This window comes from Dermacentor albipictus, chromosome 5, assembly GCF_038994185.2.
Source record: "Dermacentor albipictus isolate Rhodes 1998 colony chromosome 5, USDA_Dalb.pri_finalv2, whole genome shotgun sequence".
NCBI classification, from domain to species: domain Eukaryota; kingdom Metazoa; phylum Arthropoda; class Arachnida; order Ixodida; family Ixodidae; genus Dermacentor; species Dermacentor albipictus.
Genome location: NC_091825.1, coordinates 150,095,882 through 150,167,970, shown reverse-complemented (window position 1 = coordinate 150,167,970; position 72,089 = coordinate 150,095,882).

Sequence of the window (72,089 nt, the reverse complement as noted above, 5' to 3'; positions counted from 1 at the left end):
CTATTGGCAAGAAGGCGCTACGCTGCTTTCTAAAGGCACTAAAGGATCAATCTAACAACTTTCCGGAACGCATCCTGAGCCAAATGGCACAAAATCGATAAAATGGCTTCAGTCCCTACGACGTCACACTGATGTAGGAGCGCTGAGGTTCCAGCGAGAAGCTTGAGAAAACGGAAAATTTTCCTTGATTTTTCTTATCAATAATCATACGTTTTAGGCTAAGTGAATGAAAGTAATGCTTTCAAACAACATTTGACTTGTTCGAACTGACCCATTTATAGTCTTTAGAAGTGGCCTAAGGGCGAGGGAGATATGTTAGTGAGCTATAATGAGCTGTAAATGAGTTGTAAAGACAAAAAGGCAAGCCTATAGAGCTGAACTGCTTCCTGGTTCCATGCGCGAAGTAAAATGTACAACTTGCATGCACTGCATCGGTATGTGCACGTGCTTTGTTGGCAGCTAGTGCAGCTTGCTATATAATGGAGATAAAATAGCGATGTAATGGACGCATAATGACTCTTTAGATGGGATATGGATATTCTGCACGCGTGCCTGGGACGTCTGCATGCAGATACTGTGTGTCTGAGGGATATATATATATATATATATATATATATATATATATATATATATATATATCCCATGGCCGGTATAATGTAACGATTCCACCTGATTGATTTTATATCTTCCTAACCTTACATCGCTCATGACCGGCCACTCGGGCCTCTGACAAAACACGCAAAGGAAATGAACTATAATTAAATTGTTGCAATTTCCGGACACATGTATATGTCTGTAATACAACCGAGTTTAAAGCTTGATGAAGATGAAAGTGCCACGGGTTTGCTATACCACGACTGAAAAGCTCGGCTTAGATTGCAGCAGCTCTTCAGTAATGAGTATGTAGGGGATTTGCCAACTCGAAGAAAGCATTAATGCGTGGTCCTAGATTATTGAAGGATGCCACAACAGCCGAATACACCAAGAGAGAAAGAGAGAGAGAAAAGAATACACAGAAAGGCAGGGAGGTTAACCAGAGGTAGTTCCGGTTGGCTACCCAATGATACGGAGAGTCTGGAAAGAAAAAAAAAAACACCAGTGAAAAGTGCAATAAGCCAGTTTGTTCGACCCAATATTCGATTTACCAAAACTTGTTGCAGAGGTAGTTGGTTCATGACTTATAAACAAAGGTTACGGCGCTAAGCAGACGAGGAACAAGTGAAACCCAAACGCCCGTCTGTGCCGTTTGTGCCTCACTTCGGTGTTGTCTACTTAGTGCCGTAACTTTAACTTTTAATTTATTATTCGAAGCAGCTGTGATTAAGAACTGTCTGATAGTCATTGACGACCTAGTCAACTAAGAAAAGTGCGACAATTAATTGATCATTCTTCAATTAGTAATTATAAGGCCGGTTTTTGCCTTTCGAAATGAAGCCTGTCAGGATTTAAATACGACAATTGGTCCTCACTTCTTTACGCGTGCCATCGTAAATTGTTATGTAAAAGGGCGGACCACCACTGCTCAAATACTTTCAAACAAATATACGCTCGCGTGGCGTACGGACGCTGAAGTTAATATTAATTTCTCCACTCCTGAAGCTATCCACCCTAGAAGTTACGCAATTTAGGGATAAGGGGCCGTAAGAAGTTCAGGTGAAAAAAGAAACCCTGACGAAACTCTAGGTGTGCTAAAACTGTTCTTTCCGGTGCGTTAATATGAAACAACGGCAGGTAAATAAAAACAAAATCTGCGATACAACCACGCACGTTATCTTTCGATATAGGTGCCTTTCTCGGAAGTCCTTTATTTATCGCCACTCCTAGGAGGGCAGGTAAAGTTCTTCTTACCACACCGACATTTATGCCGCCCATACCAAGCTTGGAGCTTTCCGGTGCTCACCCAAAAAAACTACATTTCCGCTCCGCCGGCTGAGGCAGGACCATTAGTTCGCTTTTGTTTTGATGCTATCGACGCGAAAAAAGAAAGCATTGAGTGCGCTGGCGTATGCTCTCCTCTGGGTGAGGACCACCAAAAGGAAGCTGCCGGCATTGTTCTGAGATCGAGTTCGGATGGAGCACTGCTAGTTTAGCTTAGATGCGATTTATTAGAAACCGGACGAGACAAAACTGGTCTTTAGCCCTTTTCTTCACTGTTTTGTTTTAAGTGATGGCAATCTCGACAAGCTTCGCGGATAAAAATCGGCGAGGTTGTTGCGCAGTTATTCATCGCTACCATGGTAACCTTCGTGAAGATGCACATTTTCACGTTTTAGTTTAACCGATGGATTATTAATTCTAAATATTGGTAGTAGCGTATGTTCTGTTTTTTTTTTGATGTCTTGAGTACATATGAGGGGGCATAAATGAATTAGAACACTAAATGAATACCGGGAAAAGAAAGAGAAAAATGTCGAATAAGAATATAAATGAGCATATGACCTGTGAACCTAGGAGGTAAATTAATTAATTATGATTTTTAACCAAGCCTATGGCCATGCGCTAAACATAACATGGATTAGAACCAAACTTACAGGAGCTTTTTAGTATAAAATTCAGTTCCATGCAGGCATTACGCCGTAACATATACAACACAAACCCAGCTGCCGCATTTGTAAAGCTAACATAATTCTGAAACAGGTATGCAACAGAACTGTACAGTTACACTTGAGAGGCACAGATGGGGCTCACGTGCGCCGTTTCACATCTCGGAGATTCACGGCGATTACTACTACTACTACTACTACTACTACTACTACCACCACCACCACCACCACCACCACCACTACTACTACTACTAATAATAATAATAATAATAATAAAGAGAGATGTCCGTCACTTAGGTGAACGCAGGAACCGTGGTAGTGATCGCTGCTGTCAAATCACATGTGTGCAACTGGAATGGAAACATGCGCGAAGAGGAGTTTAAGAAACGTGGCCGTTTGTTACAAGGAATCGTTGAAGACCTGAGCATAACGCGCACGTCTTGATATGTGCAGTCACGAAAATAGCAAGTGGCCGTTAGCGGCATAATTACGACAAATTATCTTTGAAATGATATGGTTCCGAAAACATCAAAGTATTTTCCATCCTCTTTTCGCTTTTATTTTCCTCGACTGGAAGGGCATGCGAGAAATATTGGAATGGGCTTCATTGCGAACTAGGAATAAGACGCCATCCTTTTTTTTAATTTGCCCGGGGTTTTTCGCTAACGAAATGCGATGCAATATTCAAAGCTATCAAGCCACGGTGACAATCGTGTACTACAGTCAGGTGTTTATTCACAAGTGGCTAGAATGATGCGCTAACGGGCTATTTATGTTGTTCAGCCGCTCACCCGACATAACTCCTGCCCGGGAACGAAGTGCAACTGACGGTGATCTACTGCAGACCTCCGTCAGTCTCTTAAAGGGTGATCACTTTTAAGTTTTATGCAATGCTTCAATATCGTCTGTTGCATATAGTATAATTCTAGTCCTTGAGTTGGATTATTCAGAGAGGCGAACATCACTTGCACAAGAAACCTAAACACATTATCGACTAATCAACAAAACCTCACTAATTAACTTCTTAGTTACTTTACGGCAGATATTACAAGTTATGAATTGTGGCCCGTGAGTTCGTGAGGTGGATGCACTTGATATGAAATTTCAGAACGTCACCAGTGGAGGTAAATGCGCCATCAAAGTCGCCGTAAGAACGCATTCTTGTTCCACTTACGTTTTTCAAAAAAACCCTCTTTTATGCATTGAAGCACAAATGTAACTGGAACGCCCAAGTATTCCGTCCGACACTTTGGGAAATAATTTCTCGAAACTAGCGTTACCTTGGAAATTAATTTCAAGTGGATATGCCTTGCAAGCTTACCCGCTACAATTCGCAAATTACAATACGTGCCGTAAGGTGGTTAATCAAGAAGTTCATTAGTAAATTACTAACAGTAATCGCTTAATAAGTTGAATTTGTTACCATTTAGCGTGCTATTGAAGTCTGCCTCTTTGAATTGTCCAGCTCAAGGACCAGAGTTATGCAATCTGCCAGAGGCGATTTATAAAAATTCCGTAAAATTAAAGTGATCAACCCGCATATTGTGTTTTCTTTAAAAAAAGAAGGACTGAGTGCTACTCTTGTCTATCAACGGGCGCCGATTTGAGAAGTGTAGACACTCATAATATGGCGGATGTGGATACAGCGGAACGCTGGAACATCCTACACTCTTAAAAAACTAAAGGGGGTCACAGGAAACGTGGCCAGAATGATACAGAGTGTTGCAAGCAGAGGCGGGCTAACTGAGGGAGAGACCATAAGCCTGGTTTACGCATTCGTAATTAGCCGCATCACATACTCACTTCCGTATCAGGCTTTGACGAACCAAGAGATAATACAGGCAAACACAATAATCTGAAAATCATTTATAGCCACCCCTGGCGCTAGCACAGAGAGATTCGAGGGACTAGGTCTGCACAATATTTTTGACGAGCACGCATTCGCGACGTTAGCTATAATGCCGAACGCAATTTTTCAGCACTTGGAACGATCATTACATGAATGTACTAACTTCGTCAAGAGTTTATGGAGCGCAGGATCTGAAAAAAAGCTGAGTGTTTTCATTACCCTGGGCATGTAGCCTTTCGGGTTTCGGACTCTACTAGTATGTGCGATGAATGCGCCGTTCTTTTACTCTAGTCGCTACAGTCACAAGCCGTTCGGAAACTTTCGTCGACCCAAGGCTCTCTAACATTTTGCCGCTGACTGTTGGTGCAGTAAGACGGTGATGTTTACAAAAACTACCTCTTGATCGAGTGTTACATCCCATGTACTTCCGAGTTGAACAGACGCGAGATTATGTAAATTTGATCTTCTGCGTTTCCCAAACGTGGTTGTGTGTGTCACCAAGCTAAATGGCCCGCAATTCTCGTGGCGGCAAGTTTTCATTTATTTGTCTTCCCAAAATTCTTTACCGTGATTACTAGGGGAGGAAGCAAGTAATTTGGATTTCCTGCCTAACTCTGATAAAATAAGAAACGAAGTGCTATTTTCCGGAATAACGACTAATTACTGCGCAAAGGTAGCGAACAAAGAAAAGAACTTATCTTTTCTTGCTACATCTCCAAAAATATAACTCTTAAAAATACCCGGACATTAACATACCATTGTCTTGACCAGCAGGACATCCCGCCTGTTCTCACGCCTTAGATGAGTGCTTGGTTGGAAGCTTAACAAGGTTCGTAGTAGAAATCCAACGACTTGGCCTGGCACCCATCTATATGAAATTTTCAAGCCTTCCTTAGCTTTTGTTCCGAAGTGGGGTAGATCAAAGGAAAGCACATCAATGTGACGTCTGCTAATTATATCGTAAAAGTAGTTCGTTCCTTTACTTTATTCTTCACAGAAGCACGGCCGAAAATTTTAGTTCACCTTATGGGTGTCACTTTATATTCGCTATTTTTTCAAATGTTTTGTTATAGCGTTGCCTGCAACTTCGTTTGCTTTTAATTTCATTACTGTTTATTACTGGAATAATAAAAAAGCACTTTCTGCTGATGCACCGAGCCATCGAAGTTTTTAATGACGGCAAGGCACAGATGGGTGCGCCGTACGAAGTGTGTGAGCTAATGCTGTCAAAGACAATTTCGTTAATCTTCTGAATTGGCGCAGCGAAGAAAGTGCTTTCACTGCTGGACTGAAGTGCGGGTCGATGATATTATCTCAGTAATGGCTTTCTTTTTGCAGGGCAAAATTAAGAATAGGAACAGGCATTGAATTATTTTTTTTCTTTACCGATTGCAGAGAACTGTACTTACGTCGTTTGCGAAGGCCAAAGCTCGTATATTCGCGATATAGTGCGCAATACTTATTTGATAAAAAACACTTTGACAAATACGCTTACTACGTGGGTAAGGAGCATGCTGCCAGCTACTTGATGTACGAGTTATACGACACCTTAAATTTTGTTGTTCTATTGCATGCATTGTATACTATTATTTTATTTTCTATTACATCGCTACGCATACACTAGAAGCGCTGGCATAACGGGCAAGAACCAATTAAACAACAACAACAAGTTACTCAGCCAGCCCCAGTGACGAAGCAACAACGGCCGTTGCGAAACGCCAACAGCATAGTAACTGCGGCTGTAATTACCATGTGAAAAGAACAAAAAAACAAAATAATGATGTCTTCAAAGACAGACATACGAGCAAAAGAAAGAGGAAGCAACAAGGAGTTGCGCTAACCGCAATTAGAGCGATCGGTAATTGTGAAAGACCGTCCAGCACGCATAGATTACCCCACTGCTAATCCCTGACTGCTGTTCTCGGATAGCTATAGAGCAGTAGAACCTAAACAGTGTTCGGCATTCTGAGGGACCAGCAGCTGGAATAAAAGCAAGACTACTTTCTCGTTAATCGTCGGCATGTTGTTCACAGTCTTTTTCATTCTCTTTCAAAGCTCGCAAAGCGACAAAATGGAACAAAGCGCTCTTCCGTAGAAGTGGCTGCCGGGGACTACATCTTGCTCCACCATAAAAGAAAAGCTGTAAATCGAGTTGCACTTCTCACCGCTGATTCAAGTTGGTGCCGCGATCGCAGCTGTGCCGTGTATAGTTCGCTTCGCTCTATAGTACGACACCACTGCCTTTCTTTATTTCTTTCGCATTCCTACGTCGAGGAGGCTATAGATGGCAGGCCTATCGCTCTAAGAAGAATCCCTGCAACAACAGTTCGCATCTAAAATATATGTGCCTGTCAAACGGAATACCAAAACGGCCGAGCTGCCAAGCGAAATACTAACGTAAATAGCCAGGATGGTTTCAAAAGGCGATATACAGAGCTGACCGTAAATGCAAGGTAGTGCAAAACATGAACTAAACTATCAAAAAACAGCCTGATATTCAGTCTCAAGCAAATCCTCCGAGATCAGGCGATGATCGAAGGCTATGGCTTAGCTTTTGTAACTTGAGTTGTAACGCCAGGAGGCGCAACTGAGGAAGATTGAGATGTAAAAATCCTGCGATGCCGTTTAATAAATGGTAAAGACAATAAAAAAACACGCCGCTAAGCGAAAGAGATTCACCTTCTCGTGAAACGAGCTTTAAATTGCTGCTTAGCGATGTATATTTTCTCGAACTAAGTTATCACAGAAATGGGACTTTTCTTATGATTAACATGTTTTTACCGGCCAATATCTTTGTCCAAAATCTAGGGGAAAAGAAGGATTTCGTCCATTATCGAGCGCTTGCTGAAATGGAGCTCCAATTGGCTACATGGCTAGTTTGCTTTCGGCACTTAATAAAGCAGATTTTTGTTAGTCGTAGTTATCTGTAGGGTTATGGAAAAATTGTGGCACAGAGCTCTTTCTAAGCTTTCGTTCCTTTTCTTTCAAAGGTATTTTTATTTCACGGCAGCGTGGTAGAAAGGAAAGACAGAGTCACTTTTCCTTGCCATTGTGAGCACTTTCTCTAGTCGTCGTTCCCCTGCCATGTGCTAAAAAGAAAGTGGACCAGAAAAGTGCTACTTCTACTACGGCTACTACTACCAGGCACGTACCCAGAGGGGGGGTGGTCACAAAATAATTTATCGGCATACCCCCCTCCTCCCTCTCTAATCACCGACGCCACTCCTCACACACATTCCAAAAAGCGCCGCCAAATCAATCTTCAGACTTGACAGCCATTCGGCGGTCAACATTTTGTTGCTTTTTTCACTTCTTTTGAATGGCGCTATATAGTCATCGGCTTCTCCTGTGGTGTGAAGACCAGTTTCCTGATCGATTCGGTGCCCACGCGATTAACTCGAGATGCGTCTATTTGTCACCATCTGTTCAACGGTCACGCTTATCGCTGTTGATTCGTTAGTTCAGCCTTGTTTGTTTATACTGATCCAGGCACCAGGAAAGGGATTCGGTTCGTACTCAACTGCTCAACTGGTTTGTATGCTCGTGGGACGAGCTGCGGCTGGAAACAATGCCGGTTGCGTTTAACTTTTCCTTTTGTTTCATTACTTCCTCGAGTGACGGCTCACCGCGACGCTGGCAGATCTTCAAAACCATACACCCATGATATGGCTTAGATAAGGTGGAAAATAAAATGAGGCGAAACAGTGTCCATCATCAGACTCTGCAATAACCCTTAAACTCATAAGCAATGTGACTGTCGCCCGTTACCTCATCTGGTTTTTCCCAAATTTTACAGCACTTTTCGTGCGACATTGGCAACTAGAAACAAGAGTCGCAAGGAGTTGAGAAATAAGCGATCTACTAAGGCAACAGCGAAAAAGGAATGAAAAGCGAAAATTAACAAACTTAACCATTGTTTGGGAAAATATTTATGGACCAACTTCTTTTTATTTAAAAAGGAAGTATATAGAGACAACGCCGCCACAAGTGGACAATAATTCCGTGTGCTTTGAATGACGCTTCTGCCGTTATCAGTCTAACCACCTGATTTAGCCACTTCTCTGATGTGCTTAGGTGGATGTTTTTCTAACTCTCTGCGGTGAGATTAGTACATCTAGAATCGCAGCGTCCTGCGCTCTACGCGGGTGTATGAGACTGGCGGCCTCGCACCGTTACATCTACTTCCCAAATAACAATACGAGTTGGTTTGGCACTTAACTTGGTAGAACAGTAAACAAGGGATCCGAAAGGGCTTTGATTGTTCCACAAATATATATTTCTCTATAATTCTTTCAGAGCTAATTAAAAAAACGGTACCATAAATCTTTATTTTACACTTTCGCTTGTTTACTTGTTCTTGGCAATGTTCTTTCTAGGCTTCTTTCCTGCGCGAGTCCATTTTATGCGGTTCCTTGTTTGCCAAGTAAAGGAGAGGTGTATTTCACAGGCGTACCTGTGAGATACACCTTATTTCATTTCTGTTTTCCGGGTTTACGTGTCTTTATGGCAAATGGTGGGCATTATTCACATTTGTACTAGTAAAGGTAACCTTCCCTCTCGTTTGCATAGAAAAGTTACCTTGGGTTGGCCTGACTACTACTACTACTACTGACAATAATAATAATAATAATAATAATAATAATAATAATAATAATAATAATAATAATAATAATAATAAAGCACGATATAATATCTGCCTCGGTATGATTCCTGAGTGAAGAAGTAAAAGAACACATGACATCATACTTTGTTGGAGGATTACCTCTTTGAAGCACAGCTAGATTCGTTTGACCAAAGAGTGAGCGTCAGCAGTGTAATCAGGACCAACCAGGAGCTGGCATTCCAAAAACAAGCTCAGATGCACTGCATAGATTGACGAAACTAGCATGAAATAAGCGGAATCTTTCATCAAAAGCATCTGCTCAGAGAGGTGGACCTCGATTGCGTTTAAACACTACCCTAAATATTTTGAGGCGATGGCTCACTCTGACACGATAAAGAAAGACCCTCCCAGAACGGTTGAGAGAGACGCTAATGTTTAGGCGTTAGCTGTGGTGCGGGTTAGGTGTTCTGGCTCCCAATCTCGAGCTCTCCGAATCGCTCGAGGGTCTGAAGGTTCTGTTTCCTCCATAGAATTTGAACGTAAATGATGTTTTATGAAGTTCTCGTTTAAACTCCCACGCTTTCCTGGGATGCTCGACTGCTCGCCGGCTGTCAAAACATACACTGGCGCAGCGGGGTGCGTGCGGTAGTGTGACAAGCGTGGCACTGCCCCCGGCGGTCTCCACGCCGTGCTGGCGAATACCATCTGGTTAACGATTAAGGCAAAGCCTGACCGCGGCGTGGCCATACTTTCATGATACTGCGGATGTAGACGGTAGGTTTCACCAACCGTCACGCGTGATCACTCTGAATAAACTAGAGGTAGCGACATTCATTCTTTCCTGGCTTCTCGTCGCCACAAGCACTTTTTCTCACCGCTTGGTCTCTCAGTTTGCTTTTGTTTTTTATCGCGACGATCGCACTGCGCAGCCCTGCGACTAAGAGCGACTCTGGTGATGCCGGCGCAAGCCCGAACAAAAGCCAAGAAAACTGAAAGCGCGGCAGGCGGCGTAAGGACGCTCACGCATTTGTTCACGGCCTCCGAGATTGCAGGTGCCGGCACGCGCAATCTCTGATGCCATGTCATGTTTGCCATAAAATGGCGCGAGTGCAACTATGCGTTCTATTCAGGTCATTTCGCCATTTTCTACGAGTCGCAGCGTACCCGCGACGTGTAGAAAATAGAGTTCGATTTTCTTTCCTAACATTACGCAAAGTTGATGTTTTGCCTAAGACACTCATATAGAGGCAATGAAACAAACGCTCTTGATGAATCAAACAGTTTTCCTCCTCAGTAAAAGTAAACGATACAGCTCAAAGCGTACCAGCATTCGGTCAAAAACGGATGTCGCTTCCGTCGGCTGTTGCGTATACAAGCTGACGTCTGATTCAACGGCCAGGATGCTTGTCTACGAGAAACGGAATGAATCATCGTACACTGGAGCCAACGTGCGTGATTTCTACCTTGAGTGCAGCATAAGCGACCGGCCAGTGATGAAGAGCGCACGTTCTATAGGCCGCGGTATTCGTGAAACGCAATTGCCTCAGCCCGGCTCAGATGGCTGAGGAACGGCAAGATGTCAATGGCAGTGATGCGCGTGCCATAGGAGGGTGCTTGCACACCGACACAACGACGCAAGCGCTGGTGATGCCATCTCTGGTTTCTGTCGCTGCTTACTCGCACCGCGTGATGAAACTTCAAGGCGCCGACTTGCTAGTTTTTTTTATAAATTAGAAATCTGTTGTTGACACAACCTCTGATGACGTGAAATGTCATTAATATTAAATAAAATAGGGTTCAGCAATGAAAAGTGTCTTGCGTGACGTCCTCGAGAACTTCTCTCTCATCGGTGAAAGCACCTTCTGGTGCCTCATACATCTCTCTAGTTCAACGCCTTCGCTGCGAAAGATGCCGACGGGACGAAGCTGAAGTACTTACTATGAAAAGCTAGCGTTCTAAATTGTGTTACCGTTCATGGAAAGCGAGAACTGGGGATGTCGACTGCTTTTAGATTGTTAACATTCTCAGAAAGTGCTGCCGTTTCGGCCACCTTGAACTTAGACCCCACGTTTTGATAGATAGCTGATTTGTTTTTGTATTAAATAATGTTACAAAAACGCCAAGAATAGTGGCGTTGTTGATTAAGAAGCTACTAGTTCCCCAAGGCAAGCATACCCACAGCTCTTAAGTTGATCTTGCTTCCAACGATAGTTGCAGTTCCACTATGTTGAAAATTAGACCCCGCAGTAAGGATTCTTCAAGGCGAGAACTTACGGTACATCAAATTAGCACATTTTTGTAATAAAACGTGACCGCTGGCGATAAATATCGTGGCCGGAAGCATCGCTTTGAAACATTTGACAAAAACTGCACATTCTAAATGATCTCCGAAAATCAGTGGCACATTGGTACCTGGAAAATACGTGTAATTTCCCCCTATGTTTTATATCTGTTGCTCCTGCGTGCTTTGTTATATACGAGGCCAAAGGAATGATGATGTTGTTCTCAATTGCCTAACGGGACATTGGTTACATAAGTAGTATTCGACGTTAAGGTTAGCACCACGTGCGCAATCCTCATCAAAGTCACTGACTAATTTGAGCAGACATGCAGCCATGCATGATAAGTAAGTAGCTGGCATCCGGTTAGTCATCAGCGTTTCCATTTCACAAAATGAGCCGGGAAATCGCCGAGGCGCACAACGATGATTGGGTAAGGAAATTAACTCGTTAGCGCTGGCTCTCTCTCTCTCTCTGAGTGACCAGGCAGCAATGTGCGAAACGATACACCAGCGGTGAAATTAACCCGTCTGCGTCAAACTAATTTTGCGCAGGACTCGTAACGCTGGGAATAAGACACGCACAAAAGCGTAAAGCAAAAAATCTAGATGCGATGTTCAATTTGCGTATGAGAAAAAGAATAGCAGAAATTTAGATTGCTGAAACTGTTCCAAACTTAGCAGTTTGTCTATCTTTCAATCGTGTATTTTTTTTTCTTGTTGCCATCTAATCTTTTTGTCTGCACAGTCTTCTCTTCAGCTGTCTCTGTAGTTGCATGCTTCGGAGGGACCTCAAGAAAGCACATTTGGCAGCAACGATATAAAAAAATAAAGTGTCTGAGGTGAAGTACTGCATACTGATGTCATTGTAAAGTTATATTGTTTGAAAATGTATGCGCAATTAGACAGAGAAAAAAAGAAAGCAAGGATCAAGTTGGCAACTAGCCACAGGCAAGGACACAGCGGCAAAAACATGTTTCTGTTCTTTGTAATAAAATGGATTGTATGCAGAAGGGAAGAGAAAAAAAAGAACGAGATGACCGATCACAAAGGCTGTAAGGTAAAACAGCGACACTAATAGAGTACGGTAGTAGGAAGATACAACAGCTTCCCCGTAGGGCATCCTAATAATATATATATATTATATATATATATATATATACTTGAAACTGATAAAAAATAAAGTCAACGGTCTTCTCAATAAAAAAAATAACAAGGAGCAGAAAAGCACACACGCTATAAACGGGAAACCGAGGGAATTTTTACTAGAACGTAAAAGTATTGTCGTGTGCAGATACAGACTTACTGAGATACCGGTGCTCCTCAGGGTCATACACCACAGGCCAAGATGAACAAGATGGTGAAGTTGCGAAATACAATATACAACGAATCTCAGCTTGCTCTTTCTTTTTCTGTTTTAATCCCAACCGCATATTATATTAGCATGTACCGTTGCAATACATTAATTTTACTTTTTCTCAAGCGTTCTTGAATAATGCGATTTTCGTTAGGTTTGGTTTAACAGTTAGCGTCGTAAATGTTGCGTTCAGCTCCGGCTTGTAGAAAAAAAACGTCATTAGCGTCGCCTCGCTGCTTTTGGTACCGAGATAGCGACGACAGAAAGGTTGGGCTCTGATGACAATGTGTCTACGACGCTGTAATGGTCTCCAGCCACATTTTCGCGCAGTCTGAAATGTTGAAAAAGAAGAGCTCTATCGTAACCGCTAAATGGCGTAGCGCGCTGGAAACATCTATCATCCCACGGCCCGTGCAAACTGTTTTAATGACTTGAGCAAGCTGGCTAGACTACACAAAGTGAGCCTTGCGACAACGCGGACACCGACAGCGTGTGTTATGGCTCCGGTCAATTCCTGCAGGCGCAGGCGTAGTCATCTCGATAAACAGTGAAAAGGCACACTTGCCGCTTTCCCGGGCAGTTGCCCTTAGAACTATGCTATGTAAATTTTATTTGTACGGTTACTTCATTCAAGCCTTTTTTTTTTCATTCCCTAACTGCAGGGCAGCAGCAAGGCCTACCATCTGCTGTGTGGACCGTCGGCGAACAATGATGAATATGAATGTAGTTCAAGAAGTTGCTGTCTCTGACCAAGTCAAGATGACGAAACAGGCCTTTCGGAGGTCGTGCCAGTTTCTTGGTCACACTACTGCAGACAAGAGCCATTTGACTTTCTTTATGCCAGTATACGGCGCATTCATGATGTATTTCTTTGTTTATTTACGCTCATACACTGCGCATTGTGCTGCACTGAGCAAAGCCAGGAATAACTTCATGCAGTTTCAGTTTCAACGCATATATTTTTGAGGGGCGAGCAATTCAGAGCTAGTACAGGGTATCGTAATATACATTTCACGCTCTCTTCCAGTTATTCCTCATTTGCGAAATCAATTAATTCTTTTCCTTTCCTGATTCAGTCATCATAATAATGTTGACTACGTTGGCAAACGCAAATTGGCAAACTGAATTTGTCTAACAAAGTTTAATTACGGAAGAAGTGGTTTAAAGTAATGAAAAATGCCGTACCTACAGAAGAAATGCGTTTTAGGCTAAAGCTTGTGTACTGTGCGCTGTACTTTGAACATTTTCAGTCTATTTCAGTCTCCTTTTTTTTTTACTACACCTTATTTTCGTGATCTCTAGCAGCTGCGCAGCTTGAAAATCCGGTAGCTTCAAGTGTGGCCAGGCCACGCTTTCGGACTTCGCAGCCCAACACCGAAGCCACTGCACCAGCACTACGACAGGTCTGCCTCGACATAGACCAATCAATGTATTAGTTCTTCAACCTTATCTTGCTTGGATTATTTCACACCAATGCGCATTTCCTTTAGCCCCGTCACCGAACAGAACTCTTTACTAGGGGTATGTGGTGACCTTTTATCTCACTACTGTCGATGTCACATAACACCAGATACGATCGCATTTCAAGTGGTTTAAACTTCTATAAGCTTCTCAATTGACCTGAAATCCAGTTAATGGCATTACACGTATCAGTTAAGTAGCATAAATAAGCCTTTCTTTTGCCAAAGAGACTCTACGCATGACATGACATGACAAGAACTTTTTTTGAGTCCTGAGGGACTGAGATCTTGGGGAGCCAAAACCGAAGACTCCCGAACTCTACGCATTCTGAATATTTCCCATTATTCAGACATTAGAAACATTCGGTACTGAATTCGATATTCCAATAAGGTTTTGCTCGCATATTCATTCTCAATGCAATTTTTGGAAATTTAGCTATTGGAACAACTCTACGTATAGCATTTTAATAAACAAGCAAAAACCACGGCTGAACTCGATAAGGCGCTTACATTTAAGGATAATTAGGTCCGCTTCCCGACCATTTATTGCCTGGTAAATCCGAGCGGCTCCTATGCGCCCTTTCAAATACGTGCCGGTAGAGACATGGCAAGAATCTCACTCTCGAACCAGCTCGATAACTCTGCGTCTCAACTTGGTTTCTTTCCCTCTAAAAAAATTCCTGCGCATAAATAAAGTTTCTCCAATCCAATCCAACTGCGTAACACCAACCACTGCCACTAAATGAGTTCGCGAAAATAACTCCCTGATAGCTCGGGCGCGCAGAATATAATTTTTTTTATTCTTTTGCTGGGTTAGTTGAAAAATTTTTAGAGCGTAGTTTCGGCCGACGCATATTTGTGTACGCATATAAAGCATAAAGAAGAAAGCCGTGGGCTCAGTTCCGGGCGTCATTAATTCAATGAACCACCATGTGTAATGAGGTAAAAGTTTGGTAAAAAAACATTTTTGTAAGACGAAAATCCTAAGTTGGTATTTTATGTACTGAAACGTTTGTGTCCGTTTTCCAATATGTCTCTTCCATTCCTTTTATTTGTATATATTCCTGCATGGGCCGGAGAGGAGCCTGCAGTACGTATAAATGAAAACATTCCAACGTAATTTACATCTTCGGGTTTTTCAGAGCTCTCACATTCGAATAACAGGTTAACTTCGCTCTTATGCCGTGGCATTCACTTTACCGAGGGTAAATTCGAAGTGCTCCAGATATTATCTACACAGAAGAGACAAGGAAAACAAAGGAAGATAGTTGCACTTATCGACAGTGCCATTTGCGTTGACGTCGAAAGTTTAAAGCTCTTGGTATTCTCTGATGATCTGAATAATTTGTGCACTGGTCATTACAGACACTGTATTTAGCACTTCTATGCTGGCAGACCGTTTGCTACGGCAAAACACTGAGGTATAGTTGGTATTTAGAGCCTGCTTTTGCTATTATTGTCGGCCCCTGAAATCTTGCATGGAAGAGGTGCACAGAAGAATAAGCGATCGCCAAATTATTTCGTGCATTTTGTAGACGTGCAATACTGTCTCTACTTCGGCAATTACCATGCTTGCAGCACTTGTATATACTAAGGACTACACCAAAGAAGCAGCATTTTTTTTCTTCAATCTTCCATGGCCCAGAAATATTAACTGCATATCAACTTTCTTTCATTAAGAATGTACGCTTCATTAACAATTAAAATAGGTTTATTGCTTGGACGTGTGAAGCATACCATGCCGTGCGTTGGGGATGGCCATGATTACACGTGCCCGTCCGCTGACTCCCTAGGAATATAAATCCGCATTTTCTTTCGCTTTGAATTCATTTGCACGGCCTTCGCTTAGTCCTTTCTCTAAGTGGCTTGTGTTTTAGACGCTGCCTGTTTTTCCCCGATGCCAAGGTGTATGTGTTGTTTTCATTGTTCGAGTTGTGGCTTTTCCAGACCTGAAGGTGATTGGCACACAGCCAGATAGGGGGAGTGGTCAAAAAACGGGTGGATGCGAGAAACGGACAAAAACGAGATAAATCGCCAATTTTGTAGTTTTTACGTACCGTAAATATTTTAAGGTACGGGAAGAAAAAAAAATGGGATTCGTTTCATAATGCCTCATGCTTTCTCTTCTTTCGCATTACTTCCACTCCTGCCGAAGTTTAAAGTGAAACTAGCATTTTAAACATACGCGTTGAATGCAACTCTCCTTCTCTCTGCGCAAGCTTAACGGACGAATTGCCTTTTTGTGCAGGGGCCCAAGGCATGCACCGACACAGAGGAAAGACAAAGCCCTTTTCTCGCACCATATTTTCATCGGAAAAGTTAGGAGATTGCCGTTGCGTTTCTCAAGGCTATTTACTTTTTCGTCCGTCGGAAACCAGCTGTCGGCACGGCAACCGTCTGGTGGCTTCACAGTCGTCCATTAGCAGACGCCGCCGCATTAAGGGCTGCCAGAGCCCGTCAGGCGATGAGGAAATGATTACGGCCCAAACAATGAAACGTTCCTTTCCTTCGAGCGCTTCCTAACCTTACGTGAGGCCTCCTTACAGCGAAGGACCGATGGAGGAAGCAAGCATACTCTGAAAGCTCCCTTCACCCGTCCTCACGTAAGGAGCGGTTGCCGCCATGCCTGGGTTCGAGATTATCTCTTAAAAGCTTTAGGCGAACACCAGAACACCCCTATTCAATAAAAAAGGTTGTATCGTCGCACAATCTCTAAGTTGATGAGCTAATATAGAGAAGCGTGGACGCTATTTTTTAGTTTTGTTTACTAAATCTAAAGAAGCAGTGCATTACAGTGCGAAACTTGATGTGCTCCAGCAACGCTGGCACGCCGGCGTCGTGCAACGCCTAGCAACGCTTCCATGCCGCACGCGTGACTGAAACGAACGTGCCTGGCAAAACGTACCGTGCTCGCGCTTCTCCGAAGGTGGGCGACAGCACGCACGCGCAAGCAAACGTCACGTGGTTAAGCAGTGAGGCGAAGTGCTCGTTCAGGGCCAGGAGCGGCGTAAGGACGCATGAAGGTAGCTTGGCCCAAACAATAAAACGTTCCTTTTAGGGGTGTGCGAATATTGAAATTTTCGATTACGAATCGAATACGAATAAGACGAAGAACTCTCTTCGAATATCGAATCGAATATCGAATACATGTGTAGTATTAAAAAATTGCAAGAGAGGTAACAATAGCTTTATTACCCATTTAAAAATAACATTGCATTTTACAAGGTTGCTTTAAATTAAAGAGGTACTCAATTATAGATAACGGACTCAGGTAATGCCCTCAGTCAGGTAAAACGCTTGTTACAGATTGTCATGAAGGAAAATTAACTGCTCAATATGGCCAGAAAGTAAACGCTCTCTATGCACTGTCACATTTCTACCGGTAGAAAAGACTCTTTCACTAGGAACTGAAGTGGCAGGGATCGCCAAGTACTTCCGGGCGAGTGCACTTAAAAGCGGGTACCTGAAGCGGCCAATGGACTGCCACCACTCAAAAGGATTCATGCCCCTTTCCAGAAGAGGCTTTTGCGCGTAGTCTGTAACTTCCCTCTCAGGGGCAGATGCCAAATGTGTCTTCTCTTTGTTCATCACTAGATCGTGAAAAGCATTCCATACACTCGATGCCACCAGTGGACACGAAGTCGACGCTGGCACGGCGGTGGCCCCATGGTGTTCCACGACGGCTTCCTGGAGCTCCCTTGTCACAAGGTTTTTCAGCCAGATCATCTGACCAGATGCCTGATGAACTGTGGCCATAAAGCGCGGATCAAGAAACATGCCTAGGCTGGCCACTTCATCAAATTTCCACTCCGCACAAAGAGCCTTGATACATCTTGAATCAATGTTAGCAAACCCTGAGTTGCCTTTGCAACCTTCAAGGCAATGGGGCATTCCAAAAATAATTGGAATTATAAAGCTTGGTGAAAAAGAAACCGAAACTGATCATGTCTCAAATGCCTGAAGCAGATAGACTGAAACAGAGCATACAGATAATGGCAACTCAGGGTTGCAAAGGCAACCCTGAGTTGCCTTTGCAACCTTCAATGCAATGGGGCATTCCAAAATAATTGGAATTATAAAGCTTGGTGAAAAAGAAACCGAAACTGATCATGTCTCAAATGCCTGAAGCAGATAGACTGAAACAGAGCATACAGATAATGAGCGGATCATGCGAAGTTCTCAGTTAATAAACATGTTCTTAGGAGAATGCGGAGCAAGCATACAATTGGTTAATTGCTCAATTATTCGCAGTCTATCCGAATGTTCGCCGTTTCCACCGTTATTCGGCCGTCCTCGGATATTCGTGAATTTCCGAACATGCATTTCTCGAATCGAATACGCTTCGAATATGGAAAATATTCGATTCGTATTCGAAATTCCGAATATTCGCACACCCCTAGTTCCTTTCCTTCGAGCGCTTCCTAACCTTACGTGAGGCCTCCTTACAGCGAAGGACCGATGGAGGAAGCAAGCGTACTCTGAAAGCTCCCTTCACCCGTCCTCACCTAAGGAGCGGTTGCCGCGTGCCTGGGTTCGAGATTATCTCTTCAAATCTTTCCGCGAACACCATTATTCTACTAAAAAATGTTGTATCGTCGCACAATCTTTAAATTAAATAGCTAATATAGAGAAGCGTGGACGCTTTCTTCTAGTTTCGTTCACTAAAGTTAAAAAAAAGTTGCGCATTACAGTGCAAAACTTGATGTGCTCCAGCAACGCTGGCACGCCGGCGTCTTGCAACGCCTAGCAACGCCTAGCAATGCTTGCATGCCGCACGCGTGACTGAAACGAACATGCCTGGCAAGACGTACCGTGCTCGCTCTTCTCCGCAGGTGGGCGACAGTGCGCATGCGCAAGCGAATGCCACGTTGTTAAGCAGTGAGGTGAAGCGCTCGTTCAGGGCCAGGAGCGGCGTAAGGACGCATGAAGGTAGCTTTGGAGCTACCTTATGCTGAGGAAGCACCAAGGAAGCCTTCACCGAGGGCCCCTCAGTAAGGAAGCTTTCAGAGTGACATAAGGTATCCTCACCCCAATGAAGGCTTCCTTAGTGAGGTAAGGAAGATTTCATTGTTTGGCTTCTTATGCTGAGGAAGTACCAAGGAAGCACCAAGGAAGCCTTCACCGAGGGCGCCTCAGTAAGGAACCTTTCAGAGTGACATAAGGTAGCCTCACTGCAATGAAGGCTTCCTTACTGAGGTAAGGAAGATTTCATTGTCTGGCCCTACGTCTTGGGGTCTTAGGTGCTGGCTGACAGCGCAGGTCCCGAATAAGTGCTGCTGCGAGGTCATGTCACCTCGTCTGGTCATGTTCATGAGGGAAAATGCTCATGGTGAGTGGTTTTTCTGAGGCGAGCTAACAGCATTCTACGGAGTTAAAGGTGACTCCTATAAGAACGTCATTAGTCAACATTAACATGCTCTTATATATACAGAGATAACAGAATACAAGTAAAAGCAGCAACTTCTATCGTACTGTTACCATGCTTTTCTAGGTAATGAATTAAAACAAGCTCCTCGGAACTTTATCTACGCAGATGACTATTAACTGCTGTCATGGAAAATCTGGCTTGTGCGCTCAATTATAGTAAAGCATTCAACAATGCAATATCATTGCTATGTGAATGGAAAAAAAAATGAGAAAAAAAATCCAGTGAAGCTAAATAGCTTGAAACCATAAAACAACCAAGAACGGATAATGGCGACACATTTTTTAAAGAAAAATAACATTTGAAATATTTCAATGGAACTGCAGATCAGTTCTCCTACTTGTGAATTTTGATTTGTGAGCTGATATTTTTATAAGGCCTCTAGCCACCTCTCAAGTAGTGATACATGAAATAGAGATTTCCCAGCTAATCAACAATGACACTGATTGGGTACCTTTACTAGCGAACAAGCGGGCCGTCGATTTTAGAGAAACAGAAAAGTTCACGTATGAGTTACATATACAGAGCAGTTGTTAATACCGTATAGTGCAGCCTGAATGTTTTCAGACTGGACAGGAAGGAGACAAGACGATACATGGTTGTATAGTTTTGTGCCTTTTCTGCGCTGTCCGTAATCATAAGCTGTACGCTAAAGTCCTCATGTACCGACCAACTGTAAGGATATCGATTTCACGCAGTTTGGAAAGCTTATCACAACAAAACTTGGCTTTCTATACAGGGTGTCCCAACTGTCATGCACCAAGATTTAAGACTACGCAAATGCCACGTAGCTGGACAGAACCGAAGCACTGTTGTTCGCCGTCGCTTGAAAATACTCAGATCCTTCTTTAATTTCACCTAAGTAGACAATTAGTTTAAGTTAATTGATAAACTTCTCAAATATTATATTTAGTTGCAAAATGTCAATGAGAAAGTTGTAGAGTGACATGAAAAGCTCCCGATACGGTTTTCTGCAACTGATACAATTGGTTCTTGCAAATGATGGACTCTAACTTCCCACAAAACCATCTAGGGTAATTTATCCCCGTATTTACTAATTCTCAGTGCATACAATGATTCTGATATATCGGGCTGTTTAACGTGGACCAAAATTTTAATGTTCTTTTTTCTATCAATTCACAGGAACGACTACTTAAACGCGGCAGTTGCCCCTTCTGTGAGCTTGTGATCTACTACTGAATGCTCCTGTAACCGTTAGGTCGTCGCTGCAGTTTGTGCCCTATAAATGTCACGACGTCAAAGATCACATGTACACACCCAGCCTTCAGCGCTGTCGCTTCTCTGTTTGTCTACACAACGGCGACGACGATAGCTTTGGGGCAGAAACAGCAGCAGCAACATGGGGACGCAGCTTTCCGGATTTTCGCGTTGTTTCGAGCTCGCCGCAATCACGGCCTGGCACTTGCGGCGCCGGCCATTTCGCTTAACGCCTTTCTGGCTTTAGCACGTACGGCGTTTCCTCAGACAGCGTTGGTTGTAGCGCGGCTTTGGCGATGCCGGCTGACAGATTGGTGCGGGAAATCACGGATTCTGTGGACGTGGCAAACCCACTCACACTTCACTGCTCATTTGATAGACGCGACCTTGATAGGCGTGCCCCCCACCACCCCCCACCCCGCCCTTTCCATGCCTTTTGCTATGCCCCACTTCTCTCGTTCTTTTGGCTCGCGGCCAGTAAGCCGTATCATCTCTTCAATGCGTGGCGGCAGCATGGACCCTCAAAAAACTCTGCACTCAGAAACTGCTCGAATTTTGGATTGGCTTGACCCTCCCCCCTATTCTGTGTTTACAACTTTGCTGCTTTGGGACAGGACTGCAGGAGGTTGAAATGTGTTTTGTACAGAAATTTCATTCAGACAAATTTGGTGAGACTGAAGATGAGGAGATGGCCTGGTCGATGACACAACTGACACCACAAACTCCTTTCCGAGCTTCTAACTGATCTCGCAGTAAAGTGTTTTGGAGAATGACGACAACAGCGATAGAACGACTTAGGTGACAGCAGTACGACAACTCTGATGATTCGGCTCACATGTTGCAGACGCGGGATTCTCGGGACAAAAACGTTTTTTTTTCTTACTGGTGACTTCTGAGACATGATTATAAACCGATGTATTATGAGTGCCATTAGGTGCCGGCGCAGCTCTGTACTGCAACCTCTGCCACGGCAGCGAACTGATAGGACACTCAGCAGTTCGTGTTGCTGGGCTAGTCGGTTCATACTGAACAATCTCAGATCCAATAGATTTATGCCCACTTAGCGCAAAATGGAAACAGAAAAGGGGAGGGGACAAGGTGAGGGCTATGAGGCCACGTTTAAGAAAACAAAATGTAGGGGAGTCGCAGTGGCCATCGGTACAACGGTTGACAAAATAACTGATTATATTTAGAGTTTATCACTTTAAATACTAAAACTAATTGTTTGAACGTGTTGTATTTGTACTTGATGTTGTTGTCTTATTGTACCCACTCCCTCTTCACCGCCCTTATGATAAATAAATAAATAAATAAATAAATAAATAAATAAATAAATAGCGAGCGCCGATGAGCACACAAAACTTGAGCACTGAGCTTGTCTCTGTTTCGTGAACTACAAAAATGAAATTGAAGGATTTCACGTGCCAAAATCCCAAAATGATTATCAGGCACGCCGTAGTGAGGGGCTGCGGATTAACTTTGACCACCTGTATGGAGTTCTTTCACGTGCACCTAAATCTAAGCACACGAGCATTTTTGCGCTTAGCCCCCATCAAAATGGCAAATTTATTCCGAGTTGCTCCCATAACACCCGGTGTGGGAACAACAATAGCAATAACAACAACAACAACATAAGAGAAATAAATAGATGGCCTCTCTTCAAACGAAGCTTTAATGGACTGAATATTTTTGAATAATATCGTTTTTGACTAAGTTGGGAGGTAATAAAGATATAATAATTTCGTTTCCTTATCTCAAACATTCATGCAACGATATGGAGTTGCGTTTGCTTTGTCATTACTTGCTTACATGCATGCATGCTTGTTTACCTGATTTTGTAAAACAGGCTCGTACTATGCTTTTTAGAGGCGGCATAGTTTGAACGAACATTCTTAATTAGAATGTCTCCTTTTTTTTTTTACTCGAAGTCCTTTGAAGTTTTCCACACTAAGAAAGCCGTGTCGTTGATATTGATGCTTGTGATAATGCGAGAAAAAAAAAAAACTTGAATAGAGCTGCAGTCACATTGGAGATAAAAGGATGTGGGGGCGTTGGCCACCACTTAGTCACTTGTTAGCGTTGGTGGAGTAGTCCAAGACACAAGCTCTGAGCCATTGGTTCTATAGATAAGCATAAAACCAAGATGCATAAACAAAATAACGTTTGCTGTTAACTCAACGATGATGAGAACAATGAATAAAATGGCAGAAAAAATCACGTGTCCTTTCCTTCTATGGCCAACATCCTGAATCGGCGGGATGTTTAGCAATGTACTACTGATCCCTCACCAATCCAAGAAACGTCATTGCACAAATATGGCTAGAATAGAGTCTGCGCTCATTGAAGTGTTGATTTCGGAGGCAAATTCGAAACTTTTTTATCTAGCTCGGAATATCAAAAATTTTCGCTGCACTTGGCTCAGATTGTGACATCAGTAGCATTGGTTAATTATATTTTGCTGCAATATTTGAAAGCTACCGGATTGACTCAACGTCTGTGATCCAGACTGAGTGACCCGTGGATATCCCCAGTGGACCTTCTCTTATTTCAAACTTTCCCTTCCCTGTCCCCTTTCCCCATTGTAGGGTAGCCAATCGGGCTAATTCCTGGTTAACCTCCCTGCCTTTCATTTATCGTTTGCTCTCTCTCTCTCTTGCCACTTATTTCTTTATTTTCAGTTATATTGTACTAAGGATGACAAATTCATGCATTGCTAGTCATGTTGAACTTGGGCTAGGCTTTTTAGGCAGACTATACTACTTCTTCTTCTTCATCGTCGTCGTCGTCGTCGTCATCATCATCATCATCATCATCATCATCATCATCATCGGCTTATGTTATATCCACTACAGGACGAAGGCTTCTCTCTGCGATCTGTAATTACCCCTGTCCTGCGCCAATTGATCACAACTAACACCTGAAAATGTCTTAATTTGATCACCCCACCTAATCCTCTGCCGTCCAGGACTGCCCTTCCCTTCTTTTGGCACCCATTGTGTAACCTTAATGGCACACCGGTTATCTAACTTACGCATTACATGACCTGCTCAGCTCCATTTCGTTATGTTAACGTCAGTTAGAATATCGGCTATGCCTGTTTGCTTTCTGATGCACACCACTCTCTTTCAGCACCTTTACATTATGCCTAACATTTGTCGTTCCATCGCTCTTTGCGCGGTCCTTAACTTGTTCTCGAGCTTCTTTGTGAGTTTCCAAGTTTCTCCCCCATATGCTAGCACCGGTAAAATGCACTAATTGTACACCTTTCTTTTTAAGGATAATGGTAAGCTTATTTAAACCCACTTATTGCTTCATGGAATGAAATCATGCACCTTGTCCTTTCTAGCAAGAGGTCACCTATGCAAGAACAGCCATCCGCGTGTAGTGATGACATAGCAAGATTAGGGCCAGAACTTACTTCCATGAATTGAAAAGCAGTAGGCGAAAATTCTACGACTTCAAAATATAAAACGTGTATGTTTGGCTCAAAATAAAGGGAATAAGCGAATGCCATTGTAGTGGAAAGTACACAGTAGAGCCACTCGGTGAAAGAAGAAACTGGACTAGCGCTATAGGGCATATAGGTGCCGATTATAAGTTCCACGCTGGTGTATTAAGCATACTGTTAATCGAGCAAAGATCAATATGATATTAGGCATTACGATTATCTATCAAATTCAAAAAAATAAGCGTGCTCTATTCGCATTTCTTCGTGCTAGGAAGGTGCTATCAAAGTCCTTAGCATTAAACTCGATCGTTTTGACACTGAAAGAATTGAGCGCCTCCTTAGAAGAGATTGCCGAAAGCTTAGAAAGTCGACTTATGGCCTGGCTTCCGGTTATTCATTCTGCATTATATCTCCCTTCGGATGGCTTTGCTCCACTTTCCCCATCTGAGATAAATGAAAGTGCACTATACTTGCCGAATACAGCCCTTGGCCTTGACGGTGTCACAAATGCAATGTTAAAAATATTGTTACAGGAATCGCCTAACGTTCTTCTAGACCTGGAAAATTATTCAATTAAATATGTTTGGATTCCATTGCAATTGAAGCTTGCCAAAGTACTATTGATGCTTAAGAAACAAGAAGGAAGGTATGTATTGGAGAACATTAGGCCCATTGCGCTTACATCAACCGTAGTAAAATAATTGAGAGACTTCTTCACCTTCGTATCATGAAATTTATTAAGGATAAGTCCATTCTTAGTCAGATTGTTTTCAGGGCCGGATGCTCCATCTGGCATGCCCACGTCGACTTACTTAGAAAGCCGAATACAACTCGCTCGACGTCACACGCAATACGCTGCCTGAGTGACGCTTGATATCGCTAAAGCATACGATACCGTGGAGCAGAGTGTATTGATAAATCGGTTAACATCCTGTGGTGTTCCTGGGTATATAGTAGCGTGGATTCAATCACTTTTAGGTGAAATAGAATTCTCTTGCTACAATAGCGGGGTTTTCTTCTTCTAGGTACAAACAAACGAGAGGTGTATCGCAAGGCTCAGTCCTTTCCCCGGTGCTTTTTTACTATTCTAATGAGCACCCTACCCTGTCATCAAGAAGTAACTGCTTATGTTTATACAGATGATATTGCGTTTTTAGCATCCGCAAACGACATCCACACGCTCTAACAACGACTGAACACTTACCTTTCTGCTCTGGAGAGGTGGTTAGATGTTAATCACTTTATACTCAATGCCAGCACATGTGCTATTCTCGTTTTCCATTACATGACACAGTGCACATCTCATTGTCTTACCACCTTCAAGACATATCACAGGTAGAATGTGTTAAATACCTTGGAATGATTGATAACGCCTTTCTCAGCTGGCACCCACACATAGATCATGTGACCGGAAAAGGTACCCATGCATATTGCGTAGGCACATTGCATAGGCTGCGCAGTCGTCGAATAGGATTTAGAAGAGATACACTCCTAATGATATATCGCATGTACGTTCGCCTTGTATCAGAGTTTGGTTGCGTGCTCTTATCTGGAGCTCCAACCTACAAGTGCCGTACTCTAATCCTCTTAGAAAGAGAAGCATTACGTCTGTGTTTTGTTCTTCCTAAATTTGTTGCAAATTCTGTTCTTTATCTAGAATCCCGTTTTCCTCCTCTTCGTGCAGGTTCCAGCTTTTCACAGTGCAGACGTTCTTGAGGATTTACAAATCACCGCTGCCCCCCGACGTCCCCAAGCAATATTTATTTCACAGCCTGCGTTGTTTTTCGGTGTCAATTGGCCGCAATTACAAACTCCGCAAATTACATTCGTGCAAGAATTACTTTATTCTTTGGACGTGCGCATATGCGATTTACTTCCTATTCCCGACAGAGCTGTTACCGCTGATATTCAATTCGATGACATTTTTGCTAATAATGTAAAATCACTTCCAGATTGTATTCTAGACGGTATATTGCAGAATCATCTGAAGAACCCTCAAACAAACATTGTAATTGGGACAAATGCTTCACAATGTGAAGAAAAGTCAGGTGTAGGAATATTTTCCCCGATTCTTGATTGGACATTTTCTCTTCGGCTGCCAGATTTCATACCGATCTTTTTAGCCGAGTTCATGGCAGTGGTGCTGGTGTTACGCAAATTAGAACCATTAATTACGTCAGCTGTGATATTCACTGATTCGTTATCATTGTGCTCATCCCTTGCTGTTTCTCGTGATTCTCGCGTAATGAGGACGTTTCATTAATTAGTACCTGGTACTTGAGAAGCATGCGTTTGATTTGGGTGCCTGTCGATAAAGGACTAACTATAAATTGGAGATTCTCTAGCCAAGGCATCGATAAGTGGCCGATAAGAGGCATAACACTGACGTGCAGTTGTTGAATTATATCTGCCCTTATTATGGAACGTTGATGCGTACAAACAAATAAACGTAAAAAAAACCTTATATGCTACTTCAGAGTTGATTGGGCGATTCAACTCATTTATCGGCGTTCATTCACTACATTATGCTCGGCGTCGTCCATCGGGTGTCTCTCGTATTATGCAACGAACGAGATTTGAGCCAGCTTGCACTAAGCGGCTGATGGTACGGCCACGTTTATTAATCTTTGGCTGCGCGCATATAAAGAGAAGCGCAGCATTCATGCAGCCCGCTCCAGATAAATAGGGGTCGCACTAGAAGATCTCTTTGTACGCACGAGTGGTTCGGGATCCAGCGACACTACCCACACTCTACACTTCAGATGATCCGTCTCGATAATAAATAAATAACTTATCAGTCATAACACACTCGAACAGGTGAGCTGTTCAGTTAATTTGGTCCTGGATTAGCTAATACCAAATATATTTTACAAAGCGTTCCATGGCTAACTCGTTAATGCTACGGACTGCGTGCTCTGTTCCAATAAGTTAATAAATACAGGTTAGTGTACGTTATATGTTTCTAAGTATATTACAGCAGTCTTCGTTGCTGAAATGTTTGATTGAGGTTGTGTCTTTTCTGGCTTCAATGATGCCTGAGTAAGGCCAGTTCTATGTATCAAAAATATACGCCAAATCATGGTAGATTAGTGATTTCCCACTTCTCAGCTATCTGTAAGGTGGGTTACGGGACATTATTCGCAAGTGATTATTCCATTTCATTCGCCCACATTTACCACAGCAGACATGGTTAAAAATACTTTCTCTTTAATTCTTGTGCCACACGCCAATTAGCTGAACATACCGCGTGCATTTGCAATGATGGTCATAAAAACAACAATGTCAACACTTAAATTCTGAAAGAAGAAAAAGAAAGGAAGGCATTACGAAACATCGTCTTCTGGTATTTCATGACTTCCTTTCTTGGTGATTTACTGAGCAGAGGCACAAAAATAAGTACTGAATAAGGACCTGAATTCGACCCCGAATCTGGACAGAACGACGCTTCAATGGCAAGCAGGGATGAGAACGAAAACACAAATGCTGCAGGCAACGACGACATACGACGTCCAGAGAGACGCCGAAAAGAGTAGATGAGAGGGAAACGACAGGAAAACCTTTCCTGTCACGGTCAGCTCTTCGTCTTTTGGCCTGTTTTGACAGCATGGCCGTGGGGCGAAGCCATCCGTTGAAGGATGGCCGCCGCGAGCCCCTCGACCCCGCCGTGTCCCAGACCGTTCACGACGCCACCTCTCACTACTGACGTGTCGAGAAGGCAGCAAAGAGGCCACACATTTTTTCCGCTTTCTTCGAGGGTGCAGCAGTAGCAGCGGCCAAGAAAAAGGTGGCGCTTTTGAATTACGGTTCCAGATCTTTCTGCCGATTCGCCAAAACGTGAAAAGCCCTAGTAGCACCGTCTGCTAAAATCCAAGTGTCGAAAATTCGAAACAGATTTCGAATACGCAGGTCGCTATTTATGAAACTAATGAGAGTCTGGAAATATAGGCCACAGAACATCCGGCTATCCCTCAAATGAATGAATGAATGAATGAATGCAGTTTACAATGGTGTCCGGAGTCTAAAATTTCCCGCACTAGAGGGAATAACTGTTTTGTGTGAGGTCCTGTAAAATACACCTGTTTACAGAGCATGAAGCTCAATCAATTTTGGTCGATCTCCGCCATTATGTTGTAACACACCACGCGGTGACGTAATGTTGTTTTATTTCCCCCTCTCTGTTTTTCTGAGCGTGAAAAAGGCTACTGGCCTGGTTTGCTGTAGAGACATAAGGTGCTTTTCAAAGAAGCTGCTGTTTGTTTCGACTGTCTATGCTTCGTAGGTTGTGAGTGGAGCATTCCTTAATCACATATAAAAAAGAATGCGTTGATCCTCAGTAGCCACCAAAGCGACGTGCTTGCCATGTAAGTGTGTGAACACGCCGCGCAAACATCGACCATGTGTCGCAATCTGGTTTTGCTACACGTCCCATTAGTTTGTGCTTTCACCTGATTTTTGGGCGTTGCGTACAAATTGGTCTTCCCAATACCAATCGTGTTTTGCAAACAGCTTGTTCGTTGTAAACGTTTGCTTCGCTCAGTTAACAATGCGATGCAACTTGTTTTCTCTGTGATGCAAACCCTGCTCCTTATAACCGAGGCTCAGGACATGTGCAATCCTGGTGCTACTGCTGTAGTTTCTTAGGCCATGAGGCAATGCTCACCCGGCGGGTTGTTTTTTTTTCCCAAACCAAGGATCTATTTGAAATCCTGTAACATTTTGTTTCTGCTATGAATGATGGGGCACGGACAATGCAATTCATAAGTAACCGTTGCAGTATCAGCATGAAATCGGCCTCCGTGCTTACATACCATTTCATTCTGACGTTATGCCATGTATCCACACAGTCGAATAGCGATAAGAAGAGAGATTAAAATGAAGTTCATCGATAATTCAGTGCCACTTCAGCCTGCCTGCATGGTAGTAAAGAATAAATATATCGCGAAATCTAAACCGAAGAATACATTGAGTGCAAGCAGAAACGAAAAATAATAGTTACCTGATTGAAAATACATGGACCCATACAGAAAAAGTACGAAAGAGCTGATTACAGAAGCACTCGGTGTGCATGTAATCACTCATGTGCTTTTTTTGTTTGCGCCGAGTAACTTATAATAATCGTTTTAAGCAAACTGGCCAAAGACATTCTTGTAGAAACAGAAAACACAGTTTTGACATGTGATTTCCCTGCACTTCTCAATTGTTGTAACTCTCTTTTCCGCTGAACGTAATCACCGATCAACATCGTCGTGGAGGCGCGTATCGAGGCACGAAATATAGGCAGTAGCAGGCTAAGAAACAACCGTGCACGAACAACAAAACATATGAAAATGCGAGCTGGCTCTCAAGTTCCTACTTTTCAGGAGAGAGGAAAGCGTATACTTACAAGACAGGTGCTCGGTCATCTATCGAGTGAACGGAGGTGTTCCATCACTGCATCTATAGCATACAAGACAAGACAAGACAAGACAAGAACATGGTGAAAAGTGACGAAGATAAGTGCGTGCTCGTTTATATTACGTTCGTGAATATAATTGACACACGTGAGTATAATTGAAAAACAAGTGCAGAACCTTTACTAAACATACGAATGCGCCCTCTGCCATTATTTGTTCTACAACAAACATTTCTAGGAAAATCTCAAGCAACACTTATCGGTGGTCGCATTTATTCCAAGAACGAAGATCAATTATTGCTTCTACCTGCGAGGACGTCAACGTGCAACTCGACGCATGGAGTGGTTGAAGATTTGTAAAACTTATCACAAAATAAAGGTATTTATTTAAAATTGGTGATTTCCTATATACCTTGAGGACACGCCTGTTTCACAGGTCGGAACGTCCGGATAGCAAATAGAATCTTGCATCCATGTTTATCCATGTTTAACACTATAAGGAAATTGAACGACGGTGGAGCCAGATCCGGTTGCTCGCGTGACAAATGAAATGGGTCATTCTTTTCGCAACCGGTCGTATATCCGGGCTTATAGATTCAGTAGCGTAAACGGACTTTTCTACGTGTGCTAGTTTAGCCAGTGCGTCGTAAGCAGCGGCAGCGTGTTTTTATTCATGCATACGCAAAGGTGAGCTAGAGATACGGAGTAACGCATCCGCACTGATTATTGTAAGACTCGGAGGTCTCGCTATAAACATTTGCTCAGACTTAAAAAGAAACCGGCGGAAATGTTTCTCGCTTTACTGCCGGCGTTCCCCGATGCGAAGTGCGTGAGAATGCGAGACTCGCGTATTTCACTGGATGCTTTTGGTACGACGGTTGCTCTCCAGGAGCCTGATGAAAGAGTGATGAAAGGAGTTCATTCGCAACGAAATGGAAGAGAAGAGAGACCGGACCTGCAGCAGGCAGTCCTGCACCCTACGAGCAGCGGGAACCAGCCTAATGAGAAGTGCTCGCGATGCGATTGGCATTTTTTCTCATAGGAACTTAGCACTAAGCATTTTATTCCAAAGCATTTAACTTGGGATATATATGCATCTTCTTACCACTTATAACACATGGGCGCGTTGGGATATTTTCCCGGTAAGGTTTCGAACTGCCAACATTGTCTCTATGCTTTGCAGCGGCAACTGTATGCGCGCCTACAACATGTTGTGACAAAGGGCAAAGGATCGGAGGTCAGCATTCCGATAAGCGCATCCCTGAAATTTATACGCGCAATACGATACGATACGCGCAATCCCGAAAAATTGGCCTTTACGGAGAGCGGGCGAAACTCGGTGTCGCTCCGATTCCCTCATGGTTCAGTCCACAGAAGACGAAAACAGCGCATAAAGTTATAACAACGATGGCTCACAAAAATAGCTGCACACGACCTACGCATTCCACATCACCAGCCTTCCTGCGGGCTTGTGCGGGCTGAAGGTCCTCAATATCGATTTGGATCGATCTTTAGTCAAGATTCTGGGAAGTGCCAACAGTGGCGAAATTATTCTCGAGTGGTTATAGTTTTCAGATCGGTTTACCAGAAGCACCGCTGTCGTTCAAGATGCGCGAGCATGCTTCGTGATATGCACGTGGGCCACTTTTCCCCAGACTTCACTGAATACGTTGATAGCGCCGCCGCTCGCCGGTATACCGCTGAGGGTCACGGAACGGTGCTGCGGGTATACGTACACTCGTGTTCAATACAAGTTGCAACACACTCCGCAAGTTCGAAGAGGCTTCAAGACGACGCGGCCGCGCTGACATAAAAAAAATGAGAAATAATGGTTTAACAAGTGCCAGTGAATGTAACGCTGTTTACCTCTCAAATTTTTTGTATGTCGGCATCGCAGTGCAGTCGTGGGGCTGCTTCGAGCATGGGCAGCACGTTGCAGCTCATACATAACGCGAGTGCATCTGGAAAGCTTTATTATCATGCGCGTAAAAGTAAGATTAAATATATAAAGGAACTGGCTATTCCACTCGACCATGGATTTCCAAGGAACCGGTCACACTAGCGTGTTCGGCATCAAGAGCCACTAAAACCACTTTTCACCCACGTCGGACAAATTCTGGTTGTTCTTCTTGCCAGCTTCACCCGCTTTAGTCATCGAATGTGAACCAATCCCAAACTACAATAGCATTGAGTTAGCTATAAAATCAGTATCGGGTAACAACAGCTGAAATTCGCTAATCCCCTCGCGTGAAAACGCGGCTTGTTATTTGTCCGGGTGCTTGACTGTCATATATTTAAACATCGTTGGGCATTTGAATCCTTAAATATTTCAACAGAACTGTATGTATACAGCTGTATTGCTCAATCCGCATCTTATTAACTGCGCGTGGCCGAATGACTTGTCATCTATATTGATAGCGCTTGCACGTCGATCAATGTGCGGAGGTCGGTGTACGCCGATCGAGATTCTGGATCGCGAAACGTGCTCCGGGAGCCCACAAGCCCCAGGGCATCTCTTCGGCGTCGCTGCCGTCTCCTCGTCATCGCGAGCAGAAACCGAGGGAATTGGGAGCTTGGCGCGCGCACGTCCCGGCGAATCATGTGCGCGCTTGCACGCACGTATATGACGACCGGATTGCGGTTCGCCACTCCTCCGTCACAGGTCACGTGCGTGAGCCCGCAGGAAAGATCAAGCTGCTTATGGATTCCGCACGCACCTTGGATGCATGCATTAAATAGTTCGATAACTTCTTTTATGTGAATCCCCCTTTGGCTCCCTTCCCTTGACCCCCTCCGAACCCCTCCCCCCTTTCTCCCACACCCATATTTAACGCGATGGCGTTAAGGGCCCCGTGTCGCACAAAATCCGGCGTCGCCGTCCCGCGACCCACGTTTGGCATCCCGCATCGTACGTCGCCTCGGCAAAAGAGTAAAAGAGTATGGAAAAAAATACCGACAGTGTATATCTTTTCTGTTAGCTCTTCTCAAGCTGAAATATTAAAAGTACGAAGCAATAACAGAAGACCGACCCACGCAAGAGGCCGCGTTTCTACGAGAAATCTTGTCTTCATGCATAGCGTTCGCAGCCAGTGTTTCCCAGTAAACGTTACGGTGACATAAGCTGCAATTACCGGGAAGCACGAAAAGCAGTAAGGGGTGTTTGAATGCTATCGCGTTACACTCTTGAACACGAAGCTTAAGCTTCCTCGAAATTTGTGTTATTTATGTTGTGAATTTGAAGGAGAGGTTCTTTTAAGTAGTGCTTGCTACTTCACGTCACAGGCCAAGGAACAATGAAAGCACCGAAAAACACTTAGGAAAGCGCGAGCATGCATGCCAAGCTGCGCAGATGAATGGAAACGCAAAAAGGGACATGCGTATTTCAGCAAACGAGCGAAAGTGTTGAAACAAAACCGAAAACGCCCTCAGAGTTGCGCAGTCTTGAAGAAGAGAGCGCTAACTGAGCTACGCGTAACTATACATATACCTGCATAGCACCCAACTACACGTGAATGCATCCACTTCATAATGAAAAGTAGGGGTAAAGCGTGCCGACACGGACACAAAAGAAGTGGACAACACGAACACCGACTATCAACTGAAGGCAGCACCGAGGCGAAAAAAAGCATCCACTTCCCTTGCTACTTCCAAAACAAATATATCCGCAGACGATTCTGAACGAGCGCTAACATTTGCCTGTAGCATACTCATCGGCTTGAATAAAACCACTTGCGATGAAAACATTTCGTCAGCGCTGCTAATCTAGATAACAGAAGACATGAACATTTTCAATCATGACGAGGCGTGTGACACTTGCAATGGTAGCTCACCGGAAAGCTTGATTTAGATATTCTAGGATACGATTATGGTTAACATCGCCCGCATACCCCAATAACATCAGGACGATTTTTATTGTTTATGGCAGTAAACCAGAAATCATGCGGTTCCTTCAGGAAACAGACATCGGTTGCTTCACTTAGCGTGACTGAAGCACCTATATATGCGAACATGCAACTTAAAGACTGCATTGCAGTTACTGATAGCCAGATCAAATTAAATAATAAAAGTACTTCAGTAACTAAGCCTGAAGTCAAGACTGAAAAAATGTCATAAGCCATTATACTAAATTAAAAAAATGGAGGGGAAATTTAAATATGTAACAGACTGACACCGATTCAGATGAGGACGCAGAAGAACTGTTAGGTTTAGGCGACGTGGACGGCATTCTTCTTGTTTATATTTCATGTTGTGGAAAGAATGTTTCAGAACAGCATAGAAGACAGCACGCTTCCTGAACACCATTGCGTCATCGCATGGGCCGATGAGTCTAATATACTGCGTGATATATACCGCATTCACCTCTCATGATATATTATGTGCGTGCGTGGAGTTGGATTAGCCTTTCTTTTTCTTATTCATTTTCCACTCCTACTTTCATAAATTGATGGGCACAACGGAAAGTCGAAGGTGCACGAAGCATATACAAACGATTGTCTTAGTTATGATGTGCTAATGTTCATGTTGCTATACGTTATAATTGGTATAAAGCTCTATATTTACTGTATCCGATGAATGTGAGCCTTCTGTCAAAAGTTTAAAGGTTCGGCGCCCTAACATCAATAATGTAGCATATAAGGGGAAGAAGAAATTTCTCACATTCTAGAAAGTTAGAACGCCATAAGCGCTGTATGGACGACACGCTGTACATGATGTGCATGAGCAGTCATAAAATGACATGGAGATTTTTTGGATTACATTCAACCCAACAGAATAGTACGGAGAGGAACTGGTCTTTGCAGTAATTCTGAATATCTCAAGAAACAGAATAAGGAAAAGAGGTAGGCTTTTTACTGGAAACTGGAGAGGCTTCTCCATGATTTGCACTCCAGCGAATAGCAGTGAGAAATGAGATTATAGACGCACAGGAGACACCAAAGAAGCTACATACCTTGCAGTGATCCTTCTGCGATTACCCAGAAGTTTCTGCATAATAAACACACTCAGTCGATAACGTAGATCTTAAAAAAAGGATACTGTGAGACCTGGACTTCCTAACAATAAACTACATCGCTTAAATTCACTAAATCTCTGCGAAAGTGTTACCTTTGTTTGACCTAACTGATATTGATTATGTGCCCGTTCGTAACCTGCTTTCCGCGTGAATTCCACATATGCATGTTCTGCGCTACTCTAGAATTACAATTAATTTACTATGTCGCATTGAGCAAACCGTCACAACAGCGTCCAGAGAACGTCGAGCAGGTTTTGCACAATGCACTTTGCAATCAACCAAAGGTTTACATGGGATCCGAGGCACGTATTAGAGGCTCGGGTAGTAACATGCACTATATCGCCCATTACAATCGTTCAGTGCCGCTAGAATTGTGGCACTTGCCACGTGAGTTTGATACTTTGTTCCGCCTAATGAATGCAAACATGATGTGCGTTTCAACTAGCAATTTTTTTCATTACTAGTGCGAGCCCCGTGAAGCAAATTAGTGGCTGAAACTTCTTTGACTCTCGACCATGCGCAGCAATTTGAAACACGTACGCTTTTCAGAAGCATTGAAAACTTAGTAACAACACTTCATGCTAGTAGCTTCAAGCGTGAATGGCTATCTGTGTTTAGGCTAGCCGCGAGTATTTCCTGCGAACCTGCACGCCTTTAGGAATTCGTGCCCGCTTGTACGCGTGCGTGCGTGTGCGCGCGCGTGTTGAATAAATGGAATAAAAGTAATTATGTGCCAAAACACGATCTGACTATAAGGCACATTGTAGCAGGGAACTCCATATTAACCTTCACAACTTAGGGATTTTAAACGTACCGTAATGCACATGACCGCTCTCGCATTCCACCACCATAGGAATGCGGCCGCCGTGTCTGGGATCGACCCCGCGGTTTCAAGCTCGGCCTTGCGACTCCACAGCTCTCGAGCGACCGCGGAGGGTGTGCGGCGTCCGCGTGCACGTGCGTACCCTGCGAGAGAGTTCATGCGAGCAATGACACGAGGTGGTAATAAATGTTTCGACGTGTCGGTATCGCACAAAACACATATCCGGACAAACTGCAGGCTAGAACTTCACATAATTCCTCTCCTATCGATGTTAATTCACGGTGCGGGATGCTAAAAAAGAACAATAAGAAAGAAAAAAGATGAAAAGAATTATCACATAAACTATCCTCGACGCAACGACGCAACAACGCAACTGTGTATTTTTGAGCAACTTGTTATTGTGTGCTTTGGAATTTATGCAGCCGTGCCGCACAGTTCCCCTTCACTTCCTCCCGCCATTCTTGTGGTTTCCTTCAGAGGAGGTGGTGCCACATTGCGGGACTGCGAGCCTGCCATCTCCGCTCCTCGGCCGCGCAAATAGGGTTCTTCGACTCCAGACGTGGTATCGAAGCACTCCAGCCACGCGCTGCCTCTCTCCCCGGTCGCGCTCCACGGCCCACGCGTATCTTGTGGGCCCACCGCCCGTTGTTGCTTGTGCAAGTTGTTGCTTGTGCTCGCACGTTGTTGCTTGTGCTTGTGCTTGTATGAGGGGCGCGCACCTGTCCCCGAGAGGAAGGAGGCGCCGAAGCCAGTGCATTGGGGCGCGCGCATTGGTGACGCACTCTGCGACCTTGAGCAGCCTCGCATTTGACCTTGACTTTAACTAGGCAAATTAGGGCTTCTTATTAAAAAAAAGACTATGCAACCTGAAGTTTCCTTATGATGGAAAATGTATGAATGAATGAATGAATGAATGAATGAATGAATGAATGAATGAATTATATGAATGAATGAATTGAAAATAGACAGTTACAAATACATATCTTTAGCACAAACACGACTCACCCGACATAAACATTCACTGTCATTAAACGAACACCCATTTCATACGGAAAGCCATAAGCATTCGTTTTTCCCTTTAATGACACGTGAATGGAACAAGCTGGACCCTAATATTACAGACAGCCCATCGTTAACTACTTTTTTGACATTAGCCGAAAATGAATTGCGTGCTTCACAATTATGATGTACTTGTGTCACCATCTATTTTTGTGCCACTTTATTTCGTTAGATTGTGTACATAATCACAATTTCTTTAATGACACCTTAACCGTATCTTATGGATTACTACCTCTTGTGTATACCTCACTTTTATAACTTGTATTACTTGCCATTACTGAATACTGTTGTTGATTTATGCAAATTGTTTACTTCTTTCTTGTTGTAATTATTGCTTACCACCATTGATGTTTGACAGACTACCTCATTACCCCTTGTTACTCTTAAATTTAATGCTATGTATTGTGTAATTTATGCATACCATTTTGTTCACCTTTGTATATTTTCTGGCTTTGATTACCTGTTGCTTTTTTTATTAACATTATTACAGTGTATAAGGTTACCTTTATGCCTACTACATTGTCTGCCTCTGCTAACTGCATGTTTAATATGTCTAACCTTATTATTGCGCTAATTATTATTGTTACACTGCAAGATAACTAAGATAACAGGATGCCCTTCCTGTTATGATCCCTGATGGGATCGACAGTATGAATAAATAAAATACGAACTTCCTTGTTCAAAGCGGGACCCTCATACGGAGTTTTCAATTTTCGCTGCTGTTGGCTGTGACACAGACTCACTCATCCATCGTTTCAGGTTGGAGGGGATCAATACAGGTGGCTTTTCGTTTCGTATTCGTGTTTCAGCTATGTCGCCTGCATGTGCGGTCATTCATGGAAGTAGATCACTTGCACCACCCCAAATGTAAAAACGGGAACACTTGGCTGCACCCTGTCAAATCCAACAAAACAACAGCTGGGACCCGGCATCCCTTTAGGATAGCGTACACGTAAGAAATGCTTTTTTTTTATTAAGTACCCCTTACTTAGGCAGCAAGGATTGTCTCTCTGGCCTCTACGCGACACGCTGTAGCAGATGCTGTACGGTCGGCTGCACTTAGCAGGTTACTGTTCTCCGCCTTAGAAGAAAACAGAAAGGTAGGGGTGGGCCAGCTTTGTACAAGATTGAAGGCTTTGCCTGTTTTTCCTGCATATTGTGCACTTAACCTATCAGGACGCCATTTCTTGTCACATGTTCTAAGATTCAGAGAGAGGATAGTTGGTGAAGGGGTGAACAAATATCTGATCACTGAGCGTGGCACTTGCTGCTCGGCATCTTGCAGTAGGGTTGACGAAAACAACAAAAAGGGCCTTCTCGCCACGGTAGTCTCATGACTAAAGGAACTTGAATGCCGTGCTTGCGAAAATCATTCTTTGCCTTCCGCGGACAGATTTCGGCGTCGGTGTCGTGGAATCCAAAAAAAAAAAAGGTAAAGCCAGTAGGAGTTACTCTCCCGCTCGACACTTTATGCTTGGCCAACCGAACCACGTCATTGGCAAGTCAAACAGGGCCTTATTAAATTCTCTTCAGAAATGTATACCCCTAAGAGTGCATACACACGTCGTTCTCGTGACCTCAGACTTATTTTTGGACGCGTGCCTGATATGCAAAAGAAAAGTTCAGAAAAAGGAGGTTTGGCTTAAATGGGTGAAGTGTGGACATTTAGTTTCAAATTTTTGTTGTCCTATTGCACCAGAAGCACAAAAGAACGCTGAAAGAAGAAATCATTTCTGAGTGACTTTAGTGGAACGGGCGCGGAATAAATAGAAAGCAAATCTCACGTCAATGGGCTTGTAGAGCGGCTCGTACTTGTGAAGTCTCAGGCATGGTATAGTCGAGTACCTTGTGATAAACAGAAAGAATATATAGTGAAGAGAGAAAAGATGAAAGGTGAGCCCCGTTTCTAAGTTCGACCTTGTGGCTGTCTTTTTATGCGCAGGTCACACAGTTAGGTTTATCCGCCGCCAAGAGCGTACGGAGAGCCCCCTTTTTATTAATTATTACGGAGGTGCAGTGTTAAAAGAAAGAAAAAAAGAAATCGCTGTTTTTGAACTGTGGAGCACAACTTGTGACACTGTTTTCGCTTTTCCACACACTTCTTTTATTCTTCACTCAGTGCAGTAGCAGGGTGACTGAGTTTTCGATTGCCTAAGTTTCTGCGCAGCCTACCCCTCGTATCTCCACTTTTTATTTTGAAACCGTTCCTAGGTTGTAAGCAGAATAAGTTTTTCAGCGGCGCGGATGCCCTCGACGACTTCGCTAACCTGATCACCGCATGCGCTAATGATAACTTGATTGCTGCAGAACGAAAGGCATAGAAGCGACTACATGCGGCCGCTCAAACACGTCGCTCTCTCCAGCCGGACAAAGCGCATTCTCTGGAGTCGCTTCAGCTTCGGTGAAACTGCCTCAGCTTGCGAAGGCTCTCTTTCAGCCCGGTTAGTTTTACAGCGAAAGCTGTATACAGCTTATATGACTAAACTTCCGTAGTTTTTTTCGGAGTCCGGTAACAGAAACGAACTTAGTGATTTCTAACAAACCCAAACACAATGGGTTTCATTCTTTGCTTTGTGTGTGATCGCGTCCGGGTGCAGTGCGGTGGCGCAGATGTCAAAATGCGGACCAGATTAGAACGCTCGCCAGAAAAAAGAGCGTGATGTCAAGGTTATCGCAGTATATGAGCAGGAGAGGCATCGGCGCTAAAAACATATGCGTTATCGATGGGGCGGACACGTATAGTTCGCACACCCGATGAACAACATGCGTACGAGGAGCGCCGCCGCGAAACAACCACCGACGAGAAACGTTCCCGCGGTGCTGAATGAAAACGACAGTCGCGAGCCCGGGCAACCATTCCACTCTGTGAAGATGGAATGGCACCGAAGGCACTTTGCTTTTCGTCTGAGAGCTTTCACTGTCGTCAGCTTTAGCTGCCGTTCCATCTTCACAGACTGGAATGGTTCCAATTTTTTATTCACTGAGGATGCGGTTGCAACGCGGCCTTAGCTCTGGTTTTCGATCTTTTCGCCATAGGGTTCCTCATCTTGTGACTACGTTGCTGACAACTGTGAGCTTTCTAATCAAGTTTCCGTTCTTCTAGGACTCATGTTTATGCGACTTGTCGAGCGTGACGAGAACTCAGATGCAGTACCTCGCACAATACTTATTTCAATAAGTCATGAAGAAGCCTCGCAATAGGATCAGCAGTTTGGCTATTCGGTATTTCATCATTGATCCAAACGTGAAAAATGGCCGTGTGTAGCAGAAATACGTTGGAGTAGAATTTATTAAGCTAGTTGTATGTTATCACTGCGTTTATGTGTCATGTTCGTGTTTCAGCGCCTCAATCCTTTAGTTTCACAATGGGGATTCTTAAACACGTGCAATGTTACCTGGGCTAAATAGAATGCGGACACAAAACTTCGCACTCAAGTGTTCTTTCGGAAAAAAATTGAAGAACTTATTTCGCTGAATTAAAATACGAATGCATGCTTCATTATCAATTACCGCATCACCTAACATCCCCGACCCTGTTAACGGCAAGTTATACCGGCCTTTTTGAACAAGGTACTTGTGAACACGACCCCTAAGTAAACTCTTCCGCGCGCTCTGGAACTATCGCAGCTGATAAGGAGTCCACACCGATATATAATAATTTCCGCATTATTAGCATGAAAAGTGCCATTAATATATGGACCGCATGTGAGGCAATGTTTCAGTGTAGTTACGACTGTTGCTCTTGCCATGCCTATTGTGGTCCAGTGCTGATAACTAGTGAACACATAGATGGTGGCATTCCAGGCGCACAGGTAACGCACACGTTGGATTCTGCGAACGCCCCTTCTACGGAAAACACCAAAGCTTTTTGTTTGACCTGTGAGCGAAACATTATCATCGAGATATGATGTGGCTTGAATAGAAATACGACAGATAAAATTTGTGCTGTATTCCCGCTATATTCGAAAAGCAACATTTAGTTTACGCTGGACGCGCTTTTTCTGCGTTTCTCGCATGCTTAAACAACGTGAGAGATGTCCAGCGCTTCACTTGATCCTGCTACCAGATTTGAGTTCAGAGGATAGGAGGGAGTGCTGACAGCTTCCAGACGCAGTGTTTATGAAGGCAGAATACACTGATTAACGCGTCGGTCGATATCCGGATTAATTTAGCGGAAACAGGACGGCGCATGCAAGAGACAGGACGTAGCGCTACTCTCAGCTTGCTTGTTTATTTGAATAACACGTACACTTACATAGAAAACCCGCAGGATGATCAAGTGCACGGAAACAACCATTACCAAGAAATGCACACGAGAGTTGCGTAAAATGAAATTACTCCTGAGAGCAGACGACACAGCTCTGCTCGTCTTGATGTTGTATCTATTGCTCTGTTGAGCAGCGAGTGCTGTTTTCCGGAACTATCATTGCTCATTTAATAGATTGTTTGTGCTGGTGTCTGCTCTGTGCATTCACATTGGGAACGGTTCCTGTATAATAATATGGGTTACCTAGGTAAGCATTTCGAGTGAGATTAGCGCTACATCGTGTCTTCATGTGTTCTCCTGTTTACGCAATTGTTTGTGGATTCCCGGAAAGCACATTGATAGTGCCAAACTAGAAATTCCACTTGTTGCTCACAGCTCTGAGCTGCAATAAATCGATGTACACGCGCTGGCACGTAATTACGTCCCGGGCGCAATCGCTCGCACAGAACAATCTTGTGCTTGGGCTGCCGCACTATACCCTACCAGAAACAACGGCCATGGCTATCGCCAACTAGTAAATAAGTTGAAATTTGAACACTTGCCCGACGGATCTTTTCTTGAATTGAGTAAAAAAAAAATCAGCATACGAAGAGCATTAGTGAACACGAGGCACTTGCTCTAGCGCCACAAAGTTGTATTAATCACCAGCGACATTTAGGAACAAGGAGATATGCGACAAGCCAATTCTCAAGACGCACGACTACACCAAGCTTCCTCATTGTTATTATTGGGTGGAATAGCACCCCCTCATCAACCCTCTCCAAACTGGCAAGCACGCATAGGGGAGTCACTTGGCCTATAAAATATCGGCATGACCCATAAAACAATCGAGAAAAAGGTATTGTCTTGTGAAAAATGTTGTCTTGTGACTGGCGCAGCATGGCCTTAAGTTGCCTTTGTGCCATTAAACCCCAACTAACAAACAAACAATCGAGAAAAAATTAGAAGGATCTAATACGTAAGGTCCTTCATTCGCTACTTATCTCTAGGATAGCCACATAGCGGCTATTATGTCACCTACAATGCTGTCGAATGTTGCATGGATCTTTTCCTTGGTTCTATTAAGCTGACTGGTGGCAACAATGGAACGTAGCCAATGCGAGAACAAAGCCCAAGAGATTACCGCAGGTCGTCACAATAGCCGGACCTGAGCCTGCTGAAACAATGAGGCTTAAGCGACACAGGGCTGTGTGCTATGTTTCGCCTGTTCGAGATGCCTCTAGCATCGAGAGTCCACCATGCAGTCTGGCGCGCAGCGATAACGCTGCTCGAAATCGTGCCCGCTAGAGCGGACGTTAATTTAACGCTGCCTGCGGCTTCCCGCTTCTGCTGTTAGAACCGTCTACCGTCGTTGTTGGGCGTACTTACGGGGAACTGTGGGCTATAGCAAAACGTAGATCAATACGCATAGACCGCCAACACATCTTCTTCCCAAGGCGGGGAATGCAAAGCCGGCAAAATATTTACGTAAAAAAATATACAGGGGAACCACAGGACTATTGTGATGCAAACATGCGCATTACGCATCGCACTTGTCTTTGCACATGTAGATGAAGGGAGTGAAACAGGTGTAGGACCGAAGACGATTGCGAGTTCACGTTTGACAGAAAGAAATGGAGATTGAGCAGAAGGAGGATGTATGTTTGGTTTTCTTTGGCCAAAGTAATTTTTTGCTGGATGCCTACAGCAAAAACTCAATATGAAAGCTAAAAAGGAGTTTTTCAGTATATTACTTTCGATGTTATGTCAAACACTCCGGTCTATTTGCAGATAATATTATGCCGGGGGGATTTGTTGCTTCAAGGATTTACGGTATCTATACTGCAACGCCCTATATGCCCATATAACGCTTATAGAGGCCATTATAATAGGGTTGGAGTCAACTGCTATAAAAACACATCGTTCAATGGCGTGTGCTACGCGAATTTATCATAAGTAAGAGACGACAAAAATTGATATACGTGCGCGTCCTAAATGATGAAGATGAACAGTTTGATCAAGTGAAGCTCGAATGGGTAGAAATATAGCGTTGGAGTGCCTTTCTTTATCACTGTTCCACCCTACACCAGAATCTCTTCGAGTTACACGCCACGTAAACTCTCGTCCTTTCATGCATCTCCTCGCGGAAGGAACAGCTCGATGAGCAAGCAAACTAGGTTTTGTATTTCCTAACAGAATGCAGCCACGAGTTTCAGGTCTTGGAATTAGGTTAGGGAATCTTCCAGAGTCCATTATTTCTTTGGTCCTTGAGAAGTAATGAAATGACGGGAATAAGCTTTAAACCAGACAAGAAGGCAAGAAATTGCAAGAATATGTCAAAGCAATTACTCATAATCTTGTACCTTGTGCTCACGCATTGTTTTATAAAACAACCAATATATTGTGCAACAGGGTAGATCTAAGAGAAGATCTAGATAACCTAACCCACTATAAGTCAGTATGGCAAGCTAGTAATTTTTATGAGCCAGTCACATTACCTAGCGACTGCAGCTGTTCTAGTCCTTCTTGAGTCTAATTACGTTTTGTACAACCACACTTCTTCTCATGAAGAAGAAAAAGGTAGTACATTCTTCGCCTTTAAGATCATAAATTTTAAGAGCTACGCATTGCGGAAGATAAATCAAGCGAATAATTCTTCACGGTGTTATTGAGCGTCGAACTGAAAGCTTTAAGGTAATGAAAGGAATTTTTATTGGGATACAGAGGGAGAAAGTAAAATGAAATTCCAGGCTTCAATCGCTCTGAATGTATGGCAAGTGGAGAAACTTATTCACGTACATATGAGATTTAAAAAAATAGCCTGACTTCGCACACTGCTCTTTATCATTTATTGGTTGACTACTGGAACCTGACGAGGCATACCTGCGACAAAGTAGAATTACGCCATGACGATTCATATTATCTTTACAGCAGCTCCTGCATTCTGCACTAGCACTGCTAAACATAAATAGGTGGCATTGAAGAAGCGGTGAAGGAGGAAGAAGAAGTTTGGTTCGACACAGTCGCAAAGTGGAAGCGCCCTACGGCATCTTAAACGCCATGTTGCAAGACCACCTAAGCACCCTAGACACAAACATCATCATTGCAACAGATGCCTCACAGTGCGAGGAAAAAGCTGGCATTGGAATATTTTGTCCTGCGCTCGACTGGTCTTTTTCTCTAAGATTGCCTGATTTTGTGCCTATTTTTCTGGCCGAGTTGTTAGCAGTAATCCTAGCTTTACGTAAATTAAACCCAATGATTACAACGGCTGCTATTCTTACTGACTCCCTTTCTGTTTGCTCTTGCCTTACCGCTACTAAGGAGTCACCCATGCTAAAACTCTTCCACTTACTAGTTCCTGCCCATGTGCTACGTATTCATTTGATTTGGGTGCCTGGTCATAAAGGTTTGTTTTTTAATGAAACTGCCGATTCACTGGCACATGCATCACTAGCCGGCCCTATTCTTCCTATTCTACCAGTGACAGCACAGATCACGGCGGCAAGATTTCGGATGAGATCAATTAGATCAGCCTTATCAAACCCACATTTGACAGCTTCTCCAGAGTATAAACACCTGGCATTTCCCTGGCATAGCGATTCTTGTTATACAAAGATGCTTGAGGTCTGCCTCACCAAATTACGCTGCCGCATTCCCTCCCTAAATTTCTATTTACACAGGTCGGGTTTGGTTCCCTCTCCCCTTTGTTCTTTTTGTGAGGAGGAGGAGACGATACAGCACTATCTTCTATCTTGTCGCCGCTTTGCTGCGTTAAGAAAAAGATTGTTGGAGATGCCATTTAGAAGAATTGGCCTGGATTTGACAGAACCTGCAATTCTTTCGTTCGGGGCGTCCACTTTGGGTTTCAGCCACAGGGATGCATGCTTCGCTGTCCAAACATTCCTTACAGAATCTAAACGAATGCCCTGCTAAATTCTATTTTTTATTATTACTTTTAAATTAATTATTTCCCATTCAACAGCACCTTCCTGATTTTATTTTAGCCGGTTATTCAACCCTATTCAATGCTATTCCCATAGATAATAGGAAATTTATGCTATAAAATATTTTGGAATAATCCATCCATTTCTTGGCCAATCCCCCATCGTGGGTAGGAGCCACACGTGCCACAGGCTACAACAACAACAACAACAAGCGCCCTCAAGCTGAAGAAAGAAGAAGCTGCTCCTCCTGCGTCCTGCTCGTTCGCTGCGGCTTCTGTCACTTGGCCAGGTTTTGGGTGATATTAGGCTTTACTAATCTTATTTCTTGAGCTCTCACTAATTCTAACGCCACCTTCTTCCTAGGCTGATGTCTAAAAACTCCCCAGGCAGGGGTTTGTCCCCATGGGCGGCCTCTATTCCAACGGATGAATTACCTCTAGATTTGTTCATCCGCAGTGGTGTGAGCAACATCCCGGTGGCTCTGGTTCCTTCAAATGGAGGCTTTATACGTCTAACCAACCCCCAGGCGATCCAGAAATCCCTGCAAGCTGCTACCTCTTCATACCAGACCATCACGGAAGTGAGGCAGTTCGGCCGAGGAGGTATCGTGTGTCGGTCACCAGACCAGTCCTGTGTCGCGGATTTGCTAAAGTGCTCGTCATTCGCGTCATTACCGGTGAGTGCCTTTATCCCTGCTCACCTCGCCTGCACTAAGGGAATAGTCAGAGGTGTCGATGCTGATCTTTCTCCCGCTGAAACACTTGAGAGATTGTCTGGGACTGGAGTAATTGCTGTTTACCGATGCACTCGAGTGGTAGACAATAAGCGGGTCCCAACAGAATCAGTGATTGCGACTTTTGCTGGAACTTCCTGCCCGTCAGAGCTAAAGGTGTGGCCCCTTGTGTTCAGAGTTGAACCCCTGGCGTCGCGTCCGATTCAATGCCGCAATTGCTGGCGATACGGCCATAATATGGCAGGGTGTAAATCAAGACAACGTTGTTGCGCATGTGGGGGAGAACACGCTCAAAGTGATTGTAATGCCCAAGAAGAGCGATGCTGCCTCTGTGATGGAAATCATCCAGCCAATTATTTAAACTGTTCTGTTAGGGCTCAAGAGTTACAGGTGATTGAAATAATTGATCGTCGACGCTGCTCTAGGATGGAGGCCATAAACATTGTGAAAGAAAGGGCATCTGGCTATGCGGGGATAATAGGTAGACAAAATCTTACCCCGGACCGATCACTTACTGCAACTATAGAGGCCGCTGTGGAAAAGGCAGTTACAAAGGCTATGGAAAGGTTGGCAATGAGCCTTGGTGAATGTATCTCACAAGCCGTTTCTAGTCATTTATCTCATTTGATGCAAACTACCTGCCCAGCTCCTGTACCAACGCAAACAGTTGATCCTGAGCACCAAACTAATCATGAAAGATCAGACGCCAATCCTTGCAATAATGATATTGGACTTTCAAATCCCTCTTCTGCGGGTCCTACAACTTGTAATCTGGTTAATACAGATTTGGAGATGACAGAGGTAGAACAAAATGCTCGAGCATATAAAAGAACCATGTCGTCTATTAGTGAAGACTCCTCCTCCGGTCCTCACTCAAAAGCGAAGAAAAGTCAGTCCAGTGATGTGCTAAAGGATAACATTCTGCAGAAGGCAGTTTCGACTGCGGCACTTTCCAACAAATAGGATCACTAAAAGTGCTTCAGTGGAACTGCCGCTCTTTATATTCTGCATCAGTAGATTTAACTTGTTTAACTTCTCAACTTAATCCTGACTTAATTATGTTACAAGAAACGTGGCTAAAACCTGAGAAATCTTTTCAACTGAAATTCTACAGGTCATTTCGATTAGACCGTCCTACAAGAGGCGGCGGGTTACTTACACTTATCTCATCTAAAATTTGCCATAAGGCTAAAATTTCATATCAAGTTTCTACTCCAGAGTGTGAAATCCTAGCTATAAAATTGGTTCTCCCGGGATGTGCTCCTTTTACCGTAGTTAATGCATATTTTCCATCTGGCGTACAGGACACTAGCACACTGGATAGTGTCATTAACTCTTGTGGACGTGACATTGTAATCTCAGGTGATTTCAATTCTCACCATATCTCATGGGGTTTAAGAACAGATTTGTGCGGCACCCGATTGTGGAACTGGTCGTTGGACAATCGCCTCACGTGTGTAAACTCCGGATCTATTACGTTTGTTAGAGGCCGATCTTACTCTTCACTAGATCTTACATTCTCTGGCCCGAGTCTCTCCGTAACTTCTTGGTCGACTATTGATTGTTCGACAAGCAGTGATCACCTTCCGATAGTATTTGACGTTGCACGTCCGGTAACATTTATAGGTGACCAGGTTCGAACCTTCATAAATTACAACATTTTTAAAAAATGCCTACGAAATGTTCTTTCATCTCTGTCTGATGCGCCTACAGAACAAAAAACCACGATTATCTGTTCCGCTTTGGAAAGTTCTCAAAAAAAGGCTCAATTTGAGATTGGATTGAATAAAAGAAATTCTTACAGTCCTTGGTGGAATGAAGAATGCACTCGAGACTACAGAAAGAGAAAAGCTGCTTGGAAAAAATTATTGCATAACCAGAGTCCCCAAAATTGGAGTGACTATAAATTTTTTCGAGCTGTCTTTAAACATACAGTTTCTAAAGCGAAAGATGAATTCGACTGTAAGCATTTTGATTTCTTATCTAACAATAAAAATAGGCGTGCATTGTTCCGTTTTCTCCGCGGTAGGAAAATTCTTCCGCGCCAAATTAATATTGACTCTATAATCTTAAGTAGCGATGAAATGAAACAATCACTAGAAGAAATCGCGAAGGGATTAGAAATTAGATTTTCTTCTGTCTTACCAAGTGGTTCTCGCTTACGAAGGGCATCAGATGATTTTACAGAAATCTCTATGTTAGAATTGGCTGAAATCGTGGAGCAACTTCCAGATTCAGCTCCCGGTGTGGATGGGGTAACATCTACTATGATCAGAATTTTATTTAAGGAAGCTCCTGATGACCTTTTGGCTATTGTAAATTACTCAATTCGCTTCTCATGGATTCCGTCTGCGTGGAAAATTGCTAAAATCATCCCTATTCTTAAAAATCATGGGGAAGGATATACAATAGATAACATTAGGCCAATTGCGCTAACTTCAAATTTGGTTAAATTAATTGAAAGAATTCTATATGCCCGCATGATTAAATTTATACAGAACAAGGACTTGCTTAGCCCCTGCCAAATTGGATTCCGACCATCATGTTCAATTTGGCATGCTCACGTGGACCTAGAAAGTAGAATAAAATTAGCACGACGACAGAGGCAAATAGGTGCTCTTGTGACGTTAGACATTTCCAAAGCCTACGACAGTGTAGAACACTTAATTTTATTAGATATATTGCGAAATCTAGAGATTCCAAATTATTTTTCAAACTGGATTGGTGAGTTTTTAAATGGAAGAACATTTTACTGCAGTCTGAGAGGCGTTTCCTCTAGTATATATAATCAATCACGAGGTGTTCCTCAAGGAGCTGTCACTTCACCATTACTATTTAATATTCTGATGTGTTCCATTCCTCTTCATCAAGATGTACAAACATACGTATACGCGGATGACATTGCTTTCTTCGCATCAGACAGTGATATTCACTCTCTATATTATCGACTACAAAACTACCTCAACGCCATAGAAACCTGGTTAAACAAAATTCACCTTTCACTTAACGTTAGAAAATCCTCGATATTGGTTTTTCCTCTTAATAATCCCGTTAATATATCGATATCTTATCGCCTCGAGACTATACCTCAAGTGGAGTCGGTGAAATACTTAGGTGTAGTATATGACGGTTCCCTCAACTGGCTCGGCCATATCGACCATATCGTTAAAAAAGGAGTACGAGCAGTTGGTATGCTACGTAAGCTGTGCAATAGTCGGTCCGGAATGCGGAGAGATCCACTTTCAATGATATACAAAATGTATGTGCGGCCCATTTTAGAATTTGGATGTGTTTTATTTTCTGGTGCCCCAGCTTATAAATTACGTCCGCTTGTTCTACTTGAGCGGGAAGCCCTACGACTGTGTGGTGGATTACCGAAATATGTTGCCAATAACATATTACACCAAGAAGTCAGGTTGCCCTCAATATTGTGTAGATTTCGGTTACTGACGGTGCAAACAGTCTTGAAATTGTATGAATCCCCTATTAGAAGATTGAAATACATATTCATTTCCCAGCCTGCACTTTTCTTCGGAGTACACTGGCATCGTTTTCATACACCACAGGTGGTCTTCGTACAAACATTGATAAACCCCTTAAATGTACGTCTTTGGGAGGTATCGCCTATTTGTGATGTGCGAGAGAACCTAAAAATTATATATGATGACATCTACCCAAATAATGCAAAACATCTTCCTTATAATATATTAAACGGCTTATTACAGGACCATTTATTGGGTTTATCTATAAGTACGGTCATTGCGACAGACGCCTCACAGTGTGAAGAAAAATCTGGAATTGGCATTTTCTCTCCCGCTCTAAACTGGTCATTTGCAATCAGGATTCCGCACTTTTATTCCGTATTTTTGGCTGAATTTCTAGCTGTAGTCCTAGCCTTACGCAAACTAAATTTGTCAACATCGGCGGTAGTAATTATAACAGATTCTTTATCCTTATGTTCCTCGCTAACAGCAAATGGTGTCACTAACCTTTTACGTACATTTCATTTTCTAGTACCTGCCCACATAAATTTAATTAGATTGCTTTGGGTGCCTGGACATAAAGGATTAGTCATGAATGAAATGGCTGACAGTCTCGCGAGAGCGGCCCTCAGTGGCCCTGTATTACCATTACTTCCTACAATAGCTTACCTGACGACTACTAGATTCAGGAGATATACAATTACTCAAGACTTTTTGAACCCAGCTGTAGCAAATTTTTCCGAGTATCGACACCTCCTATTCCCTTGGCCTAAAAATTCCTTTCACACAAGAAAAACTGAAGTCATCTTTACCCAATTACGTTGTCGAATACCAAAATTAAACTTTTATCGTCACAGGGCTGGTCTGGTGCCCTCCCCTCTGTGCCCAGTCTGTGGAGAAGATGAAACAATCGATCATTTTTTCATATTCTGCCGCCGTTTCACTTCTTTAAGAAAAAATCTAGAATCAAGATTTACACAGCTTGGTTTGAGCTTTTCAATTATAAATATCCTTTCTCTAGGAGCCTCCTCTCTTGGACAGTGCCACAGGGATATTTGCTCAACCGTGGCGGATTTTATAATTGCTACGAAGAGGTTGTCTTGAATTATTAAACATTTTATTTTTGTTCTTTTCCTCCAGTTAGCTTTACCATTTTCAGTTTTTTAATAAAGATAGCCTAATTTCATCCAAATCTTGGCCAATCCCCCACAGTGGGTGTGCGCCATCGCTCAAGGAATACCATACCATACCATACCACAGTCGCACTGCTGTCTCGCTCCCTAGTATTTTTTGCATTTTTTCGACGTTTTGTAAAATAGACTTGTCGACGACGTCGGACGACTTGCCAAGATACCTTCCCTACCGGAGGCCAGGAGGGTGGGGGCTTCACCTCCCGTCGCTTCTCTAGGAGCCTGCAGAAGAGCCCGATCTGGTAGCGGCGAGAGCTCCGTCATGACTACGCCTGACCTGACACCGGGCCAGAGGCCGCCGACTGACCCTGGGAGCAACCGTGACTGTAAGGGATATAAGGCTACAGAAAGAGACGACGAGTCTACGCTTATCGAGTGATTGTGACATAGCTGACATCACAGATGTGAACGATGAAGGCTTCAGGCTTGTGCGTCACCGCAAGAAGAGGACCGTGGGAATCCCAGTGATTATTACCCCTGCCACAGAAGGAGCCGACCTGAAAAAAGTAAATCTCATTGTTCTGTCTACGGAAATTGAAAAAAAATTCTTGGCGCATCGCCAGTTAGGTGCCGATTCATAGCCCAAGGAGCCCTGCTTCTAGATGTACAGACAGAAGAGCGTGTGAATTCCCTTCTCAGCTGCAAGTCAATCTCAGGGACTGCAATCTCAGCACGAGTGCCCAATTCGTACCTGCAAAACACGTGCATTATTAGAGGAGGGCCGAAGTGGTACACTGACGAGGAACTGTTGGTATACCTAAAGCCACAAAGTGTCTACCATGCAAGGAGAGTCACGCGACGCATTCAAATTTCCGAATGCGATTGGGAGTCCAGGCGAACCAGCTCCGTGGTTTTACGTTCGCTCCAAATACATACCGTCTAGAGAAGGTCAATTTGGGCTTCACAAGACACGAGACCATTGAATACGTTGAGAGTCAATGGTCCCCTATTGCGTAGTGAAGTCCGTCTGCTCCTGAGACAGATTTCTTGTCGCCTCATCGAAACTACCTGGTTTGATCAGCAAACTAAAAACTCGTAGTTATACTTTATAGACCCATGTATAAACTTATCAATGCCGGAAAATCTAAGAGACAACAGAAAATTTGAAACATTGGTACACCGCCTGCGTCTTGGTACTTCATTTACGAAACACTTCTTGTACAGGATAAAACGTGTCTCTAGTCCGCAGTGTTCTTGTGGCCATCCAAACGAAGATGTGCATAATCTTCTCCTCGTGTGCACGAAATACGATCCACAAAAAAGTGTACTGCAAGCAAATTCATTGATATTAGACAGGAGACCATTCACTCCAAAAAGATACTTGGCCCATGGCCAACTGCGGACCTTCAAAAAAGAGCGCTTCTTGCTCTGAAAAAGGTTTTAGAGGACATCAACATTTTGGGAAAATATTAAGTATCAGATGATCCGAATACGCTAAATGAGCAACATAAACGTTGTTCGTGGTTCACAATTGGTTTATGTGGCGATCGCAACTTTTACGCAATATGTATAATTCTGTTCTGTACTTGCAGTGCATTACATGTGTGTTTTGGCTGTTCAAAATATCTCACTTTATATATGCGTACGTGGACTGAACTAAGGCACAGAACTTTGCGACTCATGTACTGCTGGACTGTATATTTTTATTCATCCGGTGTTCTACTGAGTGCCATATTTTGTGTCGCTATTCTCCCTTTTTACGCAAATTTGTTTCCTTTGCCGAGTGACAAGGAGTAGCCGGTGCCACTATAAAGGCGCCAACATCTCCTAATATTCATTTCAATAAAAAATATCTTCCCTGCTTTTTAGAGCGCAGCTCCTAGACGCCCGTTCCTTCGGCGAGCGTCAGCGTCGGCGTTATCCCTCGTAACCGAATGATCGAGCAGAGCCAAGGATGAAAGCGAATGTGGAGCGCAGCGGGAGTAGAAAGACGGATATCACGAAGAGAGTGAGGAGGAAGGCAGAGAAGGGTATGGCGAAAGCATAATAAGCGTGGTGCCGCGCGACGACCGCTACGGTATGGCGCCAGAGATGCACGCCGACATCTGTTCACCGATAGCATGCCGCGAGCGCGTCCAACGATACAATAATGGAAACAGAGCTTTGCATGAGCGGAGGTCTGTCTGCGGCGGCTGCTGTAAATCGTGTCCACGCGTCATCCACGCACTACCTCTCGCGATCTCCCGATTATCGAGGCAGTAACACCACACTCCCTTCTGTTTGCAACGTGCCGCATAAGACAGATTGTCCGCGCCAGTCAATATATCCCGAAATGAAAACACGTATGCAGCTGCACTCAAATGTCTCACTATTGAGTATTCTAATCGTCGGTGCATTTTTATTTATCCGATAATTTAAAGGTCTCTTGCTTATCTCGACTACTGAGTGGTTGATGCTTTCGTACACTATAAATCCAAGCGATTCTGGAAGGTGTACGTTTCCTACGGGTCTAACTGGGGTAATACCTTCGGATTTCATTAAGCTGTGCTGGGTGGCCTCCGGATGTTTGCTGCACCAAACACATGCCTCATCTTGTTGCGAATACTTGCGCCGGTATGTTCTCCTTAAGAACATCCGGCGAAGAACACCTCCTTCAGAACACTCAGTGCCATCTGGGAGCGGCCGCCGGGATGCCTGCGCATAGCTGCTGGAACGCATGGTGCACCGGTGCGTGCGAACGCTGAGTAACGCGTCATGCGGCAGCCGTTCTCCCCTCTCCCGCTGCTTTCCAAACATGGTGCGCCATCTAGCAGCGCCGCCAAGAAGTCTGCGCATGGCCTCCGAGACGAGAAGCGTGGCGCGCCGGCGCGTGCGAACGTTGAGAATTGTTCCCTGGGTGGTCGCAACCCCAGTAGCACATACCCAGTGACCCACGTTGGCGAGAAGGTCATCGAAAAGCTGCACACGCCCAGTGCATTCCTGACGCAGCTCGCTAAAGCGTTGGCGCGCGAAAGACGTTCAATGAAAAGAGGCACATGTGGCAGTGCATTTCTGGTGCAGCGTGTGTTGCTGCTCTTGAGGAACCTGTGTGACGTGGGCTTGATTCCGCCCAGCTTCGGTGAAACTTAAACGATATTTTTTGTCAATGGTAGATAGCGCCCGGAATGTTCATGAAGTATCCTAAAAATACGAACGCAGTAAAAAAACACAAAAATAGAGTAAATGAAATGCAGGCTGCAATTAGGGGCTCGAGCCCTCGTTGTAGAATCCACGCCTTATGTGCATTCAAGGAATGCTCCAGGTCACATGATAACCATTGAGTATGGAGTGGGAGGAATTCTCCTCTTACGCCAACGGAGTGTGAATAGAAAGTTAATATCCAAACAATGTATTACGGTACCTTGTATCTTTGCTCCTTCATTAGAAGCGACGGCGTAATATAAGCTTATATCAGGCGCGAGTTTATATTCTCAACATTTTGTCCCCAATACAAAACAAAAAAAATTGTGTACTGCGCATGTGGTTCCCACAACTAAGTTATTTCTTTCAATGACTCGTTTTCTGTATTCATTTGGAAAAGACCTCGGCGCCTTTTTCTTTAGTTCATTCTGATTTCGAAAACTCGCTCCAAGAACTCAGTTGAAAAAATCGCATGACGTCACCAAGCTAAAACAACGGCTATTCACTTGCGTGCTGCTTAGCACAGATTTATTTAGTGAGCTAAACGTCAACGTGACGAGAGTTGAAAGGTGACGTGTTACAACATCGTCAACCCAAGATGAGTGCCCTCTATACAATGGTTTCATTGCAGTAGCTCTGAAGAAAGCATGTGGCCTGATTGGCACTTCCAATCTCATTACCCGCACACAGCGTTCAAGGACTTTCGCTCGCTTGCTCATTTGATTGAAGTGTTCGTTGATCAAAGCTTCGCGAAAATCCGCGCACTCTCTCGACTTCGGATTTAAGGTTGTCCTAATATTTGGCGATACTAGGATGGCTTGCCGAATCAAGGAATATATAAAGAAGAGAATGACGTCTATATATTTTTATTCGTTTTTTTTTTCAGAGAGCTTTCCTCTGAGGGCGTGTGTGGGCTGGCGTGCTCCGCGCGTGAAATTGCTTTGAAAGTCGATCTCAAGGCCAGCACAGAAGGTTAAGCCTGTGCTTGGTGGTATCGTTTCGACAGATGGATCCACATCCATCGTAGTGTCTTGGTGGTTATGACGCTTCGCTGCTCATCATGTGGTAAAAGGTTCAATAGTCGGCCACTGCGATGGCATGGGAAAGGCGTAAAAAAGAGATCACGTGTTGTGCATTGGGTTTAAACAGCATTACGTCTAATTTTGTCTGCTTATAGAGTAGAACAGACGAGGTAAAACGTTGGGCTGAATCAGCGTGAATGCCCCCATTTGCTAGAGGCCCATTTCAAATATCTCCCTTTTCAGTCTTTTTTTAAGCATAGTCACAGAAATGAAAGTGCACGCATTATTTCTGAGGCAGTCGAACGCTGTAAACTATTTGCAGAGGGGCAGAATTTCGACTATCCTACTTCCGTTCACATTACTATCAGCGAATTTACCTGACGAGTACTCTTGCTTCCTTTTTAAAACGAATAGCTTGCTTTGCCTGTGTCGTCCGCTTTCGTGGTTGGAGCTAGGCGGCCGCAGTTTTACTGCCGATGCACAAGCACGAGCTTTCGCGCAATCGTGTGGCGGAGAGCGTCCATCGCCGAATGCCCGCTCTTCAAGCTATGCACGCGCTGTAGCGCGAGAGCTTTGTGGCGTCGAAAAGCTTAGATGCTGTGCTCACAGGCGGCGCTGTGTGACGTGTCATTGTCTTAATGTCATTGCCTCTCGAAATGACATCTAGAGAGCATTGTTGTTGCTGATGTCTGCAGCGCGTTCCTCGTCGAGATGCGGCGTTTCGTCTTGCTGGCTCATCACAGCTTGATTTACACCGAGTCCCGCAGTTCGTGCGATATGTTTTTCCCGGCCAAAGAAGATCTACTAAGGAAAGCGACCCAAGTAAACCAAGAAAGTGGAAGAAATAAGCCTCACGAAATTGCGAGGTATATGCCCGGGCTAAGACAGACGCTGCATTGACGAGACTCAAACGATTTATGTGCATCTGGACGTCTTTTGAGTTCGCAGAGATGCCATTGCACTGGCCGTCTCTTTTTTAAATTATTTATTCTTTCTCCGCCAGCATGCGGCTATACTGCGACTTGAAATCGAAACCGCGTGGCCTTCAGCTGAGTTGACAAACGCTCGCGCGTCAAGTGCATGCATTCCAAATTAAGGCGCTGAGCAGCGGGCCAGATCTGCACCAACCGAAACGGTGCGTATATACATGTACATACAGGGTGTCTTACGTAACCTAAACCAGGGACTTAAGAAACTGGTTAACCGCAACTGAATGTAACCAATGACATATGGTTTGCCGTCATGTGGCGCTCCTTAGACAATTTTTTACATTGCGCTTAATTAGTTAATTATCCAAGATGAATTATGCAAGATTTTTAATATTGACTTTAGTTCCAGGTACTTTCCATGTGTTGTAGATAACATTTCAAAACAACCGATCCCATTTTTTGCGGCAACGTATACATTCTGCGTGGTGATTTCTTCCGGCGTTTAAAGAAAGCACGCGAAATATGAAATAAAACCACCTGACTGCGCTCGTGCGCTATCGTAATGCAGCGCGCTCAACCGTGCGTCGAGCCTGTCGCTTATCAGGGACGACGGTTCTTCCTCCCCGTGTGCCACCGTCAAAGATTCTGACCCATTGTGAAGCCGCGACGCCTAGAGCCGCGGCCGCTCACTTCGCCACGGTCCGCGCGCACGGTTCTTTCGCACGAAGCGGGGTTGAGAACGCTGCAATGCGGTAGCGAATCAGCGCAGTCACGTGGCTTATTATATATAGGGAGAAAGAGAGCGCTTCAACGTGCTCTTACGCTGCAGAGCAGACGGGAAAATTGTATATTCGACTGGAGAGAAGTGCCTGGATTAAAGAACCAGGATGCACCCATCGGCATTGCCAGGCTGGCTTTGGGGAATGCGGAGATGAGAAGTGAGGGGGGGAGGGGAGGCACTGGGCTGGGAACGGGTGCATAATACTCTGCAACCTTTGTGCAAGGAACCATTAAGCATTCTGCCCTGCGAGAGAAACCCATGGTCGGTGCAGAATGTGCTCGTGGCCCCGAGCATCCCGCCCCACTCGAACAATTATATAAATGCTTGCGCATTATTGCCGCGTGAAGCAGCCATCGAGCGAAGAGTACAGCTGTGCTCCGCGAAGCCACCGACCCGTGCATGGCCTCAAAACGGGTAGCACAGCCAAGATCCACATTCCAAATCGCGTTCTTTGTTTGCAGCTTAGAACGAGTGGAGAGGTATCCGTTCCCTGAAGCTCAAGAATATTGGTTGAGTTCGTAGTCGCTCGCAGAATCGCGAAGCTCGAGGCAGCGCCTCTTCAGTTTGGTTCTCCCCGCACGTGGTCGAGATGTGCTGCGTTTTCTTCTAGCAGAGAATCACGTCGTTGCCGCTTCGTTAAATATGCTGTCCGTAGAGAGATTTCGTCGAAAAAAAGACAGAGGAAAGGTTCGAGTACATCGTTAACATTGAGTGACCCACTTCTCCGGCAAACTGCGAGCTCTGATAGGCACAAGTCGGGCGTACGTTAAAGGCAAACAGCGAGACTTGAGGGCACGTGCGAGTGTATACAGCATTCGTCAGCCTGTACGCGACGGAATATCCAATGCCTGTGTTGATGGCGCTCACGATATGGAAGTTCTTTGTCACTTACCATACACGCTGGGAGACATAGGCATGCCGTACTTAGCACTCACGCAACAAAAGATGGCACTAAGTTGAAAGTTAAATTGTCCAGAAATATTTTGCCTTTTGTTTCTGTAGTCCAGCTATATGGCAATATTTCCGTTGCGTAGAACACAATTTCTATTTCGAGGTTTGCAGAATATTAGCTAAAAAGAAAACGTAAAGACTGGGTAACTCATCCACAGTTACAAACCGACTTTTCAAATATAAGCGACAGGTGTACAGCGCCGCTTTCAGCCTGAAATGGTAGACTACGCCAGTATATTCCGCAATGTTTCTTTCTTTCGCTACTCTTTTCTTCCTTGAGGACTTCGTTGTGTTTGCTTTGTCACCATTCTTAAAAACCTTGGCCTAATTTTTGTATGTCGCAATAACCGGCCACTTCGGTGACCTATATTTTCAGGTTTGCACGACTTTATAAACAACAGCAATATCAATGCATGGCTTTCGCAGAAACAAAGTAACTACCATCTAGAAGAAAGATCCCGCCCTTCGAAGTTTAACGTAACAACAGTCTTGTGCCGCTTACCAGAGCATTCGGCATACGTAAGCCTCGGTGAAGCTGGGCTGAACCCAAGGGCCTGGTGCGGCGTCTAACTAAGCAGTGCATGGTGAACTTTAAATTCCAAAGATTCTCAATCGACTTGAGTGGGCGTGCCGGGACTCCCAAAATAGTCAGGCCTTACCTCTCCACAAAATTGGTGGACAGACGGGGTAGCACAATACCGCTCCTATTTTCGCTGCTCAACGCAGCGCCAGAAACAGGAATACCAAGGAAACCAAGGAAACAGGAATAGTTTCTCTCAAAAATGTAAATGCTATCGCATATCGCAATGCGGTAGCCGCGAAAAGAAAGAGAACAAGCAGCCTAGTGGTCAGCAGGAGGGCGCTTTGTCCACTCGGCCACCGCGAGAGGCAGGAAAAAAATAAGTTCGTTGCAGGTTGCTGTTTGGAAATATCACGAGGTTAAATAATCCGCACTGAAGAACTTCTCAACGAAAATATGCATATAAAGCTGTAACGCAATTTTCGCACTGTTTGACCAGTCAGTTGCCTAACACATTTAGCATGCTTTACTCTGTACCAAACTAATTCAGCGTCTGTATGGAAGTTCGTATAATGTAATCTTTCTGAATGCGAAAATGGCTTCGTGTGACAGAATATTAAAGCCTTCACTTAGGCACAGAGAAAAATTGTAGAACAAGAAATTAGAAAGCAGTGGATAATATCAAATTTTTCTCATGTGCACAATCTACAAACACTTAGAGAGGTTCTCGCGAACGGGATGAAATTAAGCCCTTGTAGAAACATGCTAATGCTCTCAGTACTGTGTTGAGTTAGTAAATTGGCTAATGGGGTTTATGTTTTTCATTAATTCGAGGAGGGCGAAAGCACAGCGCACGTGGTTACCCAAGAAGCAGTGGAATTTAAAGCGCTGTAAAGATGCGATTGACGTAGCAGAAAGGATATTACAAGTACATACTTGATCATGAACAAGATCCTCTACTTTCTTTCGTAGATAGACATAGCAGTATTGCACGGTACTGTGATGAAAACTCAACGCACCATATGCAACTAAACTCTCCCATGGCCCCATTACATCAGAGGGACGTTAGTTTAGGCAACACTCGTTTGAGTCAGCCTAAGTATGTGTGCGACTACAAAGGACACCATCAAGGAGTGATCCATCCACATCACTTCCACGGCTACGGCTATACAGCGACACCCGTCGTGGTTGCTCAGTGGCTATGGTGTTGGGCTGCTGAGCACGAGGTCGCGGGATCGAATCCCGGCCACGGCGGCCGCATTTCGATGGGGGCGAAATGCGAAAACACCCGTGTGCTTAGATTTAGGTGCACGTTAAAGAACCCCAGGTGGTCAAAATTTCCGGAGTCCTCCACTACGGCGTGCCTCATAATCAGAAAGTGGTTTTGGCACGTAAAACCCCAAATATTATTATTATACAGCGATACCGACTCAGCCTTCGCAGGCGAATATGCGTATCCATGTCGCAACGCCTCGTAAATTGCCTGATTGCCCAACTGCACGGAACTATGCAGAGTGTTTGCGCGGCTATGCAGAATAAATGAGAACCGTGTTTCATTTTCTTCTCTTTTCTCTAGCGCTTGAGTCTAGTTCTGCAAGTCGGGATCACTTTTCCTAACCTCCATCGTTGAGCAGCGTGTGCCAACCTGCAGAAGCTCCTCTGGTTACACAAGTGGCTGATTGATCGCTGACCACGGTGGTCAATGCGATATTGCTTAGTCGACAAGGCAAACGTTTTCTGTGCAGAGAAACATATATACGATGGCCTAGATACTCAAGGGAACCTTCGTTATCTGTCTATTGCCAATAGTTCAACTGTTGTCGCCGAAGCTCTTCTTGCATGCTTTAGTCTGGACGCAACCGTATATTCCATAGCGATATCTTCGAAGCACACTAAACCAAAAGAGAGCGCGATAGTTAGTTGTACCTGCGAACCTTGAGTGGCACCGTCAAGGAGAGAATCACGGTTATCTGGAGAAATTAGTACGGTGGGTGCGTGTAACATATATGTGACGTGTGTAATTCGGTTATGTTCCAGCAAAACGAGAACAGGGAAGAAAGCAAGCTGGAAAAGTTACAGAGACACCACACAGATAACACGACGAGAGGCTCTACTCAAAGCCTACAGACCGAATGTGCACTATTTCAACGTTCCAGAAACGCCTCCATGGCCTGAAAACTACATATGTAGTCGCAGCAAAAAGGGGTGAGAATAGCGTACACACACAAGAACTGTTTCTAGAAAAGGGTGATAGAAGCGGGCAACTTTTGTCTATCGGGTATGTGTTGAGGACAACCGCATAGTATATGGTCCATATATAGGTTCCGGCACACTGAGTAGGCTGCCAGTGTGTTTACTCGCTGTATCGCTTAACATGCACATAGTGAGTGCAAACACCCCTCCCAACATGAGCCGGCGCAGCAGGCTGTCGCTTCCAGTCTGTCAAATGTGACAAATAGTGGAGCCAAAGAAATGCTATATAGCTGGGAAAATTGATGAGCGAGAAGTTGACATGGAAGTCAAGTTTCCGTGAACAGCATGGAAATAGGAAAAGGCCAGTGAACCTATAGATTAAACTTCGAATACAGGCTTGGTTCGGGCATTGAAATCTCGTTCTTGTTTTCGCTCAAGATTTAAGTTCGAAATCTAGAAACCCTGCTTCGAAATCTCCGCTTCAACGATTACCAGATTAAGAAAAAACGGATGGTCCACCCACAGAAAATTCGGCAGCTTATTTTTATGGCTTGTATGCGGAATAACTAGCAACACAGTGCTACCCATTGAAGGTAATTTAACTGCGGTCTTGCCTTGTTAATATAGGTACTTTGCTGTGAGACCCATATTGTCTATAATGTACGTCGTCAATAAGAACGAATCTTGATGGAAAACCGAGAACTTATCAGGAAAAAAAACTCTAATATTTGTTTAACGCATTGCACTGCGAACTGTAATAGCAATTCGAGAAAACATGACTCGTTAAGTGCATCATTCTAGTACAACGAAATTGAGGTGCCGTTCCAATCACGCCGTGCACCAGGAGGACGATGACAGTACGAAGGTTTCACTTACAGAAAATGAATTCAGCCCAAGAGGACATGCAGTATAGGGAGCAGCTTGATGTAGTTGGTACGCAAGCAGAAAATTGCTCTGAGTCCAGGGACGCTTGTGTACAGGATAGCAGTAGAACTACTGGAAGACGTACTATATAATTTTTCTTACGCGCCCTGAGAACACAATATATAATTTAAGGAGTTTATATTTGCAACTGAAGGGTGGTTCCAATCACAGACGCCTTATTCAAGGGCTCAGGATTAATTTTGACCAAATAGCGTTTTTTAATGTGCACCTGTATATATACGCACAGTAACGTCTTGCATTTCAATCCCATCTGAATCGCTAAGCCTCACCATTATCCTAAAAAAAAAACACTGTTATTACTGCGTCTGAAAGTTTATTTCGAGTGGTGGAACACTGCACCGTGTTATCTGAGGCACAAATCGCAAGAGGCTGACGCAATCGGCCTGGATAATATTGTGCAGTGCAGTGGAAAGTACGAGGTGTCCACAAGAGCGAAGCAAATAAGGATTGGCTCCAACTTGTGCCTACTCACTTAGGACATGCGTTCTAACAAACAAAATGATTTCGAAATGGAAAAACTTCGAAAAATCTCGAACAGTTCATGGCCTAAGAATGCTATCTCAACTGGAGGAACACATTTTACATTTGAATGTAGCGCCAGCCATACCTTTATTCATCCTTCTCGGCCTTACCCTTGCCCCTTTCAATAAAGTTTACCACCACCACCTACGCTTAAACACGAAGTAGCAGGCCTTTTCCGCAGCCTTCACATTCTATATAACTTTCTAGCAGGTAAGCTACATCAGTAGCGCAGCGCCGTGCTCTTTGAAGGGTGTGTGGTCAAAGTTTCGTGCTTCACTATGTAAAAAAAAGTGGGTTCGTTAGTGCTTTCATTAAATTAAATTTAATTATTATTATTATTATTATTATTATTATTATTATTATTATTATTATTATTATTATTATTATTATTATTATTATTATTATTATTATTATTATTATTATTAATTAAATGACCAAAAATAAGAGACAAAAAATAAAAGAAACAACGCCCCTTGAGAAGTAGATTCAAGTCGAAACGCTGGCCCCTGCTTTCACCTTGTTCTCGTTGCGCTCATCGTCTTGAATTTCGATCTCCCGCATTCCCCGTGTTTTTCCTGGATTAACAGTATCAGATAGTTTGACAATAACATGAGTACTTTCGCTTATTTTAGAACTGTCGATTTGTGAGTTCTGGGCGAGTCCTTGTAATCTACTTGCGTGCCTTCATTTACTAGTTCGTGGAACTTCGCAAAAGTCTCTGCTCTAAGACTGTATCCGTTGCTTTTAATTGTCTTTCTTGCGCTTTTATTATCTCGAATATTTTTGCCCCGCGATTAGGAGCCGCCGTCACCAATAGAAGCGCCACCATCTCGTTCAAACTAATATGAACAATAATAAAATCAAGATTCTGTGGTAGCTTTCTATCAATATAAGCAAGCTTTTTATAACGCGAAATAATTTTTTTGCCGTGGTCCACCATCACCTTCCTGTAACGGATGTGACATCGGCGCGAATGCGTAAAATATGCTCTCTCTTGACAGGAATGGCGCCGCCATGTAAAAGCAGTGAAGTTCTGCATCATGACACTAACGAGCGCCGACAGGGAGCGCTTCGGTAGTCTCAACGCAGAGGAGGCTCCAACGCGCTGTAGCCTGGTGTAGGTGGTGCAGGCCTTTTGCTGAGGTGACGACGCAGTTTTCGCACATGGTTCAGCCTGTGACGCCTCGTCGCGTACATAATGCGGCTGCAACATGCATCAGCAGTGCTCACACGCCACCTACTGCTTCGCTCGCGACGACACCGACTAAGGAAACTGCTGCACTAAGCAGCGCAGAAAGGCAACCACGTCGACGGGCGAATATCGCTTTGGTCCCTCGAGAGACATGCAAACGTGAAACAGAACGGGTTCGCTGCGCACGCTGCGAACTCTGCCACTCGCGTTCCTGAAACTGGGCACGTCGCAACTCAACTGGCTGCCCGAGACACTACGGAGCCGGACGAAAATGCTCGTACCGTCGCCGAAATGACTCGGCAGCAGGACGCTGCTCGCCAACACGGCGCCACGTGCCAAGCAATCCTGCCACACGGCCTCCGACCCGTAACTCATGGGCCTTTAATTCACTGCAGTGGACTATGCGTTCACGAAGCAAACACGCAACAGCTTCTGTAAAGACACGTTTCACTTGCGTGTTCTAACGATTGCTATAAAAGACCGATCAACCATAGTTTGTTTCTTCTAATGTGATTAGAATTATTTGCCTACTTCAGCCGTGTTGAATCTATCCCTCTTTCTAGCCACTTCCTCTGACTTACTGGCCCAAGTTGTCTACGGCTTGGGTAACTAGGTAAGTGATCGTAGTCGTTATACTATCATTAAATTGAACTCTGGGGTTTTACGTGTCGAAACCACTATTTTATTATGAGGCATGCCGCAGTGGGGGACTCCGGATTCATTTTGACCACCAGGACATGTTTAACGTGCCCCCAATGCACAGGAAACGGATGTTTTTGCATTTCGCCACCATCGAACTGCGGCTGCCGCGGCCGGGAGTCAATCCCGCAGCCTTGAGCTTAGCAGCGCAATAACATAGCCGCCTAGCCACCACAGCAGGTTGATACATCATGGTCGTTCCATCATCGTCCTTCCAGCATCGCCAAGTGACTCTCATCCTGCCGTTGTCATCATGTTATCGTCGCCATACAGTTTTCGTGATGTAGTCATCGACACGCCACCATCTTCATAGACTCGTCACCATACCACTGTCTTCTTACCGTTGTCATCCATCGGAGTCATTGCCTCGTCGTGAAGCATTTGTTGTCATACCATGATAATGATGCCGCCGTGGTCCTTCCATTGTGGTCACTTTAACTTCGTCATCCTACTCGCGTCATGCTGTCGCCACGCCATCGTCGTAACACATCCGTTATCATATCATTGTTGGCATGCCGACAAGTCACGCTGTGGTTCTACCATCGTCATCACTTCAGAAGCCTCATTCGATTGTGACCATCACCATCATCATTTCATAACCTTCCCACAGTCGCCATGCCTTTCTCGTTCTACAGATGTCATTACGTCGTCATTCCATCGTCGCCACGGCATCGCCATCATATAGTCATCATCATAGTCATCATCATCATACTCATTGGTGATGGCAAGCGAGTGCCACAGCACACTGCGCCGACACTGGAGACGTTGTATATCACATGTAGTCGAAGCAGCGGAAGTCTCAGAATGACCACTGCAGATAGGTGACTTCAGTAATACAGTATGTCGCTATATTGGTTCAATACTAACCGCATTACCGTCGACAGTCATCGTGAGATGTGTTCTACCATAATTTAATATTTTGTAGGCACTTAATTTTATTGTGTATTTGTATAGATGCAACACGCTCGCGTTCTTTCTTAAGGCGAAAGCCTTAATGGCTCACGGGTCGGAAAAGTGACCATCCGGAGTTATGGCAACAAAATTCAATGGCACCAAAATAATGGGAATCAAACCCATAGCCTTTTGTGGCAATTAATACGAACTTAAGTAAGGTACAGGTAATTAATATTGTTAATGATGGCACTCACACCCCCAACCATTCGTGGGAGTCAGACCCACGGCCATTAGTGTTAAGACAAATGTAATTGAGGCAGAGGTAATAAAGATACACTGAATTAAGGCCCTCAAACCCACGTACTTTGACGGGAGTCGCACTCACGACCTCTGGTGTTAATTGATGTAAAGCTAATTAATCCACAATTCTACAGTATTAACAAAAATTAATTATCATATAGTTAATTAAGACACTTGTACACACGACCTTTGGTGGGAATAGAACCTATGACCTTTGGTGTTAAATAGGGCGAAGTTCATTAAGATAAAACAAATAATATGAAGTAACAACGCTTTCGGATGAATAATGAAGTAATTTAATGAAGCTCTGTGAGCGCGCAGGCTTTCGCCTTCATCCACTTAAGAGTATGTTAAAGTGTTATATTTTTATCAGAGAGAGAGGGGACACGGTGTATGTACCGACACACCGACAACCTAAACATCTCATAACTGCTTCTTCTGTTGTGAAAAAAAAAAGCAGAAGCAAACAGAGCTGGGCTTGTTCATGAGAAAATAGCCTGCCCCTAAGCCCTGACTATAATTGAGGGCGTCTGACAGCGCGACATAATCGTTTGCAGTGTGATACAGATTTACTACTGTCAGGGACTGCAAACTTTGGCGCGATGGCGTACGCCTCGGAAGAGACCAAAGGACTGCCAGCTCCCTGATAGACTGGTTGACTCGGGCCACATTCGACTTCACCATAATGCTGCACGGAATTGATGGGAAGTAGCGTAGGAAAACGCGCGTCCGAAAAGGCGTGTCGCACTGCGCCGTCAGGAACCCGCTAGAAACAACACCGCCGTCAAACCGGAATCGTCTTTGTATACCGTGAAATGCACGCCGGACCAAAATTGCACTCCCGTCCACCAATACATGAAAGACAGGATTTACAGAGCAAATGCTCCCGAAGTAACGTCATACTTGCCTTTAAAAAAATGAACAAAGAAGGCATTTATACGACGCCGTGCGGAATGCATTTTTCAAACTAGCACTAGAAGTAGGAATTGGTTCCAATAGCAGCGCGTTTGATTCCTATATAGTATTTTCGTTTTTGTTTATCTGATGCTACAATGGGGTCCACATGGCTTGCGTTCCTTTTGGTGGCCGAATGCGCTGTATGTCGGTATTGGTGATTGCATGTTCGTGTAAGATCCAATTCTCTGAAGAAGACAAAGATCTTGCTTTTCGCTCCATTTGTCCGGCGAAAAACAGATTGAGGGAGCGTCGACCAGTTTTATTTTTGCGAATTTTGTCTTTTGGCACGCGATGCCATAAAGAGACCTCCACAGAGCTTTTCTTTGTATTTACTTCTTTTTCTAAGGAACAGTTATTTGTGCCTTAGTTTAAGGTCGCAAATCTGCTGAGCGCTCGCTCTCCGTATTTATAGAGAAGAAACGCGTAATGCGCAGAAAAAGGTCCACTCTTCTATTGCGATGGGAATAACGCGGACGCTCTGGGCGCATTCCCGCAAACGGCGCCACTGCCGCCACCGTGTCACGCCGGGCCGCTGACAGCGTGTGTGGCAATCGCCGAATGCGGCTTTAGGCAGTCCCCAGAGACGCGCAGTACATGTCATGCAAAAAAAAAAAAGCCAAGTTGAGGCTACGCTCAAATCTCGGTGGCGGGAAAAAACGGTAGCAAGAAAGACCTTGGTAGCATTCTGCCTACCACTGCTGGAATGACCGACTGTACGTAAGCAAGCACACTAACTTCCCTGCTGAGCTGCTGTATGTATGCTCTTGTCTGAGCAGTAAACGTCAAGCTAACGTTATGCAGGGTGATAATTTAGTTTTATCGAATAAAACAAATCGCCTGTGGCTGATAGCATAATTCTTGTCCTCGAGCTGCATTATGCAAAGAAGCGGATATTACTGGTACGAGAAATCGAAACGCATATTCGTCTAATTAACAAACATCCTATTTTTAACTTATTAAGCAATTACTTTACGGCACATCGCAATTTACGAATTGTAACCGGTGAGCTTGCAACACGTACCCACTTGAAATAAGTTTCCGGATGACACCAGTTTCAAAAATGGTTTCCGAACCGTGGAACCAAATACATGAGCGTCCCATTTACTTTTGGACTTCAATGCGTAAAATAGCATTTTGGTAAAAAAAAAATTAAGTGGAAGAGTGCACTTTTACAGGAAGTTTGATATCATGTGTCTCCAAACTGGTGTCAATTTGGAAATTCATTCCAAGTGGATACGTCTTGCAAACTGACCGGCTACAATTCGTAAATTGCAATATGCGCCGTAAAGTAATTAATTAAACATATACTTGGTGGATTTTTGTTAATTAGTTCAATATGCATTGCGATTTCTCATGCAGGTAATGTCCGCCTCAATGAATAATCCAGCTCAAGGACTAGAATTATATTATCGGCAACAGGCATTTTTTTGTTTTCAATCCACAAAACTTGACAACGACCACCCTATATAATATTTCACCGGGTGCGGAGGAAAGCTGATGGTTTTCCGCCAATTTCCTCTCGCACACGATCGAGGTGCTTGAGGCCCTTAAATAACTTGCTACGCCTGCTATAGCTGGTTTCCGGCGTCGCGGGAAGGATCCGAATGACTAAGCGTTTTATGTTCGACAGAAATATATGAAATTCCCTGCTGTGAATGGTGTCAAGCTCGAGAATTTTAAGTTGTCCACTAGCAGGTCACGCCTTCCGGGCTTACCACCAGGCCTCGTGAGCTGTTCTTTCATCGACTCCAAGTCGCGGTTCGTCGCGCGAACTTTTCACTCGCCATTGCGAACGTGCTTTTACTGCAGCAGTCCAATTCTGCTCATGATAAAACAGACGCTACAGGAAAATGGCAAGAAATAATCCTACCTGTCACCTTCGGAAAAAGGGGAGACCCTTGCGTGAATTGGCGTCACAGATAGAGTGGTATTGATGGTTATCCACACGAACACTTGGAGATAGCATACGGATAGAAAAACTGTCGCGTTCACAGCGGACATGCCGCCCCTGCCGTGACAACACACTGTATTAGCTACTCATCCAGGCGCTGCGAATGCTGCGACATAACTGCCGGTGGAGGCCCGGCGACTGGCAACCCTTTGGCATCAGACGTGGCGTCGGTGCAAAGACGCGTGCGATAACAAGTTACATATAACGCGACAAAAACGTTTCTGATCGGGATAATGTAACTACTCGATTTCACTGCTATTCCCGTTTCACGCTTCGGCAGAGGTCCGAGCGGTGCTTCGCCAACGTTATCACCAACGTCGGCCGGTCTTGAACGGTGTATGATAAAGAAATAAGATTGCGCGGAAACCATCGACAATGATTTTTAGTGTAATAAGATGGGCAACCGCGCCGACTTCGCGCGACGGATGAAGTCGGCAGGCCCTACGCGAATCGCGCGCGGCGCAACTGAACGCGCCCTCCGAACAAAACCATCGGCCCGATCGCCCCTCTGGGAAGCTGTTCGCTTTATTATCGACCGAGAGGAATCGTTAGGAAGACCTTGTATCTTTACACGCGCATCATGTGGGTCATCATCGAAGTAATGTATCTTGTGCTTCATGGGGAACAGAAATGTGCAGCATTATGCACTCCATAAAATGAAGACTTGCCTACCGATCATTTACTGAAACTCATGCTCCGAGTGAAGTGTTTGCCTCGGCTACGAAAATGTAACTAATCATTTTTCGCGTTAAAAATATGTGACATTCTTTTTACAAATTTGTGTAGGTCACCCCTTATGTGATACACCCCCGCAGCTTCCTTTAGGACAATAAAATGAAATGAAGTGAAATAAAACATCAATGGTCCGCCCAAAAATAAAAGTATAGGTAAACGTAACTACGGCCATTACTCTTTCACGTTCCTGCCAAGCTGACATTTATCCACATCAAGGTTTATGGTGCTCTTCCTCCACTCAATGAGTGAGAGAGAATGAACGCAGTATTTAGACTGACGTTATTGACAGGCAGTTGTCACGGAGGTGCACTTGCTTCGACGGGCTGTAGGCGTCCATCGCGAGAAGAGATCGTCTTCACCTGTCCCGTCACAACGCTTTTTTGACAGGTGTTGCGATATGTCGACGAGCTCGACGACGACTCTGCTTACTACGTCGAGGCCAAGTCCAGATCTATCAGTTGACAGCGAAAATGGTTGAGCCATTTGGTGATATGAAAAACCCGGCTTGTTCGCAGTGCTACATTTGTTGCGTTCATATGTGAAAAACGGCTCCTAGCTGCTGGTTCTTTACTTTCCTTCAATTCAAGTTGCATGACAACGAGAGTGAAATTCAGGAGTCACGCCAAAGCGCAAGCATTTCTTCTAGTCCGGCACGCGCTGAAGAACCATGAGCTCTAGCCGCCATATGCGCATGGGCTATATAACACGGAAACGTTATAAATGGAAAAATTAAAATTAAATTATGGGGTTTTACGTGCCAAAACCAATTCTGATTATGAGGCACGCCATAGTGGAGGACTCCGGAAATTTCGACCGCCTGGGGATCTTTAACGCGCACCTAAATCTAAGTACACGGGTGTTTTCGCCTCCATCGAAATGCTGCCGCCATGGCCGGGATTCGATCCCGCGACGTCGTGCTCAGCAGCCCAACACCATAGCCACTGAGCAACCACGGCGGGTGTTATAAATCAAATATATATATATTGTCGTATGAAATGTCCCCGTTCTTACTAACATATATTACAAATCATGTACGAGTCGAAGGCTGTCGAAATCTCTGCTTGTGCAAGCAATAACGTTTTCTGCTGGTGCGTGTTTATGTGTGTGAAAAACTTTATAGAAGAAGAGCAAAAATACTTAAAAGAAAAGGCTGCCTAAGGCTGGGGGCCTAGGTCTAGAGGTTCACTGACACGGGCTGCTCGATGGGCATAATCTAGAAGGTATCTTTAATTTTTTTTTGTACTTATACCGAAACAGTGCGTGAATTGTTTTTGTGAAACAAATGTTTCAAAGCGTTTAGAAGGTTCAATATACGAGCAAGCCACATTGTTAGCATGTAATGTCCAAAGTAGCGCACATATCTTAAATTTTCTTTTTCTCTGTCTAGGCGAGTATGAACGCTCGCATTTCGACGCCACTGTTGCGATTCTTTGTTACTATCAAACCCCCCAAGACGGGACGGGACGCAACAGTACTTTGTCGCCTATAAGTCGGAGTAGCATTGGCCAAGTCGTATAGCTGTCACGTTCGAATGGCTGAATCACCTGTATGTTCTCTCAGTGTCGATGTTAACAGATTATCAATTGCCTTCTCTGTCACTGTTCCCGCTTTGACTCTACAGCGTGCCTTGCACAAGCTGTACGATCAGTCGTTTACAGAAGCAAAGGTCTTGGGAGTCCGGTATCATAGCTCATCAGGCCAGAAATGCACACGAACTTTTTTACGATACTTGAAAGCGAGAGACATGGGTACCCTACTGTAGAAATTCTGTGCGTCGTCCACTGCACGCGGTTAACTTGAACTCTTGTCTTCTACGCATCGTTCACTTCCCTCCCCCTGCCCACGTGTAGGGTAGGACAACGTCTAGTTACCGTCTTGCATTTTCTTACCCCTCCCTTTCGACTAATTTATTTGGCGAGCTGAGTAGCCAGTGTATGATTATCCAAGCGCTGTTAGGATGCTGTCACAGCAAGGGACTCAGAACACAGCGTTTCTGTCAAATAAATGTTACATACCAAAGCGACACGTATAAATAATACACACGCTGGCATACGAAGCACCCGTTTATAGGGCATGCGCTCCTACCCTGTCAAGGAAGCACAGTCTCTTGTCGCTTGATGATAGGAAGGCGAGGCAAATGCAGCACCGGCATATTTCATAGGTTATACTGTCACCCTGTTCTACTAAATGATGTTTTAATATTACTCAACCTCTGTATGCTTCTCATCGCGATGATTATTACGTGAAAGTAGGGATTATGTCGTGCCACCCCAAAAGTCTACTTCACTCATTTATTCCGCGAACAACTCGGGAATGGAACCACCTTCCTCCAGACATCGTTACTCTTACCGAGAACAATGCCTTTAAAGTAGCGCTAGCTAATATTGTATGAGCAGCAGCTATTTTTGTACTAACCAAACATTGTTACTGTCTAGTTTCCATGACCTGAGTTTATGTTCATTTATGTTTATGCCTTAGCTAACATTGTGTAACAGCAGCAAAAATTATTTCCTCTTTTTTATTGTAACATACTACATTCTTGTAACCTTCATGAACTGTTCCTACCCCTGCTTTCTACAATGCCCCCGGCCTTGAGGGTAATAAAATAAATAAATAAATAAATAAATAAATAAATAAATAAATAAATAAATAAATAAATAAATAAATAAATAAATACCAGCCTACCTTCTATTTCACTGCGCACTTCGCTTTATAGTTTGCACCATCATCAATTTTGAATGTGTCAATTGAGAAGTTTTTGATTCGCAGATGAAAACTATTGAGACCCGTGTATCATTACAAACACCTCAGCCAAGTCATCTAAACGTAGTCTTCCTATCCGCAGCCAGAGCATAAGAGCAACATAGAAATAAAAGGTTGATGTGGCCATTTTCTGACACATCGGCAGCGGAGCCAACATGATAGATCCCACCGTGTTGTTGGAGACACGGCTCCAGACATTCAGCTGTGTCGCTGACAAGCTGTTACAGACTGCGCGGACTCGTAAGGCAAACGGGCGTCGCAGCTGCTTATTACGATTGTGAATGTTTCGAGACCGGACAATGTCGTTCGTCCCGCATAGTCGTAACGTTAAATAAGATGTTCCTGTTCCTTGTAAAAAGACTAATATTCACCCTGTTTTGTAAGCTCTTGCGGCTTCTACCTATGCGGAGGTCGAGCAATTTGTTCTCAGACAACTGTCTGTACATGTGAACGCATTTCGATTTTGAATGTGTCTGCACGCACGTAGCACAAACATTTTAAGTTTGATACTTCCCATGATGAAGCCTTGTGTGGTAAACTGGTAGTATTTCTTCGCTTTATCATTACACAGCCAGCACATTGAAAGTGCAAGTGTACCTGCAAAACAGGCCGTAACCGCGGAATGGGCCATCTCCGTAACAAAATCACACAACAAACAACGGTGCCCCAGCTGGGAATCCGGGGATTCCATATTCAGGAACAGGATTTAAAATGATTGCACTGTCACGGTATCAAGCACGTACATGTGCAAAGAGGATGCAGTAACTCAAAAAGGCGCTGTATGCTAAAGCCGACTACACCGGGCGTCTAGCAGAACAGCAGTGATGTCTAAGATATGATATATTATTGGCATTGTAGGTGGATTGAACACACGCTTGGCATAGTGCACAGAAAACTTCCAGCAATGTTGCCATTGGAGATTTGCATATACTGATATCAACAGACTTTTTCGTTTGCAATACGCTGATACACGATTCTCACTTGTTGTAAGAACTGCAGTTAATAATACATGTGTAGGCCGTGCAGGCAAAAAGCAATTCCCTTTTCCGTTTTGCAGCTGAAGATCTAAAAAAATTACATTCAACTTTTTGTTCACTAAAGGGGGGATGGACGGATTCAAATATCTTACGGCGTCGGAAGTTTAAACTTGGTAAGTAAAATGAGTTTTGCCGATATCTGCAACATTGAGGTAGATTCGTTAAAGTAACTGTGCGACATTCACCTCAATTTATCGCATACAGGCTCCCATGAAAAAGAAATCAGAGGAGAAAAAAACACGACTGTCTTATTTTGAACGATGCTGCAGTAGGCTGAAGGTTAGTCTTTTTTGCTACAGACAGTCGGCTGAGACAGTCACATTTACGTTGGTAATGGTCGACAAAACCCCCATCCGTGCTGGTTTCTTCCAAGAGATAGTGTACTCTCTCTTTGCGTCTGCCCTCGTACTAATGGGGAGCTAGTGCCTCAGCACAGAAAGAATATCTCTGCTGCACTGATAGCGCACGCTGATGCAATGGTGGAGAAGCCCCTGCCTGCGTCGTGGTGCATATT